At 35.3% G+C, this 72,089-nt stretch overlaps 3 protein-coding genes across 3 annotated transcripts; 2 read left to right on the top strand and 1 right to left on the bottom strand.

Annotated features, from left to right (window-relative positions):
- Positions 1–18,126: 18,126 nt before the first annotated feature.
- LOC113304678 (glutamate receptor 3.7-like) lies at positions 18,127–23,179 on the top strand. The gene is made up of 6 exons (XM_026553820.1): positions 18,127–19,052; positions 19,747–21,092; positions 21,396–21,673; positions 21,777–21,808; positions 21,923–22,329; positions 22,446–23,179. The coding sequence occupies exons 1-6, from the start codon at positions 18,788–18,790 to the stop codon at positions 22,881–22,883; spliced, it is 2,766 nt and encodes a 921-aa protein (XP_026409605.1). The 5' UTR covers positions 18,127–18,787; the 3' UTR covers positions 22,884–23,179.
- Positions 23,180–23,502: 323 nt separating this feature from the next.
- LOC113304665 (glutamate receptor 3.4-like) lies at positions 23,503–28,904 on the top strand. The gene is made up of 9 exons (XM_026553808.1): positions 23,503–23,732; positions 23,827–23,943; positions 24,048–24,103; positions 24,659–25,005; positions 25,648–26,996; positions 27,226–27,503; positions 27,615–27,646; positions 27,785–28,194; positions 28,281–28,904. Exons 4-9 carry the CDS (start codon positions 24,669–24,671, stop codon positions 28,737–28,739), a joined length of 2,865 nt encoding a protein of 954 aa, XP_026409593.1. The 5' UTR covers positions 23,503–23,732; positions 23,827–23,943; positions 24,048–24,103; positions 24,659–24,668; the 3' UTR covers positions 28,740–28,904.
- Positions 28,905–29,404: 500 nt separating this feature from the next.
- On the bottom strand, positions 29,405–31,238 carry LOC113304671 (cytochrome P450 77A3-like). Its single transcript, XM_026553812.1, has one exon. It carries the CDS (start codon positions 30,998–31,000, stop codon positions 29,453–29,455), a length of 1,548 nt encoding a protein of 515 aa, XP_026409597.1. The 5' UTR covers positions 31,001–31,238; the 3' UTR covers positions 29,405–29,452.
- Between the last annotated feature and the right edge of the window lie 40,851 nt (positions 31,239–72,089).

Below are 72,089 nucleotides of genomic sequence, written 5' to 3'. Positions count from 1 at the left end.
AAGATTTAATGTATAAGAATAAGATGCAAGAATATTTCTTCCAAATCTAATTATCGGAAAAAAGATGATAGAAAAAGAAAAGAAGAAGATACACAAAAGAGAAAGAATGAAAATGCTACTGAATTCCTAAGTTAAAGTAGACTTAATGAATCAAAAGCGTCACCATGAAGATGAAAAAGTAATTACTTTCTAATAAATGGTTAGAGAGTAGTTTTTTTTTATGGTTTCTAAGTTTGTGAGCTTTTGGTATACATTACCAAGTTTTGCTCACATATTGTGCTCGTGCTTCTTAAAGAACTTGTGTTGGAGGTACACATGAGATTGCATTTCCAATATTGATATTGAGAGAAGAGAGCGAAAAAAATGTTTGCCTCCTCAACATTTAAATAACAAATATAAAGCTGAGAGTAGAGAGCGAAAAAGTTATTCTGCCTCCTCAATTATCAAAGAATAAGGGATATGTATACGAGAATGCATTTTCGAAGACGAATTTGAGGTTAGAGAGCAATATATACATAATTCCTCCTCAAATATCAAAAAGAAAAGATGGCAAGAAAGCCATATTTATCATGGGAACACTAATATTTTACTCATGACATAAAGTCAGTGGACATGTATCCACTGGGAGAAGAACAACTGCATCTAAAAAAACTATCAAACTAAGTTTATGCAAAATCGACATATCAAAAGTGTCAACTTCGAAGAAGGATAGCACACTAAAGTTAGGGAGATATGCTAAGTGACAAGGAATACATGAAGATAAAAGCTCGGCATAATAAATTGACAAAGTTAAAAAAAATCTATGTAAAGAAAACTAAAAATCTAACAACTCGCTCAGGATAGGGTGAAACCAAAATTGAAGACCATTAAAAATTAATATGGGTTATTTAAATATTGTAATTTGTAATGTCTAAATGAATCTAGCATATATTAGAAAGAACTAATTATGCATGCTAAGTACTCTCGTAATGTGAAAGCTATAGTTAGTAGGTTGTTATAAAATAAGCAACTAGGTTAAGTAAATTAAAAATATAAAATAAGAATATCTAGTTTGTATTTCCTTTCAAGCTAAGTAAAAAGACCCTAGATGATATGTTATAAAGGCTACAAATAACCATGTAATTGTATCATTTATAAGTGAGTAAGAATATTAATAAAAAGTTTAAGTTTACAAATAACTAGTAATTACTCCACTTCATTACTATTTTGGGAGCTCTAGGAGCCTTGTACGGGCAACACTATCACTGCTATGCTCTTATAACATTGCAATACTATTGTTTCGAATACCAAAATTTAAACAATTCCCGTTTTTTTTTCTTTCAAAATCTTATTCATTCTTTTTAATCTATTGGATTAATAAAATCAAACCACATTGCTTTAATTAGATTTGCAACATTTTTTCTACCAGATGAAATCATCATTCTATCTACATAAGAAGGATAGAAGTCAAAAGTTTGATGAAGAGCAATCAATATAGCTCTTAATTCATGATATATATAACATAAGGTATGGACTTGCAGTCATCATATCAGTAAAAAGTTGTAATACACAAACAACTTGTTGTTCCCCTTTTGAGACTTCACAGTCTTAAAATAACTCCAACGATAACTCTTCTTAAACATCTAACAGATGCATCAGTATTAATCTTTTACTCATCTGAACGTGGTAGTTTGTGCCAGTAAACAATTTTGGCTCCATCCAATTTCAATAAAGTCATATCATCAACAATAGTAAAGTAGGAAATAAAAACCCATGTTTATAGTAATTGCTTACCAAATGTAACTCAAGTTCACTTTTCCCTGGATAATTGGAGGAGATTTTGTCTCAATATCTCCATCTTGAAATGTGTATATAGGAAGCATTATCTTCATTGATCGAACTAAGATAAGGCTTGGGCTTGTAGATAAAATTCTTCGAGCAATATGAGACATTTTCTCCAAGGATGGCAGCATGAGAGAGATTCTCTTCAAGAGTGGAAACATTTTCACCTGTAGTTAACAGAGGTTTACTCAATAAATACTTCCATAGATTTGTATAGACTTACAAAGAGTCACGAAAAGCAATAACTGTATGAGAATTGTGCAGAAATGGATAAAATATCGAGGAGTTATGTATAGTTCTCTAGTGTCTTACAGAGATTTGTAGAATCCCGAAGAGTTGAAAAACAAGTTTTATATAAAAATCTAAAGAATTAAATCCTAACATAAAAAACACAAATATAAAAGTTTATCGTAGTTTATCTATATATACTGACTTCAACCAACAAAAGAAACAAAAAAAACTATTAGTACATATACAACATCTTTCTGTTGTTCAATAAAATGCAATAAAATTAATAATGAAAATAATTATATTACACATTCTTACGTAACATCGAAAATAAAAAGTGTTTAATCATATTATATAATTTATATACATCTACGATATGGGCTTTTAAGATATTATATTTATGATATGAAATAAAAAAAATAATAAATTATTTTAAATTTTTGGAAGTCTTCCAAATCCTTACATATTTTGCATGACTTTAAACAAGGCAATAAAAATACATAAAAATCATTCAAAGTCTTGAAATTAGGTAAGTATGCAAAGTCTTTGAATTTTCAAGTCACATCTAGTAACAAAAATTTTAGAAGTTTTTTTTACAATATATAACCAGTAACATAAAATTCGAAAGCTATTTTAAAAGTATACAACCAATAACACAATACTTTGCAAATCCACTAAATTTTTTGAAATCATTAAAAGTATTCATTGATTAAACCCCAGTAAAATAAAAGAAACTAATCAGTATTAAAGAAGGAAACCAAATTGCTCAAAAGAATGGAGTAAGAATAACATAAAAACAAAGGGGTACAAACATGGATAGTAGTTACCATACAAAAATCATAGAACATACCAGCATCTAAGAATTCATAACACAAAATAATTAGTCACAAGTGAGGCACCCACGAAATTATCAATTAGAGTATTAACAACTGTGCATACCATGTAAGAAATAGGAAACCAATTGTTAGAGCACTGCTCGGTCGAACTCGCAAGTTTTGGAATCTCAAGCTTGTTGTCAATGTTAGATGCACAAAACTATATCTTGATTTCTAGTCTACTGAAGTCAAGTCTCAGACCAGGATTTAAAGTATGGTAATTGAGTATCATACATCACTGAATAACTCTCGAATATTGAAGACTAAAGATCAAACAAAGATATTTTGAGAACTTCATCGACAAAGAGGTATATGAAGAGTGAACCATCCTATTTACTCACGACATTTACCATTCTATCTTTATGAGACTATGTCGTAGGATTTTAGTAGATTTAATATTGCAAATAAGAAATTTTGGGTCAAGTTTGTCTTGAAAAATCTCTCGAAATTTGATTCAAGAAATTGATGTTCATAGATCCTTAACAATCCTAGTCAAGAACAAGTACTATTTAATAACTATTTTTGTTTCGAGTTGATCATTTGGATATTTCCCAAGCAATGATATTTATTATCTATGGCGACTGAGAATGTTTCAAAACATTTAAAGAGAGTTTCCAGAACTACTGAGATTTTGGACACAGGGTAGGTACGCGTACCCTAGACATCTGAGTTCCGGAATAGGGGAGTAAAGCATACCCAATACGTGTACTCTAAGGTTCTAAGTTCGGGAATAGGGGAGGTACACATACCCAGTACGCGTACCCCAAGGGCCTGAGTTCGTGAATAACTAAGGGTATATATACCCAGTACGCGTACCCTAGTATCCTAAGTTCACGAACTGGTCCATAGGTATATGTACCCCTACACATACATATCCAGTACGAACTAAGCAGATGTTCATAAACTATTTTACAAATATGTTTAGCATCGCTACAACTCTCATAAACACTTCTAAGACAATTTTGTTCACTAAATCACTTCGTGTTTTTGAATCATGGTTTAAGTCTCGAGTGTTAATGGACACAATTATGATTATAAGTTCATAAGGAATATTTTCCAAAGACTATCGTTGTACACTATTCCAGTACACTAGACCATAGTGTATATTCTTATGAGTAGTTTCAAGGCAAACTTCTCACATGCTTACATGAAATCCTAACAAGAATTTCATCTAAACTGAGAAAGTGTTTGCTTGAATCTTAAGTTATCTTAGCTTGGAATTCAAAGCTACTTATAGTCTTTAAAGTATATACATAAAGAAACTCAAACAACTGGGAATTCCAATCCCAAATGTTAATATTATAAAAATTATGCAACTAAGATAACAACTCAATGATTTATTTGATGACCGAAAAGAGAATATCAAAGTCTTTCAAAATATTAAAAAAATCCAAACCTAGACAAGAAGATCAAAAATAATACCGACCACACTTATACCAAGAGAACACACCACTTTCCATAAATATGGGTGTACATCGTATTGAATCCAGATAGAAATCAAGAATATCCTCGACATCACGTGAACTGAAATACAACTCGAAGTTGGAACCAAATCCAGAATTGTATGCCACTTGAAGAGCACCAACACCGTAGAACGCAAAATAAAGAAGTGGAAGTGGACCATGTCCTTTTGACAAAGCATCGACAGAAGATATTAGTGGTCTTTCCTCCTCTTACGAATAACGACTTACACCAGTAATGCAAAATGATAGACCATCAGCTTTAGTAGGAGTAATTCCAGCCTGGTTGGTTTTCCCTTTTCATACCAAGCGTTAGAGCACTGCATGATCAAACTCACAAGTTATGCTATCTCAAGCTTGTCGCCAATGTTAGATGCATAAAACTATATCTTGATTTCTAGTCTTCAAATGCCAAGTCTCGGAATAGGATTATAGTATGGTATTTGAGCATTATATATCATTGTATAACCCTCGAAGATGGAAGACTTAAAATCAAACGAAGACATTTGGAGGACTTCATCGAAAAAGAGGTATGTGAAGACTGAACAATCTTATTTATACATGATATTTACCACTCTATCTTATGAGACTATGTTGTATGATTTAATAGATTTAATATTGCAAAGAAGAAATTTCAAGTCAAGATTATTGTTAGAGCATTGCTCGGTCGAACTCGCAAGCGTTGCTATCTCAAGCTTGTTTGTCAAGTTTATTTGATCAAAACTATAAGTCTTGAATTCTAGTATACTTATAGGTGTGTCTCGGATTAGGATAGAATGTGTAATTGATCTTTAGACTTCACGACGTTCATCAATTGAAGACGAAGATCTACTGAGGAGATCTTGGAGGAACTTCATCAACAAAAGGTACGAGGAGTCTAAAACTTATCTATCACTTAGAAGTCTATTGTATTATATATCCTAATGATACTAAGCCGTATAGCTATATAGACTTTTATATTATACACATTTGATATTTTGACCCGAGTTTATCTCGCTTACATATTTCTCGAAATATGTGTCAGAAGCTTTTTGCTTTAGCTATGTTAATCATATTCTTGATGAGTTTAGTTGGAAACAATTTATTTGTTGGAAACTAAATAATAAGTCAATATATGATCATGTGAAAATTTCCTTGAAACATCTTACATGATTTGTGTGAGACAAGCATTTGACGTCGACTCGGAAAGTTTCGTATTGATCATTCGATCACTTGAAAATTACATATAAGCTAATAGATTGTGTGAGACGGCTATTGTCATCTTCTAAGGATGTTTCAATGATTAAAATGGGAGTTTAGAACAATAAACCTTTGTCTGGATACAACACAGTATGCGTACCTAGCATGCAAACTGTTTTGGTATGATCCAGGTCCGGGAACCTTGTTTGCATACCTAGTATGCAAACGGTTTTAACTGTTAAAGTACGGGAACCAAGTTTTCATACTAGTATGCGAACGGTTATACCCGAGTTACGTCTGAGACTGCTGTTTGCATACCCGTTTGCAAGCAGCTGGACAAGACCAAAGTGCGGAAGCTATATTTTGCATACCTGTTTGCAAACTTAGTGATTTAAGTTCTAAAATCGGTAAAGTATGTTTTTCATACTCATGAAAAAATACATTTATGAATTATGGAATGCAATATTTGCAAACCGTGGCTTAATGTTCATGAATTGATTCTTACGAATCAATCCGATTTTGATTCAATTGGTTCATATATATTTCTGTAAAATATTGAACAATTGAACAACTCTATGTAGAATACAATTAGATTCATTTGATTATCTGTCATGATTGATTGATCATCATAGTTGATCTAGAAGTGTTAGATGAATGTGGTTAAGACAAAAGTGTTCATATGGCTAACTTCAGTTAACTATTATTGAGCCAACTCAATATACACGTTTAGGTACGGTTACCCATATCTAAATAAGGTATATTTCTTTTGTGTGTAACAATCTAAGACCATCTAATGGTGGAGAGATATTGCTTTGGTTATAAGCAGACTTAACTTGAATCTTAAATTAGGTTTTAATCTAACCGTGAATATTGAATACTTTGTTACTAAGTTATCTTAGCTTTGATTGAAAGCAAACCATGATTTGAAAGACTATATAAGGAGGAACTCTAGAAACCGGAAAACCTAATCCCGACACTTTCCTGTGTCCTAGTTGCGTCTAGAGTGGATTCTCCTTTAACTTAGGTTTTTCCAAAATCATTATAGGTTAATGACTTGAAGACTTCATTTGGAATTCGTGAAACCAAACCCAACTATTTTCTCTATAGTTTTGTGTTCTGATCTTACTTGTTTTATCGTATTGAGTATTATCTTCTCTAAGATTTGCTCGAGATTTACCTCCGATAGGTAAGACATAAAAAGTAATCACAAAGCTCTTTGTCTCATTTTTTGTGATTCCACAATAACTTGTTCTACTACCTTATAGTTAAGTTATTGTGAGGTGATTGATATTTCTAGGCTGTTCTTTGGGAGTATAAGATCGGATTATCAATTAGTTCCTGTTCACCTTGATTTATCAAAAGACGGAACAAAAACTTCATAGGTACTTCTGTGGGAGACAAGTTTATCTATCAGAATAGACTTATATGTGGGAGACAAATTTGTTTATAAGTCTTCGACTTTGGGTCGTAGCAACTCTTAATTGTGGGTGAGATCAGCTAAGGGAATCAAGTGTGCATAATCCGGCGTGGTTCTAGAGGGGTAAGGAACGCGACTGTACCTTAATTGGTGTGATACTTGGTTAGGGATCAACCACATTCCAGTCCGAAGTTAACTTGTAGTAGACTATAGTGTCTGTAGCGGCTTAATATAGTGTGGTGTTCAAATCTATACTAGGTCCCGGGGTTTTCTGTATTTGCGGTTTCCTCGTTAACAAAACTTCTGGTGTCTGTGTTATTTATTTTCTTCATTATATTTGTTTATATAATTAAAATATCACAGTTTGTGCGTAGTTCAATCAATTGGTAAATCCGATCTTGATTGTTGGATAGGAATTGATTGTCACTTGGGCATTGGTCTTTGGTACCGTCCAAGTTATTTCTCATATCAATCGGGCTCACGGATTTCTATCTGTTCAATTGTAGATTGTATTGGGAAATTGAGATATAACTCTTTGATATATTTCTTGATTGAGCTCTCTTTTAAGTTGGTGCTCTCAGAATTATATTGGAGTTGGTATATACAGATTGTCGAACGAATTATTGGGTGTGGTTGTTATACCTCCGCTTTTTCAATTGGTATCAGAGCATGCAAACACGTTAAAGACCTCATAAGTCTGTGTTTATAGCAATCTGACTCTTTGGACAAAAATGCTATCTCTATAAACATACCGCCATTCTTCGATGGCTCGAATTACTTATGGTGGAAAATTTCTACGCGTGCCTTTCTCCAAGCGCGTGATTTTCAATCATGGGTTCTTGTTGTTAATGGCTATAATCCTCAAATGGTTACAGTGGACGGTGTAACTGTTCCAAAGGATATTGATGAGTATGAGCCTGTCGAGATTCTTGCTGCAAAGCAAAATTCTGACGGATTGAATGCTATCATTCATGCCATTACCCCAGATATTCAGCACCATGTGACTACGTGCATTCGATCTAAAGATGCTTGGGATATCTTAGAAACCGTATTTGAAGGGAATAACTCTGAGAAATAAGCTAGGCTTCAAAACCTAAATTCTGATTGCGAAGAACTGCGTATGGTTGATGAAGATTCATTTGATGAGTTTAATCACAAAGTGTCTGAAATTGTTAATGCATCTTTTGCATTAGGTAAGACTATTCCTGAAAAGGACATGTGATGAAGATTCTCAGGTCTCTGCCAGCTAGATACGATTTTAAGAAATATGCCATCGTTGAGGGAAATAACCTTGATACACTTTCCATAAATACTCTTGTTAGGAAGTTAAAGATCTTTGATCATGAGCATATATCCCAATCTGGAAAGGATACTGCTTTCAAAGCACAAAAGAACATTAAATTACTTGATGAAAGTAAAAGTGTTGGCAACTCTGTGGTTGATTCTATTGAGACCGATTCATCAAATGAGGATCTTGACAATTCAGTCTCTCTGATCACAAGACAGTTTAGAGATATTCTTTTGTAGAGAAGTAAACGGTTCACCAGAGATAAACCCAGATCATCAGTTAAACCTCATGATCGTGCCCCTCCTAAAAACAGGGATACTGTCGACACTGATGATGAGGATATGCCACAGTGTTTCAAGTGTAAAGGTTTTGGTCATTTTGCTAATGAGTGTCCAAATCGTAGAGAATACATTGGAAACAAAGGTCTTGCTGCAACTCTTGATGAAATGTCTGATCACTATGATTCAAATGAAGATGAAAAATCAAGTGTTGCACTCCTTGGCAAAAATATTAACTTCGATAATTGTAGCAGTACATACATCAATCTTGATATTCTTCATGGAGAAACTTCTTTAACCACTGTGGAGGATAAAATGAATTTTACTCTATTTACTGAAAATTCTATCTCACATGTTTCAGGTACTTCAATTTTTTTAGCAGCATGCTCGGCTATGGTACTTGAACCGTCCTCCACATTGATATGTTCTTATTGTACTTTTAAGGGTCATGAACTCTCAAATTTTTTGAAGTACAAACATAAAATAAGATATGTCAACAAACTTCAACGAAGAGCAAGTCGATTAGCAAACAGACTTAAAACTTGTTCTGAAGTCGAATCCATCTGAGGTATGTAAATTTAACTCATCTCCGAAGAAGTTAATTTCTAAAGAAAAAGTTAGACCTATACAGAAAAGAACTAGGTCTAAGCGATCTATGAAAAAGGGAACTGAGAATTCCATAAAAGAATGACATGGTGAATAGATTATTGTTAACCCCAACACAGCCTAATTGTGTTGAAGGTGCATCTTGTCTCATGTCCCCGAATTCAAAGAGATAAGAATTATGCACAATCGGATTTTAGTAAAAGATCTTTTTTTCCTGGAATTCTGTTGATCTTTTCATATCTTCAAATGGTATTGAAAAGGTTCACCCCGTTTGATCAGTAAAAGAGAGGGTTAAAGTCGATAATTCTACCTATTTTTAGGGTTAAGAGTTGTTCGTACGTGAATCCTACTTACTATGTATGTATATAGGTTCCGTAACCCTACATTCCTTTTTCCTGCCCTGAAAACTCTTTTTATCAAAAGATTGCTTGTGAAGATAGTTTTGTGTATTTCTCTCACAATCCCATATTTGAATGGAGACTCCAAGCATCATATCTTCTAATGGAAAAGATGTTAACATGATTGCTAAGCCATCAATCATGAAGGAAAAACGTAAATCTCATTCCTCTACAACTTTGAAAATGAAAATGAATAATATGAAGAAACCAAGGGCTAACCCCTCAAATCTTCAGAAGTTTTCTGGTGTTCTTAAAAAGTTGAAAGAAACAAGGATGGAGATGCAACAAATTAAGGCTATTTCTCTAAGATCTCTTGAAATTCAGAAGGCCCTGATTCGACATCATTCAAGAAGGTTTGTTGGAATTGACTCCTTTCTTCATGAACCCTATGTTCCAATTCTGTTGACGACAAGGAGTTCGGGGACGATAAAGAATTTTTCAAGAATATTAATGTCTAGGAAACTTCTTATGAGAATTTAATCTTGTGTTTAAGAAGGATAACTATGGTTTGGAATAGCAAATATTGTGATTGCACATATCTATTGCCAACGATTTTCATCTTGCAATGTTTTAGATTTATTTATTTAAATTCTAAGTTATTTGCAATATGATTTTGCAGTATTAATCTTTATTGGTTTTATATATTGCAAAAATATTTTATGGGATATGCATGTTTACGTCCGTGAACTATGATTATCTCATATATGTCAAAAGTTAAGTCTATTATGTCTTTACGCAAATATTGATAAAAGATAGAATGAACTTTTGAATATTCCGCAGTATTGATGTTTCCCTGATCCACTTTTATGTGAAAGTACTGTATGGCTCCGTAAGTTTTCTTATGTTGAGCATTTCCGATTAAATTAATCAATAAGATCTTCTTGTGGTTAATTTATTCGAGTTTTCTGGATACAAATTCATGTTTCATGTAATTTGTTAATGTCTAAACAAATCCTTATTTTCTTGTGAAAGTAAGGCCGCTCTTGTTGTTCTTTCGGGAATGACATTTTATGGGGAGCGTTCTTAATTGAACTTGTGCTTAATTTCCAAATATTTGTGGGGAGTGCGGTTGTGGAATGTTATAGGAGTTATCTTGTATTTTTATAAAATCCTTGATGAATACACTAATTTTAGACTATGTGAAATCATCGAAACAAAGTTGATATGTTCTCTTTTAGTCATGAATTTCTCTTTGAGAAACTCATTATGATCCCGTAATTTCGTACCTTTGCCAATTTATATTGACAAAAAGGGGGAGAATTATTTGGTAGTTCACACTACATACATATGGTTAACAGATCATTATGTAAGGGGGAGTGGTTTTCATTGTGAGATGGAAGTATTGACTAAGTTTTCATACCAGTATGCGAACGGTTCTACCTGAGTTAGGTCCGGGACCGCTATTTGCATACCCGTTTGCAAACAGCTGGACAAAACCAAAGTCCGGAAGCTATAGTTTACGTACCTATTCGCAAACTTAGTGGTTTAAGTTCTAAAATCGGTCAAGTATGTTTTCCATACTCATGAACAAATACATTTATGAACTAAGGAATGCAATCTTTGCAAACCGTGGCTTAATGTTCAAGAATTGATTCTTACGAATCAACCCAATTTTGATTCAATTGGTTCATATATATTTCTGTGAAATAGTGAACAATTGAACAACTCTATGTAGAACACAATTAGATTCATTTGATTATCTTTCATGATTGATTGATCATCATAGTTGATCTAGAAGTGTTAGATGAATGTGGTTGGCTAACTTTGGTTAACTATTATTGAGTCAACTCAATATACACGTTTAGGTACGGATACCCATATCTAAATGAAGGTATATTTCATTTGTGTGTAATAAGCTAAGACAATTTAACGATGGAGAGATATTTCTTTGGTTTTAAGCATACTTTGCTTGAATGTTAAATCATGTTTTCATCTAACGGTGAATATTGAATGCTTTGTTACTAAGATATCTTATCTTTGATTGAAAGCAAACCATGATTTGAAAGACTATATAAGGGAGAACTCTAGCAACTGGAAAACCTAATCCTGACACTTTCCAGTATCTTAGTTGCGACTAGAGTCAATTCTCATTTAACCTAGGTTTTTCCAAAACCATTATAGGTTAACGAATTTAAGACTTCATTTCGGATTCGTGAAGCCAGACCCAACTATTTTCTCTGTAGTTGTGTGTTCTGATCTTATTTGTTAAATCGTATTGAGTACTATCTTCTCTAAGATTTGCTCGAGATTTATCTCCGATAGGTAAGATATAAAAAGTATTCACAAAGCTCTTCGTCTCATTCTTTGTGATTCCATAATAACTTCTTCTACTACCATATAGTTAAGTTATTGTGAGATGATTGATATTTCTAGGCTGCTCTTCGGGAGTATAAGACCGGATTATCAATTGGTTCATGTTCACCTTGATTTATCAAAAAACGGAACTTAAACTTCATAGGTAATTCTGTGGGAGACAAATTTATCTATCAGAATAGACTTATCTGTGGGAGAGAAATTTTTTTATTAGTCTTCGACTTTGGGTCGTAGCAACTCTTAGTTGTGGGTGAGATCAGCTAAGGGCATCAAGTGCGTAGAATCCGGTGTGGTTCTAGAGGCGTAATGAACGCGACTGTACCTTAATCAGTGTGAGACTTGGTTAGGGATCAACTATATTCCAGTCCGAAGTTAACTTGTAGTAGGTTAGTGTTTGTAGCGGATTAATACAGTGTGGTGTTCAATTTTGGACTAGGACCTGGGGTTTTTCTACATTTGCGGTATCCTTGTTAACAAAACTTCTGGTGTCTGTGTTATTTCTTTTTCGCATTATATTTGTTTATATAATTGAAATATCACAGATTGTGCGTAGTTCAATCAATTTATCTTGATTGTTGGATAGGAATTGACTGGCACTTGGGCATTGGTCTTTGGTACCGCCCAAGTTATTTCTCATATCGATCGGGTTCATAGATTTCTATCTGTTCGATTGCAAATTGTATTGAGAAATTGAGATATAACTCTTTGATATATTTTTTATTGAGCTCGCTTTTAAGTTGGTGCTCTCGGAATTATATTGGAGGTCCATACAGATTGCCGAACGAATTATTGGGTGTGGTTGTTATACCCCCGCTTTTTCACTTATCTTGACAAATCTCTCGAAATATGATTCAAGTAATGGATGTTCATAGATCCTTATCAATCTTGGTTAAGAGCAATTTATTGTTCATGAAGTATTTTTGTTTCAAGTTGATCATCTGGAAATTAACCAAGCAATTATATTTATTACCTATGGTGATTAAGAATGTTTCAAATTGCTTAAAGAGAGTTTTCAGAACTACTAAAATTCTGGACATAGGGTAGATACGTATACCCAGGACGCGTACCCTAGTGATATGGGTTTCAGAATAGGGTAGGTACGCATACCTAATACGCGTACCCTAAGTTTCAGAGTTAGTAAATGAGAAGGAGGCACGCTACCCTAATACGCGTACCCCAAGTATCTGAGTTCGTGAATGGCTAAGGGTACACATACCCGAAACGTGTACCCTAACAACATGAGTTTACAGACTGGTCTATAGGTATGCGTACCTCGACACATACCTACATAGTATCAAACTAAGCAGATGCTCATAAACTATTTTCACAAATATGTTTGGTGTTAGACCATTGCTCGGTTGAACCCACCAAGCGTTGGTATATCAAGATTATTTGTCATATTTTAGTATCAAAACTCAAGAGTCGCTTGATTAGATCACTAGAATCAACTTTGTTAAGTTAGACTAGGAAGTCAAGAAATATTGCGACATATAGGTATTTCTCTGAAGATCTGAAGATTCTGAAGACGTATTGACATCATCAAAGACATCATCCTTTTATTTGAGTTTAGTAATACAAGACTTGACTTGTTTCTATTTTGTATTGTTTGTTTCAAGTCGTTTAGATTGAAAACACAACATGCAAAGTTATATAAATGAAACTCTAGTATTAGAGAATTGATCATCTTATTATGATTAAAGTATCAAGGAAGAATATACAAGTTGTTTTATAACTTAGGTGTACCGAGTTACTAAATATGACGCTTATCTCTTGAACTTCGTAATTGCGACATAGATATAATCTTTGTATCTCGTTTACTATATTGTTTAATGAACTAAGGATTGATTTCATGCCTATAAAACTATGTTTGATTACATGAGTTTAAGGAAGTAGAGTTACGAACTTGTTTCGTAGTTGAAAGAAATCAATAGGATTGGTGGTCCGGTTTTTATTGAAGATCCATGGAAGAACCGATCCCTACTTATATTGGGAACCATACATGTTGGAACCGGTCCTGACCTATGTTGGGAGTCAAGGTGGTATCGATCCTTACCTATGTTTGGCGTCAAGGTAGTATCGATCCTAACATATATATATATATATATAGGAATCAAGGTAGCTACAATTTGTACCTACATTGGGAGTCATGGTAGAACCGATCCCATTTGCATAACCAATTTTTCAAGTCATGTATACTTTAGGGTTTGTGTGATTTTGGAAATTGAATTTGCAAAATAGGAAAGTTCAAGATGTCGAAATAATGAGTAATTTGAACATGTGCACAAAACTTAAATATTCCTTGATACTCAAGGTGTGACCCCTAACCTAAATGTTTGAGAATCTTTTTGTTAAGATTTTCAAATGTATTTTTTTTCCAGCAAGCAAAACATATCTCTGGAAGATATATTAGTTAAGTTTCTTGTATGCTAGCTAATATTGAGTTATATCCGAGAGGGATTCGGTAATACAATTGGATATTGGTTGGAATTAGACAAAACTGAATTTAGTGCTTTATTTCATATATTGAGAATATTCTCGGTTATGGAAATTCGTTGGTGTCAAAACTACCTCGGTTTATAAATAGTGAAGTTTGTTCTTCTTACAAACTTATCCTGAAGCAGGCACTTCATTTTGTAATCACTGGTGTAGACGACTAATAATATTACTTGTAATACCATCTTGGAGAGGAGAGTAACCTAATTAGGAGAAATATCTTACGTCCAGTAGTTTAAAGATTTCTTTGTGATCAAGAAGCGTCTACTAGTACCATTCGTGGGAAACTAGAATTGTATTGTTATTTTAGTTTTCTATTATTGATTTGATTGACTAACGGTTGTTAACTCTTGACTGCACCTAGTTTGATTATTCTTGAGAGCCTTCTTCAGATCTATCTTTAGATTGGAAGTTGACTTGTGATCATCCATTGTTAACAGACTCCGTTTTGTACGTGATCGATCATAAGTTGGAATCAAGTTTGGTTGTGCAGGTACAGAAGAAGACATTGAATATTTGAAGACAAAGAAGATATTACAATCGTTAGAGCGTCGCTCACGGTCAGAAAGCATGATGAAGATCAAGGCATTAACGTGGACGAAAGTAATGATTATCAATGGAACCTTGTATTTATGGTTTTTGTGGCCATAGATGGTGATCAAAATGGAAGATAAATGAACCAAGTAAAGGAAAGGTTCGAGGAGATCTACATAGAAATTGAAGTTTTAAGGGGCCAATTGGAACGGGTGAAGGCGAAAAGTCCCGAAATGTCATTTTTTCAGAAGACTGAGTATGTGCAAAAGTTGTTCATCAACTAAGTTTTGAATAATGTCCTTAACCTTGATTTGTTTTTTTTAGTAAGCCTTGGCTCTTTCCCGATACCAAACTATTCATCGCAAAGAATTTGAGCATGAGCAATGTTATTGGTCACACAAGATTTTTTTGAGCATTTCAACAAAGCTTGACTATTTAAATGTAATACTCCAAGTTGTTTTTTCCATTTAGGTATAATGGGATGTAACGCTGCTTAATTATGTAATGAATTATGAATTGATGAATGAAAGTGAAAAGTTTGATGAATAATGCCAACACAATTCAGAAATACCACATTTACGGCTAGGTAAACCAACCATAATTCTGGAAATCACACGTAACGACCTGAAAAACCTACCGTAACTTGTTATTTCCCAGCAGAAACATCAAATTCGAAGCTGTAACTTCTACTGAAAAAATAAGTTACGGCCAGGAAAGCCTAAGGACCCAGTCGTGGTCTTGCTTACGGTTTGGTCATGGTCCATTATCCAAACCGTAAATCTGATAAATTTCAGTTTTTCTTCCATTTAGCTCAAAACGGCTAGGTCATTGCTGTAGAAAACCTAGCCGAAAGTACCTATAAAACTCTTCATTTTTCCATTTTAGAAATTGAACAAACATAAAACACAATACGCCAAATTGGTTTTTCATTGATTGAATCGAAAAACCATACATCTGTTGTAACATTGATATAATAGATCATAACATTTCAATTAAACGCTTAAACGTATAGGGTAAAAGCGTAGATAGTATTTTCCAAGATTCGGTAGCAATCATCTTGCTCAAGCTCTTTCCCATTGACTGCCTTATATCCGACATGAACCCTCGACCACTGAAAAACAAATTAATTATGTTAGGTAGTGTTATTCAAATTCTAATGAAACAACTTATTAAAAAACTTGCTCTTATAGTACCCGACATGGTGTGATTGACTTCCTTTACGACTTTTATCCCCTTTCTGAAAGTTTCGCATTCTTCGAAGAGTTTCCCGAATCTTTCCTTCACAATTGTCAAAGTTCTTCCGTTACAATTCCCGTTTAGTGCCAAAAACTATGAATATACAGTTCCAAAAAGATAAGGAGGTTTGATCTATGTCAATATATCTTCATCATGTTGTGTGACCGTGACCCAAGCTGACAATAACATAATCTTCAAAATAAGGGTAAGGAATCATCATGGTGTTTTTTTTGTTTTTTTGGATGAGAAATAGATGCGAATGAATTTGAAAGCTTAAAACTAGAATTTGGGTGAGGAAGAGATGATAAAAAAGTCCCCTTTTATAGACTTTAATGACCTATCGATTAATTTTTCGAAAAACTAGCTGTTAGAAACAAAACCATATTGGTCCAAGTAAAAAAAAAAACAATAAATGAATTGGTTGAGAGTCATAACCTCGTACCAGATGTGACTCTGGATGATGATTCAGCTAGGATTTCGTTCTAACCCAGGCGTGATCAGGTTATACGGCTAGGAGTTCTTGGATAGCCAACCATAACTTCGACTTACGGCTTGAAAGGGCGACTTTTCTCGGCCGTTCATAACTTACGGCTGGGTCGACAAGTATCTCATTCGTAATTGCTAAAAAAACTCTAAATTTTCACGATTGATAACGGGTTTGAATCAATTAAAATTGCTATCAGGGTTCATTATAAGGTTTTCTCATCATTTTCTTCAAAAGTTTTAAAAAAATTCATAAAAAATCTTCCTTTTCCTTTTCTAAATCAAAAAAATAAAAAATTAATCATTTGATTAATCCTAATCCTTCACTAATTGTAATTAGGTTAGTTAAACATCACAAATTAACATTAATTCAATTGAGGGTATATTAGGTATTAAGAAAATAATAGGATAAGGAGATCATGACCTATTGCAGCCCCAAAAACCTAGTCCGGTGCACCCCAATAATAAGATTTTTTCTGACGGCGTTAATACTGTATCTTCCATCAATGTCCACTAGGCCTCAAGAGGTGAATGAGAAATGAGAATCACGTGCTCCCTGTTTTAGATTTGGAGAGTATACTACAACTCTCGTGCAAAAACACTCCTTTTTCACTTTTTATTGCTTTTTCTTGAGAGTATATGATAGGACCCCAAGTTGGCATGCAATCAGAGTAGGTCTCGCAAATAATCTCTCAAAACCGTTTGGTAAAAGTATATCAGATGCTCCCTCAGAGCAACTGCAGTGGTGCGATCAAAACCAAAGATCAAAGATAAAAAAAAAGACCAAATTTTGGGTTTAGTCCGTGTTGTGACGCAACGGTACAGGATTAAAATTTCGTCAGGCGGACTTTAAAAGTCCGCCCCTTTTTTTTTTTTCATTAGGCGGACTTTAAAAGTCCGCCCCATTTATATTCCATCAGGCGGACTTTAAAAGTCCGCCCGTTTTTTGTAAAACTCCATCAGGCGGACTTTATAAGTCCGCCCATTCTTTTCCAAATTCCATCAGGCGGACTTTAAAAGTCCGCCCATTCTTTTTCTTTTTTATTTAATTTCAATTTTCATCGGGCGTAATTTAAATTTCCGCCCGTTAACAAGCGTAAATTTATGTTACGCCCAGCATCAAACGTACTTTAAATTTACACCCGACTATATCAGAATTTGGGATTTGGTCGCGACCATATTTGGTCTGGAATTTGATCTTTGGTCCAAATTTGATCTTTACTCCGTCCCACTGTGTTAGGATCTCATCCCATAAATTTGGTTATACTCGCCCAATGTGGATGCTCTCAAAAACTATATGGCGTGACTTATCAACTCCATCCTTTGATGTGATTTAGTGATGAGGTAATTAGACTGGTTGATTAATATCTAATCTCTAATCCAACCAAATGAGATTGTCAGATGAGCAATCTGCGAAGAAATAGGAAGAAGAAAACGATAGACAGGAGGTGGCTTCAAGTCGGATTTCTTTTTGGGCCCATGCTGAATTCTCTGGGGTCTGGATTTATAATCGTGAAACCCACAAAATGCGAGTATATATTTTTTATATTCTTCTTCTCGCTTTAATTAAAAAAATTGTTTGAATGTGAAGCCGTGACTCGTGAACTGTTAGAAGAGAACCCAAAATCTTTAAGCTTGTAAGGTCTCCCAACAGCCAAGAGTCTAAAAACGCAGAATAACTTCCGATGCCTCCTTTTCTTTGAAAACTAAAACTTCATCAACATTTATATGCTTCATTCCCTCTCTCTTTTCTTTCTTCCATTAAAGAGCTTGCTGAACTCAAACTTGATTATTTTTTCCTTCAAGTATAAAACAAGAATATTTTTCTGCTTTTTGGAGTTTGCAGAGCTTCAGTGGGGGCTACTTCTTGCTAATCTTGTTGAAGCATAGTTCACCCAAGTACTTAATTTTTTGTATTTTATTAGAAAAAGTAAGTCCTTTGATGGGTTACTTTTGTTTTGATGCCCTCAAATTTTTTTTTCTAAACCGAAGATGTACAGTTTCTTGATCCCATTTCAATAGTCTCCAAGTTTTTCTAGTCCTTTTGGTACCCAAAATATCTCTCATTTGGGCATTCTATCAAACAATTTACGGTTCAAGGGAATCAAATAATCTCATTTGTGAAGAAATTGGGTAAATGGGTTGGAGAAAATAATTTGTTATTTGAAATATCCGACCATGAAATTCATGGGAAATGGTGTTTTCGTTTCAGTTATCATTTTGGTTTTTTTCCAACTTAATGGGAATGTAAAGTGCCAAACAACCACTGCTGTGAATGTTGGGGCACTTTTTACATTTGATTCAGTGATTGGTAGAGTTGCAAAGGTAGCTATTGAAGCTGCAGTAGCTGATGTCAATGCAGATCCTAGCATTCTGAAAAGAACCAAATTGAATTTCATAATGCAAGATACTAATTGCAGTGTCTTTTTGGGCTCAATGGCAGGTATTTCTTTTCTCTTCTCTTTGATTTGAGAGGGTTTTGTTGAACAACTAGTTTAAGCTTAAAACCAATAGTACTAGTTTTTGTGGGCACTTGAAATTGCTGAGACATAGATTGATTACATGGTTGATATTAACTGGAGTCTTACTATTTAGTACAACAAAACGACTTGAACTTCGTTTTGGTTTCTCATGAACTGACTTCTCATTCTCAAGCTGTGGCTCATTTTTGGATTACCAAATTTGTGGGTTACTATAAACTATGTTAATTTTTAAGACTAAATCAGCAAACATCCTAATTTTATGTCAAGGCCATAAGTAGTTCAAATCAGTCTCTGCTTGAATGTTCTCTGTAAGTAAGGCATAAATGCATTATTGGAACAAGAAATAGAACATGTTCACTTCTGAATGAGGAACAAAGCTAGAGCAGGGTTCAGTACAAGTATGTTTAAATGTCATGTGAACTATTTTTTTTTTTGATTTCGAGCTCTAAGGTAGTAAGATGTATAGATGAGAAAACACTGGAAGATGTATTTGTTTGTGTCACATCTCATAAAGTAAGCCTTTAGTTAGGTACTCATGGATTGTTTATATGGTTTATACAGTAATTTGACTTATGTTTTTTAAATAGCTTGATCTGAAAAGTTATTTGAGTAGAATGGTGATGTTAAATTCTCATTGTTGAATTCTACATGCAGCCTTTCAGCTACTTGAGAGAGATGTAGTGGCTGTAATTGGCCCACAATCCTCTTCAGTAGCTCATATGATATCTTTCATTGCCAATGGACTACAAGTTCCTCTTATCTCATTTGCTGCAACTGATGCAACTCTTTCTGCCCTTCAGTTCCCGTTCTTTCTTCGCACAACTTTAAGTGATTCACACCAGATGGCTGCAATGGCTGATGTGATTGACTACTATAATTGGCATGAGGTTGTTGCTGTATTTGTTGATGATGATCATGGACGAAATGGGATATCGCTCTTGGATTCTCAACTTGCAAAAAGAACATCAAAATTGTCTCATAAATTAGCTCTCCCTCATGGTGCAAATGCTAGTGTTATTTCTGATTTGCTCGATAAATCTAGGGAAATAGGGGTCCGGGTTTATGTAGTTCATGTTAATCCTGATTCAGGTCTTGAAGTATTCTCAATAGCAAAACAATTACAGATGATGACAAGTGATTATGTTTGGCTTGCCACAGATTGGTTGTCTACTAACTTAGATTCATCACCAACTGTGGACCCTAATTTACTGCAAACCCTTCAAGGGGTTGTTGGGCTTCGACAGCATACACCAGAGTCTAGCATGAAGAAGGCATTTTATACACGGTGGAGAGGTTTACAGAAAAACGGACGTGTATTTTCCAGTTTGAATGCTTATGGACTATATGCTTATGATACAGTATGGACAGTTGCTCGTGGTATTGATGAATTCTTGAAGGAACATGGAAATCTCACATTTTCTTTTAGTAAAAGGTTACCAAATATGAATGACTCAACAGTGCAGTTGGAAAAGCTCAAAATCTTTGATGGCGGGAGAATTCTGGTTAACAAATTACTAGAGACTAATTTCACTGGTTTAACAGGTCAAGTTGGATTTGATTCGAACAGAAATCTTGTCAACAGTTCTTATGATGTTATTAATATTGATCAGGTGTCAATTCATAGGATTGGTTACTGGTCTCGTAATTCAGGACTTTCAGTTGTACCCCCTGAAAAATTAACCAGGGAGCAACAGATTAAGTCACGCGTGGATCAGAAACTTAATAACGCTACATGGCCTGGTGGTAAGACAGAAAAGCCACGTGGTTGGGTGATTGCAAGTAATGAAAAGCCACTGAGAGTTGGGGTGCCTAATAGGGTCAGTTTCCCCGACTTTGTTACAGAAGATCAAGACACCCATGAAGTGAAGGGATACTGTATTGATGTGTTTAATGCAGCTCTGAATCTAATTGCGTACGAAGTTCCATATAAATTCCAGGTTTTTGGGGATGGGAGGTTGAATCCTGATTATGACGAGCTTGTTAAAATGGTTTCAGATGATGTAAGTGCCGTTTTCATAAAAGAAAACTTAGTCATTCATGTGGCTAAATAAGTAATTGAAAGTATTGGTCTAGTGAATGCCACACACAACTACCTAAGCTTCTCATTAGCTAAATTGGTGGCGCTATAATGGCCTATGCTTTTGCTACTACTTGAAATCTTGGTTTGTAGGTGAAAACCTGCACAAAAATTATCAGTTTCACTGAATACAAAAGCCCCAAAACTGGTTCATTTGGTGATTTCATTTGGTAACTATTCTGTTGGTGGATGAATTTCTAATTTGCTTGACATGCTGTGTCATTAGGTGATTGATGCTGCTATTGGAGACATTACCATTGTTACAAACAGGACAAGGTTTGCTGATTTTACTCAGCCTTATGCTGCTAATGGACTTGTAATAGTGGTTCCCATTAAAAATATGAAATCAAGTGCTTGGGTATACCTTAAGCCATTCACTGCGGAAATGTGGTGCGTCACTGCTGGTTTTTTCCTTTTAATCGGTGTGGTCATTTGGATTCTTGAGCATCGGATCAATGACGATTTCCGGGGTTCACCCAGGCGTCAGGTTATAACCATGCTATTGTAAGCTTTCCTGATTACTCCTGCTGTTGTATTCCATTACGTTTGTCTACCACTGGTGTGAAGGTTTTTGACGCTTTTGATTCTTCTGCCATTTTCATTTCAGGTTTAGCTTTTCAACTTTATTTAAGACAAACCGTAAGGGAGATCATAAACCTGTATCATTTGTTCAATAGTATGTAAGTATATGTTTCCTTGTGCCTGAGACTAACACGTCGGTCATTTTCTTTATCTTGCCATTGAAAATCACAGAAGAAGATACAGTGAGCACACTTGGACGGATGGTAATGATGGTGTGGCTTTTTCTATTGATGGTAATCACGTCAAGTTACACTGCAAGCTTGACTTCAATACTTACAGTCCAGCAGTTATCGTCACCAATCACGGGAATCGACAGCTTGATCACAAGCAATCAGCCGATTGGGCTTCCAGGGGGTTCATTTGTTCACAAGTATCTGACTGACAGTCTGAATATATACGAGGGAAGACTAGTTTCTCTGGAGGACACGGATGACTATGCAAGGGCATTGCAGCGTGGGCCTGATGACGGAGGTGTAGCTGCTATCGTGGATGAGCTTCCATACATAGAGGAGTTTCTGTCTCAGCATACAGATTTTGGTATCGCTGGACACATGTTTACTAAGAGTGGATGGGGATTTGTGAGTACAACTAATCACACTTGCACGAAAGACTATTCATTTATTTATACAACTCTTCTGCAGAGTCCAGACCCTTCTTATGAATTAATTCTATCTTGTTTATATGGTATATGTAGGCTTTCAAGAAAGGATCTCCTCTCGCCGTTGACATGTCTACAGCGATATTAAGGCTTTCAGAAAACGGAGATCTCCAAAAGATCAACGAGAAATGGTTCTGTAGGACTGGCTGTTTATTGCGGAAAGGACGGCGATCCGAACCTAATCAACTTCATCTAGTAAGTTTCTGGGGTTTGTTTCTTCTATGTGCCATCTTCACCATCACCTGCTTGTTGATATTTCTTTTCCGAATGGTTCGACAATATGTTCAATACAAGAGAAAGCGGAGGCAACTGTTAGCAATTTCATCCTCTGATCAAACACCACATAGTACGAGTGGCTTGTCTAGAGTTGTTTATAACTTCTTTGATTTCATTGATGAAAAGGAAGAAGCTATCAAGAAAATGTTTAAACCGTCTATAAATCCGCATCCACCAACTAACGATGAAATCAGATAAACTGCATTATACAAAACGAGCAAGGAGGATAAATTTTTTCAGTTATGAACAAGGAATGGAGCATGTAAATATTCCTTCTGGCCAACATTTTTAAGAGTTGTGTGTAACTCTTCTCCTAGAAATATTACAAAATTAGTTGTCTAACACTCAGAAATGTACTGCACTAAACTCTTGAGTAACGACGATAAAGTCAAGTTACAAGTTTAAACCATGCAACATTCATATTGGTTTTGATGAGGTATGATTTTAGACCCATCAAACTATTTCTTCAAATAAACACTTTTCCTTTACATTTTCTCAAAATCTGTGTGGATTCTCCTTGTTTAATTTCAACTGTTGTGTGCTGCAACAACTTTTTAGTAAGACAATCCCAAATTTGAGTTTTAGAGATTTTTTTTTGATCGGAATATTACAGATCTTATAGACGTGTTTTCACATCATGTTTTGGTATGATTTTTAGCCACATTCATCCTTACCAGAACATGTAAGCAACTACAGTATACAGGGGTATTCATAACCCACATTACAGTGCAGTCAACATCTAAGCATAAGATTCTCTTTTTGGCGGGTAGCTATAATAATAATCTTGAAGTCTTTAAACCTCAGGAAGAGTATCTTAGTTAGGATTAGGTAAATGCAGTACTCCCTCTTCCCAAATCTTGACAGTTAGTCAATGGCAATTCTCTAATGTACCTGTACGATTAGGGTTTCAACGAATCGTGCGTTCCCTTAATTGAAACGAAAAATGTCCGATTTCATAAACTCAATCATCACATAAAATGACCGCAAGGAAAATGCAGACTGAGAAAGAACCTGAAATCATAAGGGAGTCTTTTTGCTTCAACTCAGGTATATATTTATGCACACTTTTTATTTCCTTCTTCTTTTTTGGCCAATTGAAAATGTTAGTTTGGTAATTAATCGGGCGTTTGTTCTTTTTTAGGGGTGGAAATCTAACTTGCCATAAGTAGATAAAGTGGGATATTTTTGTAAAAGAAGAAGAAGAATCCAACTGTGTATGTAGTGGATTAATATGTCCATGAGGTTCATGTGTTCAAAGGTAGGGCCTACAATTTCAAGTAAAAATAAAATAAAGATGATGGAAGTTTGATTCTGATTCTTTACCTTGATATCAAGATTATACAATTCGATCTTTTTTCGTAGTTTGATGGTGAAATGGAGACCAAACTAGTACTCAACAGTTCAGTTCTTAACCGAAGGTAAGACTTTTAATTAAATTAAAAGATTTAATCCTTTTCATTGATATTTTAATTAATTACAATATTTTATTGATCAATGTTTATTGTGACATGTTGGGAGTATTGTCTTAATGATTCCTAATATTCATATGGGTTGTCACACAACTTGGTTTACTTTAATTTTTAATTTTCTTGGCCGTATTTAGTCCTTTAGAAGTATGTGATTTGTTTTCAAATTTCGAGTACATTGAAAAAGAAAGCTAAGTTGTTCAACTCATTTTTGCATTTATTATTTTGCTCTTTTATGCCAATTCTTGACATGGGTTTGGTAGAAATTTAGGAACCTATGTACTATGAGTTTATCTGAATTATGAGATTTATGATTCCTCTACACATGTTTCTATTCTGAGTGTTTGCTGGAATTTCTTGATTGTTTGAGAAGTGGGTACATGAATGTCCACCTTTAATGTCTAGCATGAATCATGGAGGTTTATTGAGTTGAGCTGTTGATTGGCGATTAGCATCATTCTTCTTGTTCATAATGGTGTCTCATTCCTGTGTTTGCTTGTTTTGAAGTTGAGAGTTCATGGAAGAGCTGGTGTTTTATATTATGGAGCTCCATCAGTTGGTTAGGCCAGACAAAACATGCTATGTGAGAATGCTTTTGATGATGATGTTCGTATGCTCATTCGCTCCTGTAGAAGTCAAAGGTCTGACTGGAAATTCCAGTTCATCATCAAGGCCTAGTTTTGTGAATGTGGGGGCTCTATTTACTTTCAATTCAACCATTGGGAGAGCGGCAAAACCAGCTATTTTAGCAGCCGTTGCGGATGTGAATTCTGATTCGAGTATCCTTTCTGGGACAAAACTAAATGTTGTCATGCACGACACAGTTTGCAGTGAATTTCTTGGAACGATAGAAGGTACGCTTGCGTGGTGAGATTTACTACTTAATAGATCATTAAATTCATGGTTACTCTTCCTCGAGTTCAAAACTTCAACTTCTTCTAAATTGTGCAGACTGTTCTATTATCTGTTTCTGATTCTGCATTCTTTGATTTACATGTAATGTCTGGTAGCCTTGAGAACTTTACAATTTTAGAATTGAAGTCCTAGCACACCCAGCTAAAAGTATGAAGTGATAACTTATTATCCGCAACGCTGCTTGTTTGTTTCAGCAAACCCTGTGAATATTCCTTATAATGAGGATTACATTACAGTTTCAGACAATACAATATCCATGCTTTGGGATTTCCTCTATCATTCAATACCATTCATATACCGCCATGCACTCTTAGTAACTATTGCCTGTAAAGGAATTCCTAGGCTGTATCTAGTTCATAACCTTGGAGCAAGAAACAGTTTGAAGCCTTCTAATGCATGAAAATTAAGTTCTTTATGGTTACTATCTGAAATCTGTCGGAGTGAATAGCGAGATTAAACAATAACTGGATTGTAGAGCTAAACCTTGAGAAATAAGGTATCTAAGCAATTGTGATTTAGTTTGCATGTGTCATCTATTCCTGTGTAAGATGCTGGTTTTGACACTTCACATCCTTCTACAGCTTTGCAGCTAATGGAGAAAGATGTTGTTGCCATCATTGGTCCACAATCCTCTGGAATAGCTCATGTAATTTCCCATGTTGTCGAAGAGCTTCACGTTCCACTTTTATCGTTTGGAGCAACAGACCCTACTCTATCAGCACTTCAATATTCATATTTCATCCGCACGACGCAAAGTGACTACTTTCAGATGCAGGCTGTTGCTGACTTGGTTGATTTTTATGGATGGAGAGAGGTAATTGCCATTTATCTTGATGATGATTATGGACGAAGTGGCATATCTGCTCTAGGTGATGCGCTAGCAAAGAAGCGATCAAAGATCTCTTATAAGGCTGCATTTACTCCTAGGGCCACAGAAAGCACAATCAATGACTTACTGGTTGATGTAAATCTGATGGAATCTCGAGTTTATGTAGTGCATGTAAACCCTGATTCCGGTCTAAATATTTTCTCTGTTGCAAAGTCTCTTGAAATGATGAACAATGGTTATGTGTGGATCACAACAGATTGGCTCCCATCTGTAATAGATTCATCAGAACCAGTAGACGCTGATACAATGAATCTCTTACAAGGAGTAGTTTCACTTCGTCACCACACTCCAGACTCGAGACTGAAAAAGGGTTTTATCTCTAGGTGGAATCATTTAAGAAGGAATGACATTGCTAGCTCAAGTATGAATTCATATGCACTTTATGCTTATGACACAGTTTGGTTAGTTGCCCGTGCTATTGAGAGTTTCCTGAATGAAGGAGAAAAAATTTCTTTCTCGAAAGATCAGAGGCTGCATGATACAAATGGAAGTAAACTGCAGTTAACAGCAGCATTGCGTGTCTTTGATGGAGGTCAGAGCTTACTTCAGAAAATTATCAGAACAAACTTTACTGGTTTATCCGGTCAGATACAGTTAGATCTAGAGAAGAATTTGATTCACCCAGCTTACGATGTTATCAACTTTGGTGGTTCTGGGTCTCGTACGATTGGATATTGGACTGATTATTCTGGTCTCTCAGTTGTTTCTCCTGAAACCCAATACCAGAAACCTCCAAACACGTCTGCTAGTAGTCAGATGCTTCACAGTGTGATATGGCCTGGTGAAACAACGGTAAAGCCGCGCGGATGGGTGTTTCCCAACAATGGGATGCCTCTGAGAATTGGGGTTCCAAACAGAGTTAGTTATAAGGCATTTGTGGCGAAAGATAAAGGTCCTAATGGTGCCAAGGGGTTCTCTATAGATGTGTTTGAAGCTGCAGTACGGTTGTTGCCTTATGCTGTTCCACACACATATATATTGTTTGGTGATGGTCAGAGAAACCCTAGCTACAGCGATCTAGTGAGGATGGTCGCTGATAATGTGAGTAATCTTTCTAATGAAATATATGTATAATCTCAGCTTAGCAAGGAAGGTGGTTGTACTCGTCAACAATCAAATTTTTATTTGGTGTTATCATCAGTTTTCTTTTCTAGGTGAACAACTAGGCGAAGCCACAAATCTAGAGGATGAAATCTGAGGTCAATTTAAATATATGGATATTGCACTATAAGTTTGAAATGCCTGAAACTTTCTTCTTTTCCTTTTACAGAAATTTGATGCAGCTGTTGGAGACGTAACCATTATTACCAATAGGACACGAATTGTTGATTTTACACAGCCTTACGTTGGATCTGGTCTTATTATAGTTGCTCCTGTCAAACAAACAGACTCAAGTGCTTGGGCCTTTCTAAAGCCATTTACATATCAAATGTGGCTAGTCACTGGTGTTTTCTTTCTATTTGTGGGATCCGTTGTATGGATTCTCGAGCATCGGATGAACACTGAATTCCGTGGGCCACCAAGACAACAACTTGTGACAGTTTTCTGGTTAGTATCTCCAACTCTTCTAGAGATCCATCATATGTTGGATATCTTTGTCTTTGCTAAGTCATATAGATTTCTAAGAAGTGTCACTCTACTCTACTTTAAATTTTGCAGGTTTAGTTTCTCAACAATGTTTTTTGCACACAGTGAGTAAACTTTGCCTCTTATCCTTGTGTGAATTTTCGGTTTGGCCCACTGTAACCTCTTTTTATTTGACAAGTCCTAATCTGTAATTTGAATCTTCAATTGTAATGTCAATTCACTATTCTTGAACCTAAATGCAGGAGAAAATACCGTGAGTACTCTTGGGCGTTCCGTGCTGCTGATATGGCTCTTTGTAGTATTAATTATCAACTCAAGTTACACGGCTAGTTTGACCTCAATCCTTACAGTCCAGCAACTCTCATCGGGTATTTCAGGGATTGACAGCTTAATCTCAAGTAATTATCCTATTGGGGTCCAAGATGGGTCATTTGCAAAAAACTATCTGATTGAAGAGCTAAACATAGCCGAGTCAAGGATTAGAATACTGAAAAGTCAAGAAGAGTATCTAAGTGCCCTTCAACTTGGACCTAGCGGCAGTGGAGTCGCTGCCATTGTAGATGAACTTCCATACATTGAGGTTTTTTTATCCAGTGCCAAGTGCAAGTTCAAGATAATCGGACAGGAATTTACAAAAAGCGGTTGGGGATTTGTAAGTACAAGCTATTGATCTGAAAGCTTATCCTGGCAAAGATATATGGTGTTATTCTAAGTTTCTAACCCTTTCTCCATTAACAGGCATTCCAGAGGGACTCTCCTTTAGCTGTTGACCTATCAACGGCTATCCTTCAACTCTCGGAGAATGGTGAGCTACAGAGGATTCACGATAAATGGTTATCATACACACTGTGTTCCATGCAAGCCACTCAAGAAGTCGAGTCCAACCGACTATCTCTAAAAAGCTTTTGGGGACTATTCCTCATATGTGGAATATCATGCTTTCTCGCTCTCCTTATATTTTTCATCAGAGTCTTGTGTCAGTTCCGGAGGTATGTTCCAGGGGATGAAGTGGCAGAAGCGGTAGAAATGGAAAGACCACACCTTTCACGGGGGCCAAGCCGTTCAACTAGCTTCAAGAACTTGATTGATTTCGTTGACAAAAAAGAACACGAAATCAAAAATAAACTAAAGAAGAAATCAAGTGATATTAGTAGACAAGTTATAGATGAACAACACCCTTCTACCTCCTTTCCTTAAAGAAGGCTTCTTGTGTAGGATTCATGAGTATGACCAAAGGTAAAAACCAAGGTTATACTCTGTATAAGAAATCACTCATTTATGTTGTAAAACCCAGATTAACACATTCACAATGTACACAATCTTACATTATTTTCAATACAATTTACCAAGGAAAAAATCTTGCCAAGGTGTGTACAGTCTGGAAAGTCTCTTTATAGCTAGCCTTGAACCATTGAATTTAATTCGAAAAAAGCAAAACCATATCTGTGTGACAGAACACTCTTACTCTTCTGGCAAATGACTTTGATGTTTCAACACACAACGAAAATGGATATTTTTCCTCTAGTAGGAAACAAACGATAAAATGCACATGACTCTAGATATTGTAAAACCAAAAGTAGAGATACCAAGACCCCCAACCTGAACTAAATTACTGCACAAGCAAAGAAATGTAACCCTAGCTGTGTTTGAGATCAAATTACACCAACTCTATAGCTACATAATAAATTATGAGCCTAAGTTACTTGCTCTATTAGCTTTCTCTGTCTGATCATCCAACTAATAGGGTTTAGAATCCTGAAAACAGAATTATATATATAATTATAATATAGTGTATTTAATAGCATCACCGGATACAATAAATTCTCTAACAGTGAACAGGAGAAAGTGGATGACAGAAACAATAAACAGCTACAAAAATTCCAGCAAAAAAGCAATTTGGAGGAAACAACTTAGCAAGCAACAACTGTAGATGACCTAGGCAAGATAACAGCCCTAAGAGAGTTTTTCATGACCACGGTAAAAGCAAAAGTTTCCGTCGGGTCGGGTGGAGAACCGGGTACTGGAACCCATTTGAAAGCTTGAACCATTTGTGCAAGTAACATATGAACATGTAAAGTTCCAAGGGTTGAAGCCGGACAAATTCTTCTTCCGGCACCAAATGGCATCATCTTCAAATTTTTTGTACCGGTGATATCAACATCAACTCCATCTCCATCTAAAAATCTTTCGGGTATAAACTCATCCGGATCTTTCCATGCACTTGGATCTTCAGTAAGCCATGCTGTATAAATCTCTAAATTTGCATCTGCCGGAATTGTGTATCCACCCAACTCGGTCTCTTTGGTTGCTGCATGAGACAGCACAAAATGACTTGGTGGGTGTCTTCTAAATGTTTCCTTCACAACTGCACTCAAATATCTCATTTTCTCAACATCTTCCTCAGTAATGACCCCTTCTTTCCCTACACTTTCAACAATTTCATCATACAATTTTTGTTGTATTTCTTGGTTGGTGACTAAATGAAGCAGCGCCCATTCTAGGGCTGTTGCACTAGTATCTGTTCCAGCATTCATGACCTCAGAACACAAGGTTACCAACTCCTCTTCACCTAATCGGCCTCGACCAGCTGGTTCTAACCCGAATAGCGAGTCAATATACGCTGCACCAATTTCACTCACCATCACCGAGTCATGGCTTAGATCTTTACCACCACTCTCTACAAAAGCTCTCCTTTTTCTTACTAATGGAACCAGACACTCCAGTTGCTTTCTCCTTAGTTCTTTGGCTTCTTTCAATTGTTTCCTAAACAATGGTGTAAATATAGGTAGAAAATCGGGTAGTTTTGGTGTTGTCATTAACATGACATCTTTTAAAACAGCTTCAATTTCTTTGATTAGGGTTTCAGATATTTTAGCACCAAAACAAATACACACTAAGATACTACATATTGTAAGTCTACAATTACTCATAACTTCAACGGAACCGGTTTCTTGACACTCACTTTTGAGTCTTCTCAGATGATTCTCCAATGCCCATTTCCGGATCCAGCTACACTGACGAATTCTCGCCGGGTTTATCAACTCCGTAACAAAATTTCTTCGTAATGTACGCCAAAGAGGACCATATTGAGCAGAATTGATTGTGCACTTACCCACACTGAATAAAAGACGAGTCGGTGATTCCTCAGGTCGACTAGCGAAAATGGGTCCTTTTTGGACTAATGCTTCATGGATTAGTTCAGAACTTGAGATAATAACCAGTGTACGTTGCCCCATTTGCATGGTGAATATAGGACCATATTTCAGACGTAAATCACGAACAATATACATGAACGGTCGACGTTGAAGAACAACTTGAAGTAAGTTTCCGACTAGAGGCCAACCTGGTGGACCAGGAGGAAGATTCTTGGATCCTCCGCCTGTGACTGACCAATATTTCCACCATATGAATGTGAAAAGAATTGATACAGAGATGATAATGAGATCAAGAGCTTCCATTTTTGTAGATCAGGGAAGAAAGAGTGAAAATGTAAAGGTTTAAAGAGAGTGTATATGAAGATAGTGAAGAAGGATGGTAGCTAGGGTTAATATATATATAGAATGAAGAAGATAAAGATGTAAAAGAAGAGTTAATGAGTTTGCACCAGCCAACTGAAACAATTGAATGTTATCATCAGATACTTTTCTTTTTCCAAAATGGGTATAATAAAGAAAGAATTAATGAAGATGGACTACTGGAAAACTCCCCACCTTACTTATATAGGAGTAATTGTATGTTTAATACTAGATCCACGGCATGGTTTTTAGAAGCTTTTAAAAAAATTAGAATTAATGAAGATGAACTGAATACCCCACCTCCCACTTGTCTAGAATATGTTGAATTGGTGTACACACGTTTTGTTTTTGATAAAAATTAGACTTATATAAAATTTATATAAATATTATCTTCCTAATAAATTTATAATCACTAGTTACGACTAATTTATTTATAAGAAAACACCCGTTTCAAACATCAACCATGAAACAACCCTTCACGCTTCGACATACGCATCACTTCCTTAAAATTAAAAATGCTTCACGCTCCACTTCACGCTTTCAATACCTTGATCCACAACCATTTGAGGGGATATTTTTTAAGATTGCTAATACGACAAAATACATATTGGTAAGGGATTTGTACACCTAGGGCTGTCAATGGATGTCCGAAATCCGCTATCTGGTTCCGAATATCCGGAATCCGTTAGGGTTAATATCCGACATAACAGTTATCCGATATCTGGTTCCCATAACGTATCAGATATCCGCATGTTAACGTAACGGCACCGGCTGAGGGTGTTTCCATTAGGTTAAGTTCCGATACCGTTAACAATATACACATTCATCCATTTTACCTTTATCCCACTAAATTCCTCGTTCATATCTTCAATATCTCTGAAAGAAAACCTACCTTTTTTTTTTTGAAAGGTTCACCAATTTTATTTAAGAGAGGAAACTTGAGGTTACATTTCTAGGATATTTAGTTCCAATCCTATCATTAAAAACAATGTCTTGGATGAAGGATGGGCATGTGAATTCCCAGCTGTTTGTTGTTGTCGTTGCCGTGCTCTGTGTTTGGTTGGATACTGCTTTGTTTGCCAGTCCATCAGCAGCCTGGTTTGCTTCTCTCCAAGTGTGTGTGATTTTGTAGTACGGAATTTCACCTAGGAGCGAGTTAATTTCTGCTAGCATATTGTTTGGGTACCATGGTGTTGGTTCATGTTTTTGTATTAGATGTAGCAGTGCTTGTGAATCAACTTCAAACCAGATTCTCTGCCATTGGTTTTGAGTAGCTATCCTTTTCGCCAGTAGTAAACCCCATGTTTTCTCCTGGATTGATGTTGTTATCCCGAGTGGTGCCGCCATTGCCTTGAGTAGATTCCCTTCATTGTTTCTACATATGATTCATGCCCCTGCCGGTCCTGGGTTACCTTTGGATGCGTCGTCTGTATTTACCTTGATGCAATTTATTTCCGGTGGAGTCCATCCTATGTAGATCGTTGAAGTAGTTGTTATTTGCCTTTGTACTCTGGTGATTGTTGGCTCATTCGCCATGAATAGTGCTACGTATTTATGTGCTCTTTGATACTCTTCATACATCACCATTATAATTTGGAATGTTTGCACTGGTTGTTGTCGTTGCCGTTTGTATACCTTTGCATTTCTTGCCAAACATATATGCCATGCTATGAAGCCGAATAATACTCTGTCTTTTTCTGAGTAAGCTTTGTCTAGAATTTGGTGTATGTTGGTTGGGCATGTGTTGTAAGTGTAGTTTGGCTGCCTTTGTTGGTGTTGTCGTTGTTGTGGTAGTGCCTGATGTGTTCCTGCATGAAGTTGTTGTTGCTGATGAGTGTTGGTGGTCGCCGCCGAGACTGCTACATGATTGAATATTAATTGCCATGTTTCTGCTGAGTTGTTGCATTCAAAAATTAGGTGTTGTGTCGATTCTTCCTGGTTGTTGCATGTTGGGCATGTAGGTGATGGAGTTATGTGAAACCGATGGAGTCTTTGGAATGTTGGTAATCCTTGATGAGTGACCTTCCACAAGAAAAGTCTGATTTTCGGTGGAAAACTTAGTTTCCAGATGGAGTTGTAGTCCACAACTTGTTGATTATGGGTTTGGTTTGTTGGGGGATTGGTTGTTTGGGATGTGAATTTGTTGTAGTCGGTTTTTGATGTGTAAGTGCCAGTTTTGGAGTATGGCCAGATTAGTTGATCCGCCTTTGGTTGCTTGGGGAGGTGAATGTTGATGATCTTTTGGGCTATGGGTATTTGAAATTTTGAGAAGATGAGGTTGTGGTTCCAGGTATTGGATGTTGGTTCAATGAAGTAGCTAACCGGGGTATCCGGTAGAAGGTTGTGGTATTGGTTTGGAATTGATGAAGGTTCTGAGTTTGGGATCCAATTTTGATTGATCATTGTGTTCTTGCCATCTTGAACCTGTGAGAAAACTAAACCCTGCAAAACAGTAGATATGTTAGCTAGTTTTCCACAATAGACTGGCTGATGATTGAGGTTTTGGGAAAGATAGGTGATTTTGATTGGGTTTGAAATATTTTGGAGTGGAGATTGATGACCAGACTGATGATTTGGGTTGTTGTAATTTCCAAACTCGTTTCATCAACAATGCTTGATTATGTTCTTTGCTTCTTCTGATTTCAAGACCCCCCTGTGATAATGGATTTGTAACTGTGTCCCATCCAATTGGGTGCATCTTCTTTGTTTGGTTATCATGTCCCCAGAGAAAGTTTTTGGTGAGTCTATCAATCTTATCGTGCACTGCAGTAGACAACTGTTGTGCTTGCATGACATGGTTCACAGTTGGGGTTATCACTGTCTTTATTAGAATTACTCGTCCCGCTTGATTAACACATTTTGTTATCCAGCCTTTAGCTTTCCTTTCCAATTTGTTGAGTAATTCAGAGATGGCTGAAGTTTTGGGGTGGTGGATGATCGAGGATTTATCTCTATTGATTGCTTGTCTAGCAGATTCTGAGTACCGTATCGGGAGTTGGTTCAGAGTATCACATGCTTGCAGATCTGCTGCACAAGTGATTAAAAGATCATCATCATACATCAGGTGCAATATTGGTGGTGAGTTCCTTGCAATCTTTAGTCCTTTCAATTCTCCACTTTGTTCTAACACACCCAAGTTTGTGGATAGTACTTCTGCACATATGATAAAGATGTATGGTGAAAGGGGGTCTCCTTGGCGTAAACCTCTAATTGGTTTGATGAGTCCTTGTGCCGAGCCGTTGAAGTTGATCGAGTATGTTACCGATGTGATGCAATTCATGATGTAGCTGATAAATATCTGAGGAAAGCCCATTCGTTCAAGTGTGATACGGATGAAGCCCCAATCGATACTATCATAAGCCTTCTGAATATCCAGTTTCATAGCAATTTTGGGTGTTTTTGACGGTGTTGTGGTTCTGATTGTATGAAACAGTTCTGTTGCAATGGCAATGTTATCGTGGATTGCTCTGTTTGGTACAAATGCACTCTGGAATGGACTGATCATGAATTGTAATAGAGGTCTTAATCGGTTAACAAGGATTTTTGCGATGACTTTGTATGCTACGTTTCACAGCCCAATTGGCCTGAAATGGTTTGGTTTTGTTGGGTTTTGGTTTTTTGGGATTAATGTGATGTTTGTGTGGTTGAATGGTTGCTGAATCTGTGAGTGTTCAAAGAAATGTTGAACCATTGCAATTACTTGTTGTCTGATTGAAGTCCAAAAGGTTGTGTAGAACTTACTAGTGAATCTGTCCGGCCCAGGGGCTTTGTTCGTTCCAATTGAGGATATGTCCTTCTCAATTTCATCCTCCGTGACTGGTTGGACGAGGCCGCTGCATTGGTTGGGAGTGAGCCTATTTGAGATACAATTGAACAGGGAGAGGTTAATGGTTGTTGCTGGTGCTTCATATTGATTTGTGAATAATTGTTGAATCACTTTGAGTATGGACTGTGGGTGTGTATGCCATCTTCCCTGTTCATCTTGAATCTGTGAAATGTGATTGAAACTTCTATGAATTGTTGCCTTTGTATGGAAAAAAGTTGTTTATGAGTCGCCCTCTTGCAGCCATTGTACTCTCGACCTTTGTTTCCAATATATTTCGTTGCAGCGGACTAGCATTAGGTGTGTATGTCTGTAATCCTTTTTCTTGTTGTAGCTAATCGGCCAGATCTGTGCCCGTTGAGGTTGCACACATATGTTGGGCTTGTTTAATGACTTGGTCCATCTTGGTTATCATTGTTGGTAGATGTCCAAAGGTGGCCTTGCTCCAAGTTTGCAAGGTTGTTGTTGTGTTCCGCATCTTTTCCAGCAGGTCAATTGGTGGTGAAGGCGAGAGTGATTGATTCCAAGCTTCTGTCACAACTTCTTTCATTTGTGGGTGAATAAACCAGAGGTATTCTATTCTAAAGTTTCTTGTTGGCAATTATTTGATTTTTCTTGAAGCAAAAGGGGAGCATGATCGGAGGATATTCTGGTTAGATGTTTGATTGCCATGTTGGGATGTAAGGTTAGCTAGGGTTGGTTGCTCAGCCCACGATCCAATCTTTCCATGATGATGTTGTTCCCCATTTGTTTGTTGGTCCAAGTGTAAATGTCTCCTTTAAAGCCTAGATCGATGAGCCCATTTGTGTCAATCACGTCTTTAAAGTGTTGGGCTTGGTTGCAGTGGACCGGGCGGCCTCCCATCTTTTCAGATTGGTTTAGAACTTCATTGAAATCTCCCATGAGCAGCCATGGTAGATTATGTTGTGGAATAATTGAGTTGAATTCTTGCCAGAAATTCCATCTAGCTTGTGGTTGTGGCGGTCCATAGATCCCGGTAAACAGCCAAGGTTGAGCGTTTGAGACCGGTTCGACATAAGCATGAACAATACTTTGATTAGCAAGCAAAATGGAAATCTTAACAGTTGAGTTCCAAAAAATCCCTAGACCTCCTTTATGACCATTACAAGGCACAGTAAAACAATTTTCATATCCTAGAGAGGTTTGCAAAAAAGAAATATGGTGTTCACATGATAAAGTTTCAGCTAAAAACATAATAGAAGGTCTATAATTGAGTGTATACTCACGCAACTTTTGGATTGTCAAGGCATTGTGGGCTCCTTGACAATTCCAGGCCAGGTAATTCATAATGGAGGCGAGCGTTGGCTCTGGCCAGTAGCTCGCAGAGTAGTAGAACTGGCATGTCCATCAGTCTCATCATCAAGAGATAGATGCCAAGCCGCAGTGGTCGAGTTTCCTTGGGAGGTGGTACTGGTTGTATGGAGCTCTGGTTCTTGTTGGGATCAGTGTTGAGTATTTGTGCCATCATTTGGCTAAGTGGTGTGGCCAATATGGACTGAAGATCGCGGTTTCTTTGTCCTGAGAACTGGTACTTCATGAGATGGTTGGGAGGGACGGCTGGATTCCACATTCAGCTTTGCTAGGGACATGAACTTCCTGGTCTTTGGTGGGGGTGGCGAAGCTCCAAATTCAGGAGTTGGTTGGATGAGTAGATGTTTTGGTAAGCTCTTCCTCGACTTTCTTTCTTTGCATTTATATGTTTTTACCGGTGTATTTGTTGTTGGTGCAGAGTTTTGGGCAGTAGAAGTGGCCGCTGGTGATGGAGTCGTTTTTTCTATCTATTCCATGTAACTGTGGGTCATCTTAACATGCGGGTTCCCATTCACAGCTGTGATTTGTAGGTTCAAAGTGGCATCCTTTTTCTGCAAAAAATTCACCAGTAATTGAGAGAAACTGAGCGAGAAATAAGTGGAGAGAGGGAATAACTTGATGGATGCGGGCCCTGTTGTAGTTGGTTGCACTTTTTGCAGCTCTCTGATATGGAAAGGCGATGATGTTGGGTCTGTATCAGTTGTTTTTCCTTTGCCTTTTTCTATAGCTGTGTTGTTGTCTCGATTAGACCCAGGCCCAAGCTCAGCTCCGTCTGTAACTGGTATCGGGTGCTGTGGTGTTGGATGTGAAACCGGGTCGACAGGTTGAGCGGGTCGGGTAAAGGGTGTTATAGGTGATATGCGGATATTTGAGTGTGCCTCAAATCGGTCAAAACTCGGCGGCCAGGGTCAAGGAGAGAGAACCTTCCTGATTGAAGGTGAAACCTACCTTTAAGAAAACCTACCTCTCCATTCATATTTCTTCTTCTTCTTCTGAATTTCTTCTTAATCTTCTTCTTCTTCTAATTCGTCTCAGACTTGCAGTTACTACCATCATCTCCGCATCTCTTCTACAGGGTTTCTTTTAAAATCCATTTTTTGTTTAGTTTTGATTTTGAAACTTAATTTAGGGTTTCAAAATTGATATGTGAAATTAGGATTTGGTGGAGAGTTTGGTTTGTTTAGGATTCGAGAACACATATTTTGAATTGATGGTGTTGATTTTGAGTCAGGGAAGAAGAAGAAGCTGTTGCTGTTAATGTTCATTTTGGTTTCGAGGTTGAGAAGAAATCAGAAATGAGTTTGTATCAATTTGATTTTACGACAAAAAATTGAGCAAAGAAAAGACAAGACAGAAATTGGATGAATGGGTTTGTAATCATCTTCTGTTGTGGTTGATTAACGAAATTTATGATTCAAATAGGTCTGGTGCTAAGAGATGGATGGTTACAGGGAAATAGTGATGCTAACTGCAGTTGTAGTTCCGGGAAATGGTGGTGTTGGTGAACCAAGACGGTAGTGAAGATGGTGGTGCAGTTGTTGGACTTGATAACAGAAGTTATCGGAAAACTATCTGATATCCGATAAGTCTAACGTAACGGTAATGGAATTGAATTTCATATTTCCGTCGGAACTTAACGGATATCGGATATCCGATAATTTTAATGGCAACGGCAGCGGTAGAACCAATATCCGTTACGTTTAGTGCCGTTGACAACCCTAAATATACCCCCAAGCAATTTGGTACCGCTATTAGTAGCCTTGATATTTTTGGCCCACGTCTCGTCCATACCTCGCTCGACTTGAGGAGACAGTTCCTTCCTCCCGTTTATATATACAACAGTCTCAAAGCTATTTTTATGCAGGTCTTCGATTCTTCTGTTCCAGATTACGATTTTATTCGGATTACGATTATTCTAAATGGAGAATATCAAAAACACCAGTGCTTAGACCAGCTAGTTAATGGCGAGTCAAATTAACTCAGTGTGCACTAACAAAACAACCTATACACCAAACCGTTATTAAAATCCTTAAGTTATTATTTTAATTTAATTTTAATCTTATGAACATAGAATATCTATTTATAAACTAAAATATAACATCTTAAAAATAAAAGAGGGAGATCCCCTCGCACTTTTAAGTTCATATTATTTTACATTACATTTTTAGAGGCATTTTTTTTGATAAAATTTAAATAGTAACGTATTTGAAGTTAATAGTCCGAGGATATATTTGTCTTATAAATCTCTACATATTCATAAAAAACGAGTATATTCTGAAATATAAAATTTCATCATTTACAAATCTTAATTTTCAACAGTTGGATTTTCAAAATAATAGATGGTGGAGTTATACGTTTCGGAATGTGCTCATTTTTTATGAACATGTAGAGATTTGCAAGACAACATATCCTCAAAGTATTAGCTTCAAATACGTTACTGTTTGTTTTTATTAAGAAAAATGTCTCTCAAAATGTGAGATAGGATGAAAATAAGAGTGTGAGGACCCTCAAAGAAAAATAATTAGTTAATGATGGACGCAAAAAAAACAAAGAGTGGGAGAATACAAAGATTACCGAAGAGTATCATTCAATTTGGCGATGGTGTTCAACAAATTTTTAAGAAGAGATAGCTGGGGCGGACGATAAATTATTTAATACTTTTAGAATTCGAGAAAAATAATGTAACCGTTTGTGCATATAAGGATAGATTTGATAGGCGTAAAAAAATTAAAATAATAAATGAATAAAATGATAGATTTCATGATGATCGAATCCATGTAAGTGTTAAAAAAAAATTACCCCTAAAATTTGATATAATTAAAACCTAAGATTAGAATTGGTTTGATGATTAATTATATTTCCAATTTTAAAAATACTACTACCTCCGTTTTTGAAAAAGAGGTATTTTCACTTTTTCATTTTAGTCTAACAATAGGCCAAATTTAAAAAATGAAAGTAACACTTTTTCAGAAACGGAGGGAGTATAATTTAGTTAATTTATGGATATGATATATCCCCATCTTTTAAGATTTAAGTCATAGGAGTATTAAAAACAACAATCAATAACGATGAAATTGGTGATCGTTTTACATGACCAATGAGGTTGTTTTGTTAGTGCACATTGTTTAAAGGTGTACTACAAGAAAAGTCGCTAGTGGCAAAATATTGTGTCACGAAAACCAATTTCTTCGTTGCAAAAAGAATTTAGCGGTACAAAAAATTTCATCACCTATAGTGAGTCGTTGAAGGTATTTTGTGACGTTCTTAAGAAATTGTCACCGAATTTTTTAATTAGCGACATAAGTCTTTTTGCCACCAAAACTCTCTTTTCGTGGGCAAATAAAATTGACACTATTCACTAATTTTCTGATGAAGAATTTTGTCACTCTAGGTATTTTTGGTGAGGAAAATATTTTATCACTTAAAATAGTATTAGCCGCGAAATTTGTTCGTCTCAAAATATACTTATAGTGAAGAAACACATGAAATAGTTTTAGCCGCGAATTTCGTTCGTCTCAAAATGTGCTTATAGTGAAGAAACAAGATTGCCACATAAATAGTTTTAACCGTGAAATCTGTTCGTCTCAAAATATACTTATAGTGAAGAAACAAATTCGTCACCTAAATAGTTTTAGCCACAAATTTTTTTCATCTTAGAAAAAATAATAGTTTAGCAGCGAATTATTTTTCGTCTCAAATAAAAAATCAATAACGAAATTTGGTCGTCTCTAAAAATATGTATAATGACCAATTACGATTGTCTCTGTATGGTCATTTCAATAACGAATATCGTCATCTCCAAAACAACTTTACCTGCAAATATAGTCGTCTCCAAAATAATTTTTCCGACGAAGATATTCGTCTCAAAGATAATTAGAGACACAACACTGCCCTCATCGTAACTATTCTCAACATGCCAAACTCGTCACCAAATTTTCTTTAGTGACTAGCCTATATTACCACCGATGATTCCAATAAGATTTATTACACAAAAAATAAATATAAACAAATAAGCATTTAAATAAATAAATAATATTAGTTGAATAAAAAATAATTAGCCACTAAAATAAATTGTTTAACAAGATCCAAACAAAAAAAATCTGATAAATAAACTCTACCAATAAATAAACAATCACTGCTACCAATTAAAAAAATACTATAGTAAAACATTGATGTGACTATCTTCTTTCAACTTTCTGATAACCTCATTATGGACACATATTTGCTCATCTTGAGCTTGAATTCTATCTGCATGCGCTTGAACCATCACATGAATTCCTTCATTGTCAGAAACAGTGGTCGTAGAACGACGTTGTCTATGTTTTTTTTTTAAAAAATTTGAGCACATACTTTTGCCTCAGTGGGTCGTGTAGCTCCCGCTTCGCTGCATTAGCTCATTCATCGTGTCCTATATAGAGATACATAATAGAGAGAATAATTAGAAAGTGCACCAGAATGTCAAACCAGTAGGTTAATTCTAGTGATATAAAGTTGTAGAAGTAAGAGATTACAAATATTTATTGGGTGTGGTGTGTTTCTGAATCCTATTGGTTTAGACATATACAACACAAACTGTATTACTGATATTGTCTATACTCACCCATCTGATGTGAGCTTCATCAAAAATCCAAACAACTTCGCCCGTTTCTTTAGTGGTAGATGTATGGGTGTCATAGAATGTTTGAATGTCACCTTCCTCGAATCCAGCTTTTTGTTTCTATTTTACACATGAAATAAAAAACAAGTAAGTTGATATTGCAACAGAAAAAGAGTAAACATTAGACAATCACATTCTATTCTAAGATTCTAAAGGACTTAAAAAATTTATACATGTGAACAAACATCACTATAATAAACAGAAAAGTGGAGAGAAAATCATATTCTTATTGATAAAGGAACATAATTGCGCCCTATGGATGAATAAGGCGGTGATGATGTGGCGTTTAGGTGGTGGAGAAAGTATCTTTCTCCTTCACTACGTCGAGTACGTAGTACTTTTTGTAAAAACATAGCTAAAAAAAAATTTCAAAAAGATAAAATTTATATGCATGTTAAAGTGTCGTTGAGTCTTTAAATGGCTCCAAAGTTCTATCTCAAGCTAGAAATTTTGTTTTCATAAAAGCCTATTTTTGTGCTTGAAACCCGGAGATGGATTATTTTGATTTTGAGGACTGGATAGGATTCAAATGTCCAAAAACAGGACAAAGGGGCATACCATCTCATAAAAATGTCAACATTACCCTTTCTCCGTAACTTAACCTAGCTAAATCTAATATTATTCAAAAACAAAAACAAAACCTAAAATTTATTCTTCTTCTTATTTTCTTCTTCATCTGTGATAGATGATAATGAACCCACAACAAAATAAAGAATTGATCAATCAAGAAGTTCAAACATAAGTTAATCCTCAAACAATTCTAATATGTAAGATTCGAAAAACTTACCATATTTTCTTGCTTTTGGTTGCTTAAATACGTTAAGTTTGATGAAATTAAGGACTCATTTTTCAGCTTCTGAACTACCTACGGCTAGGAATGGATGAACTCCTAAACATAAACAACAAATTATGGTTGGGCGCAAGTTAGATTTTTTTTTTGTAGTTAATGCCGAGAATCAATGAACTCCGAGATGTAAGTTGGATATTATCAACTATTGCGACTGGAAAATGAAGAACTCCTAGTCGTATAAGTATTTTCCTAGACGTAGATTGTGTATAATAAATTATATTCTCAATCGATGCTGGAATTTTCTAGCCGTAAGTGAACTATAATTTGATTATTGGCCGTAGGTGAATCTGAAATTTGTTTAAAATTTTGAATTTGTATTTTTTGCTATGTTTTTGATCATATTACAATAGGAAGGTGTAACAGAAATAGGAAGCTGAAAAATAAATAAAAATTGTGACAAAAATAAAAAGGTGAAACAGAAATAAGAAAGTTTAACTGAAATAAGAAGATTTCCTGGTCGTTGATGTAGTATACGGCTAGGAAACCATGAATTCTTAACCATAAGTTCTAGTTTACGGATTGGAGTTCATGAGTTCCCAGCCGTAGAAGCTGTTTACCACTAAGAGTTCATGAATTCCCAGTCGTAGAAATAGCTTATGGTTGCAAGTTCATGAGTTGTTGTAAACTATTTCTTAGCGGTAGATAGAAAAGTTAACTATGATTTTATTAATTTACCTATTAATAATCACACTTAGTAACTAAACTAATTAAGTTTATTAATACTAATTAATCAAGGCTATTTAGCCATTAAAAAAAATCTAAGGATAAGGAGTTTTTGTGTCTACTATTTAATGACCTTATTTTCTTATTTTGTTAGCTTTCAAAAACACAAAGAGCTTTCTGGTGGTTAAACAGGACCCAAATAAAGGTAGTTACACCAATTCTTGGATATTTGCAGTGCTAAGTAACAAGAGGGGTAATTATGGATTAGAATTAGTCAGTTTTTCAGGGACTGATTACCCGTTAGTACGCAGTAAATGTCCAATACAATAATTTAATACCCAATATTTAAAAACTTAAATGTTGGGACCTGAACTGACCATCGACTACAACGACCGAGGGAAGATGTTTTTCCGATCTGGGTCAAAACAAATAAAGGGTATTAAGTTACATCAGTTTTTCTCTGCTAACCCCACAAAGACTAAAAATTTACCAAAAAATCATCCATGTTTACATTAATTAAGGTTAGAAAAAGAGTAGCAGCTTGTTTGTTTGCAGCTGACTCGGCGTCTGGGTCTGAGTCAACCCCTGACTCGCTCCGAGTCAGCAGTCAGACTGTTTGTTTTGCATTTTTTATAACCCTTGACTCACAAGCTGACTCGCTGCCAACCCCTGACTCGGGACCTATAGAGTCAGGTGTGAAGATGCCACTGACTCAATCACTCAAACCACTGAGTAGCAAGAATATACAAAAATACCCTTCATCCTTTAAATCAGAGATTTCTTTCATTTTTCTTTTCCTCGTTTCTTCCGTCAAGTTTTTCCATCGAGAGCAGAAATGGAAGATTGGGGAAAAACCTAGATCTCCTTCTCAGAGAGTTATCTTCTTCATCCCTCTCTTAATAGATCTACTAGTTTCTTACTGATCGTTTGCTTCATCACTCACAACTAATTTCTCAACTTATCACTTTCAACTAATCAGTTGTTTTAGAAGAATCGACATCAGGTATAATTTCGCATCCATATATTTGCTATCATTTTCATATGGGTTTTTGATGATTTTGGAATATTGGGTTTCTTTTTTGATATGCTAATTTGAGTATTTGATGGTAGTTCATTCTTTTACCCTTGATCTCTTTCAATTTTAGTTGCCCCCTTTTGTTCAGTTCTTGGATCTTTTAATTCTAGGGGTTTCTTGGTAGATTTGATGCAGTTTTTCGGTATCTTTGTGGGTTTTTGAATGTGGGGTTGTCACTAATTTTAGGGTTTTTTACTGAAATTTGTTTGATCATCAGAGAATGTTGGTACTTGTCACTGTTTTTAGGACTTTTCTTAAGTTCAATTTTATGGTGATTTGCTAATTAGGGTCTTGCAGAACTTGGAATATTGGGTTTCTTTTTTGATATGCTAATTTGAGTATTTGATGGTAGTTTTTGTTAGCTTTTTGCTGTTTGTGAAAATGCCAAAGAGAGAATTGTTTTACTTGATCATTATGCATGATAGAACATGTCATCTTATATGGATTTTGATGTCATGTCCTACCTTTCAAATATTATTGAGAGTTTTGAGTCAAGATCAGTTAGCTTTACCCAGAAATTGTTGATGTCATTTTTTATGACTTCCATTATTGGATTTGTTACATTTGTATATCTAGTTATAAGTTAAAAGAAATTGGAGTAGTATTTGCTATATTATTTAGTTGATATACATGTGTATATGGACTTGAATGAGTGAAAAACTCTAAAATATACATGTTTGTGTTTCGCAGTAACATAAAAGAACATTTTAATTTGTTGCTACATAGTATTTGGTTTCGTGCATGAACACAATATAACATCTAATTGTTGTGTCAATGATATCTAAGAAAGGGTGCTGGGTAAAGGTGTGCTAAAACCTTTTTTTGCTTTCTGTCATGTCAGTTTCTTCATACATTTTCAAGCTAGTGATTTCAGTAGGCATATACTGTCAAAGTAGGAAGGAAAAACTGAGTTAATGGTCAGCAGTTGTGATTTTAGTTGCATTCTTTTGGAGAATCTCTCTTTTGATATTAGGACAATAATGAGGATCTGGTGCCAACCATTGCTTTTACTTTTCGCTGTCAAATATTCTATCTTCATTTTAAACCCGTATATCCTGAATGCAGAAAGATCATGCCTAGTGGTAAATTACTTTGTATGGTAATTCTCAAAAGTTAGCAAAGTCTTTTTGTTTCAAATTACCCACGTCTTGTATTTGTTTTACTTTATGCTAGTTCTCTATGGAGAAAAAGGAAGATGAGAAAGCAAATAAGATAACTTTTAGGAGCGTCCCAGAATTTAGAGGGTTATTTATTGACCAGTGTTTGGCACAAGCTACTAAGTATGGATTTTCTGGAACTTCTTTGAAGCAAACTTCGTGGGGAAATTTGTGCAAGTTCTTTTCTGAGAAGTATGACTGCACCATCACACAAAAAAAGTTGAGAAACCACTAGGATTACTTGCGAACCCAATATGTCACTTGGTCCCGTCTCTAAGCAAGAACCGGCCATGGGTATAACGCGGAGACGAACACATTTGATTGGAGCGAAGAGCAATGGATTGAATTAGACAAGGTAAGAGACTATTTAAGTTTTGTTTGGAATTTATGATTGAATTAAATTTATGCTTGTAAGCCCTGGTCTGGCTTACTTCTATCGTTGTTTTTCTTTAAATGTCGCTCTGCCATCAGGTTAAGCCAGTTAAGGCAATGTGTTTTGGCTTTAGGGCCAGTTAGCCACTTCAATTAGACCAATTAGTTGTTAGTTATCTTGCTTTAAGTCTAAATTAAAATTATACCTTGTCCTGTGATTTTAGGTTTATGTGCTCCTTTAGATCATCAATAACAAGGGTATATCCATATATGTGAAAAGGGCTAATGTTTAAGGGGTTTTGCTTGGTACTAATTTTATTTTGCGCATCTTCCGTGTTAAATGTTTCCATAACCTTAATGAACCGGTAATGTTCTGTTTGGTGCATCTAATTATAACTTTGATTGTATAAACAGTTGAACATATTTATTGATTTTTACTTTCTAATTGATGCAGACAATCAAAAACGCTAGTCAATTCAAGAACAAGGGGCTGGAAGATGCAGAGAAGTTGCAGAATTTATTTGATGGGAAATTCTCCACTGGAGCTAATAGAGATACGCCTGGAAGAGTGGAACCGCCTTGTTCAGATGGAACTTCTACAACTGCAGGGGTTTCAAATAATGGATCTGAATCTCGTACAAGTCATGGAAGAGAAAAAAATCATGAGGATGACAACGAGGTTGATTCTAGTCTCAATGCAAAGGGGAGTGGCAGGAAAAGGAAGAAGGAAATGGAGGAAGAATCAAGTGATCTATTAACTGAGAAAGTTTGTTCTATTGTAACATCGATGGAGACTCATCTTCAACATAAGAAACTTTCTCTAGAAAAGGATAGCGCAGCCGAATTCATGAAAGCTTTGGATAATTTACTTGAGACTGATTGCATCACAATGGATGAGTATTTGAGCATAACTCTAAAAGCTTCAGAGATGCCTGGTTGGCAGAAATTGTTTGTTAGTTTGAAAAGCGATGAGCGTCGTGTTGCCTTTGTACACAAAATTTTAAAAGAACGTTGAGAAATCTTGAATACTCATCCACTGAGATGTTGAGAAATTAGGAAATACTTAGAGATGTTAGGGTTGCAAAACATTCGTGTTTGTTACTTACGTACTCGAGTTTTATTTTATGTTGGATGTTGAATGAGTATTTATTAAAGTTAATGGATGAATCAATATTATTTGTGCTTATTTGTGCTTAATGAGTGAATGTTGAATGAATGAATCCGTATTTTCTTATTGGTTACATTTAATTGCTTGTTGGTTATTTTCTTATTTATGCTTTTAACCTTTTTATTTCATTTCATTGCAGATTGAAAGGCTACAAGGAAGAGGGTTTAGAGAAGGGGAGAACTTAAATACAGGCAAGTACTCATTTTCTTATATAGGTTTGTGAATGAATGCTTGTATTGAAATTGAGTTTGCTGGATTCCTTAAAAGTATATGTGCAATTGGGTATTGGGTATTGTTTGAGTACACCAATCTCTACTAAATATTGTATTGAAATTGAGTTTCATTCATCTACTTGAGTATACCAATCTCTACTAAATATTGTATTGAAATTGAAAACGTTATTATCTCAACTAGTAGTTTTATGCTTGTTAGTGAAGAAACTTAAGAAGGCTACACGGCGTGTACACCCGAAGTACAAGAAGTCAATTTTAACGGGAAAGGCTTTCACCCAAGACCTGTTAGATGGAAATCCGAGGAATATGTACAACCTATTGAGAATGAGTAAGGTTCCTTTTACCCTATTATGCAATGAGTTCCGAGCCAAAGGACTTTTAGAGGATAGTAAATATATAGAAGTAGAGGAGAAGATGGAAATGTTCTTATATACAATTGGGCACAACTGTAAGAATCGTGTAATTTTGTATCACTTTCAAAATTCGGGTGAAACGGTTAGTAAGTATTTTCATGAAGTGTTGGCTGCTATGAAGATTTGGTATGCTGAAGTTTTAGTTCTTCCGTCTAATGTATTTGACAAGCCAGCTATAACTAAAAGGCATAAACGTCTCAGAGAAGGTGCTTTCAAAGGTGTTGTTGGTGCATTGGATGGCACTCTAATTAGTGCGAGCATTCCAGTCGAGAAGCAAACACCGTATAGAGGAAGGGGAAGAGGAGAACGTACCCAAAACGTGCTTGCGATATGTGATTGGGATATGTACTTTTTGTATGTTGTGGTTGGATGGGAAGGCACTGCTCATGACTCGAGAGTGTTGACCGAGGCAGTGTGTGATCCATATTTCAAGTTTCCTTTACCTCCACCAGGTAATATATCTATTTTAAGTCCCATTTTTCTGCATTGGGTTTGTTTTCTTTACTCAATTTTATTTAGATTCTTGTGCACTGCGTTCTTATATATTTGAATTGTAGGAAAAATAAACTGTGCTGCCATTATAACTAGGAAATTGATCACAATACCGAACTCTACTTAGGAATTAGGATCATTCTTTTTGGGTTTGGCATAGATTGGATTGTTCGACCTCAGTAAACGTTACATTGGCCATGCCATGAATAAGTTAATATGAGGGTGTGAAGTCCTGGTTCCCCTCTTTTGCCACATAATATTGCTCAATGTAGTTGACAGGGATTCTTGTTTTACACTTTGGTCATTCGCATTGTCATACCTTATTGATTTAAGCTTCAGTTTCATTTTTCTTTCCTTACTTTGGACTAGCATATATGTTACCTCTTGCTACAGTTTCATCAGCATGACTTCATAATGTTTTTGTTGAAAATTTGCAGACAAATACTATCTATGTGATGCTGCGTACTCTCATACACAAGGGTTTATGTGTCCGTATCGCAACATAAGGTATTGGATAGGTGATTACCGAAGAGTACCTCCAACGGCAAAAAAGGAGAAGTTTAATCAAGCCCATGCTCGATTGAGGAATGTTATTGAGAGAACATTCGGGGTATTGAAAGTAAGATTTCCCGTCTTAAGTAAAATGTCTTCTTACTCATTTGAGACTCAAAGAGATATCGTTATTGCTTGCATGTCAATACATAACTTTCTACGTCGTAATGCATTGGATGATTGGCTATTTAAAGAATATGAGAATGAGACATTTGATATGAACGAGACACAGGTGGAAGTCGAAGTGGAAGCGGAAACGGAAGAAAATGCACCTCATCTGTTTGGACGACAAAAGCAGATATATATGAACAACTTACGTGATGAGATAGCTAGTCTCTTTTAGATTTTGTTGCTTCTTTTATGTTTGTAGGACTTTAATCTTTAGATTTTATTGTTTTATGATGTTTAATATGTTTAATTCCATCAAAAAGGGAAGTTGTTTAGACTGGAATGGAACAATTTGTGATGTTTCAGTAGTGATAAATGTTATGGTTTGAAATGTGCACAAGGACATTTTCTGTCCAAAAAAATCCAGTCAGCTGAGTCAGGTCTGACTCACAAAACAAACATATTTTCTGACTCAGACCTTAGTGAGTCATATCCAGATGAGTCAGATGATTTCACTCAGATCCAGATGACTCAGATGAGTCAGCTGCAAACAAACAAGTTAAGAGAAAAAGAGTAGGTCTAGAGACCCCAATTGTCCCAGGGTGACTCCGTCACTCATGGACAGTCGAGCCAAATTATTTGATTTTCTCTTAACTATCATCATCAAATATTGCTTCCGAAAAAACATAAATCAAATGAAATATGAGAGCATTTATTGTCGTTAGATATCACACACTAATGCGTGAAACAATACACCAACCCATGAGCCTTGCCTCGTATCCAAACTAATAAAAATGCAGAAAGGTAAAATTATCGAGAGTTAAATCAATTTTACTGTATTGTGTTGAACATTTTCCACACGGATATACTGTATGGTGTTGAAATTCATCCACGAGCAATATTAAGATAGGAGCGATAATATTTTTTCGTGAAGAACACAAATTTAAGCTCAGCTAATCGCAGATCCATGAGCAGAGCCAAGAGTTGAGTAACTCAATCATACAATGATACATTGATCCACAAACAGAGCCAAGAGTTGACTAAACTTTCTCTAACTGCTAGCGCGCCTGAAAAGATTTATAATTGTATAGAAACCCTTCATTTTATGCTATATTTTATGTTTACTCCACCAAAAAATGATCACTTAGTCTACCAAAATTTCCATATTTCAATAAAAATAAATTCAATCCCAGCCCCTTTAATATTATTTTTTGGCTTGGCCACCGTATCGATCTCAATACAGTTATAGTAAAAAACGAGTAGCTGCAATGATTATCGTCCGCCATCCATCTCATCGGAATTAACTTTTGCACATACTACTTGCATCTTGTAAGTACAATCCGGAATTCCCCAACCGTCCCATATTATCAATAAGAATGCGGCTTGAGGATGGCCAAATGACCGCGCAAATAAGATGCATTTCCTTTCTTTTAACTTCAAAAATAGAGTGAAAATAGAAGGAATTTAATGGTCGGCAACCACGGTGAGACAAACATATCACACTTTATTCACAATTATATCCACAATTATGTACTTCATTGAATGTGAAAGAAGAAATGTGAGAATAACCTCATGATCCACCACATTCACATCTTGTCATAAATAATCGACCTTTCGATGACTCTCAACGGATGCAATAGACAACAATGCATGTTTGTTACTGCTAAAGTTGTCACTAATCAGCACTCTGAGATGCGTTTTTGGCAAAAAAGTGTGGATTAATTCCCATGTTGATTTGCTTATCTCAGTGCATCCATTGATATAATATTGGCCGTGTTTATTGCAATGATGATATCTGATCTGGTGGATGCATTGTGACATAAGAAGAGAGGTCCACTTGTGTTATTATCTTAGACGATTGTCCCGTTACTGAACAATTGACTATGTAATTGTTAGCTGGTTGCAGGGCCGTCTCTGACATTTAGACGACCATGTGCGAAATAGTTCAGGACTCCCTGTTTAATGGAAATTCAGTCTTATAGGTAGGCTTGATTTAAGCAAAATTAAACTTGAAGAAGCAAGAGATCAATTGTTGTATCAATGGAACCTTGAAGATGCAGTTAAGCTCATTCCAATTGGTAGGGGATTCTTTGCCATAAAGCTTAATAATGAGACAGATAAGATCAAAATTTGGTCTGGAGAATCTTGGAAGGTGGCCGATCAATATCTACAAGTTAGAGATTGGGAGCCAAAATTCAACCCGGGTAACCAGCGCACATCTCTAGCCAAGGTGTGGATTAAATTCCCGGGTCTTAGTTTGGATGCCTGGACAGAGGAAAATCTGTTGGCAATGGCTAAAGCGTTTGGAAAACCAATTCAGGTAGACCACAATACTCTCTCTATGGAATTTGGTTTTTTTGCTAGTGTGTTGGTAGAGGTGGATTTTGCAATGAATATCCCAGATCGTGTATAGGTTTAAAATGAGGAAGATGATACTGAAGAGGGGTTTTGGCAAAGAGCTGAAATCCCCATGACCCCAAAGTTTTGCTCACACTGCAAACTTGTGGGACACTTAATCTCTGAATGTAGATCACATAGATTGGTTGTGACAAACAAGAGTGAAGATGTGGCCATTCCTATTGAAGTTACTAAAACAAAGAGAAGGAGGTCAAAGAAGAACAGAGAAACTCTTACCGCGGCAGAGATTCAAGAAGCTTCTAAAGTGGTTGTTGAGATGAAAACAAGTTGTTGTTCAAATCCGGCAGATGCAAGCTCCTCTTTGTTTTCCCCTTTGATTCCTACGAGTCGAAACACAGAACAAATTTCAAGGTCTTGGAGAAGAAAAGGAGGTTTTCATTTCTCAAGTAGATGCATGTGTTTCCGAGAACAGGAAGATGGTTAAAGAAATAATTGGTCTAACGGTTGTGGAAGGTGTAAGCACCTCATCTACTGACCCTTCTATTCCCCCGGCTTTGAAACCCATATTAGGTTCCATGGAGAAGAAGAAGAAGAAGAAGAAGAAGAAGAAGAGGCTACTTCAAGGGTAAGCATCGCGAATCCATCATTTTCTGAGCCAATTACAGGGACATGAAAGAAATTGAGTTCAAAATCCAAACTTAAAGGTTTGTTCCCAAATGGTATTATTTCAAGTCTAAAGAAGAAAAAGCTTCCTAAACCTAAAGTTGATAACAAAGTCTCGGCGGATAAACTCGTGCAATTTGGTTCTTCATGGGGCTTAGAATTCCACCTCTACAAACTAGTCGTGAAGAAATGTTTAACAATCTCACGAAAACTCACGGTGATTTAACTATAGAGAATATTGACGAGTCTACTAATTGACAGTAGGTCGCGATCTTCATTGTGGTTTGCACTTTGTTTTTTGTTTATTAAGTCTCAAAAAGTGTCTTCTTCCGTTGATACTTTTTGTGTTCTTATTTTAGCTTTATTTTTGTTATGTTGCTTTTTTCGCGGGCGTTTCGCTCTTCTTCAGATGTATCTGCAGGCACAAGGCTTGTGTGCCTTTTAATCTATCCTATTTGATCGATCAAAAAAAAAGAATTGAAATGAAATGAAATAATTTGTGTCGCACCACTTAAAAACAACATTAATAAGTCGAGAACTCTCCATCAGAAATGAAAAAAAAACACATTTTAAATATTGTTTAAGAAGGAAAATTTGAAAAATGAGCTATGTCCATAAACAGATTGAAGCGGATCCCATCCAATTACTCTTTTATTTTAGAACCTGTGGTGTTGTTTTTACTGCTCTAAATAGTTCTAGACATACCTACATTAAGGAAAGAAAATGTCCAGACAAGGAAACTCAAACAAAAAAAGATGCTCCAAAGATTTTCCCTTTTTTCGTTTGATACATAATATAGTCATCGAGTCAGTCTGCCAGGGTTTTAGATGTAATCATATTGTTTTTGCAACCCTAACAGTACCTTATTATCGTAAGAAAACTAGCGTTATAGCTCTTCAAATCAATATTTTCTGGTTCCCGACAAATTATCCTCCACTATATTAGTGCAATCATTTGTTAGATTCACAATCTAATAGTTATTATCGGACTTTGTTTTATCTACATTATTTATTGTCATTACTTTGGCCTCATTTTAGTGAGGCTTGCATCTACTTATTGTTCTAAAATGACACGACCATTTTTGAAACAGTGGCAGCACGCATTACCAAACATATATACAATGGAAAACTAAATTACATGCCCTTTTAGCGACAAACTTATCTTGAGATTGTACAAATGCATCACTTTTTTCCTTACGTTTACGTCTAGCATGTTCACTTTCACCGGGTACAATCACTTTTTTCCTTACGTTTACGTCTAGCATGTTCACTTTCACCCGATACAACCGTCGTAGTACGCATTTTTATAAGTAAACCAGATCAGCAAGTCTGTACATGGAACAAAACAGTTACATTTAAGGGACAAACAAACTAATAGTTAATCAGTCGATTATCAAAGAAACAATTAATTTCAGTCAACACAAATGAAATATCAAAAGGCAAAAGCAATATCAAAAGGCAAAAGCATCCAGTGAGATATCAAGTTATCAACAAATTGAAATCAAGTTAAATTTAACTAAGATAGTTAATCAATTAACCCTAGGTTATAAACAAATCCCAACAAATATCAAGTGATTATAACTATAAACTACTCCTTTAATTGAGAATTGGGATCATCGGATATTAGGTGATTAAACATAGTGGGCTACTGGACCAAAATTTCCCGCCTGTGCACAGGCCCAAGGAGCACCCCTTCAGAATCGGGCCTGGCTGGTTGTGTCATTTCGTTTCTTTCTTGCTTATACATTGGAATCTTTGGATTTATGGTAAATCTTGATTTATTCTTATCTTAATTAAGTCTACGCTTTATGATCGTATTGATTAAGGTGGTTGTTGATTGACATTAACGGAGTTCATATCTCCTCCACTAAAATGGATTAGATGGACCAAATGTTTAATGGCGGAACCAGAAATTAACATCGTGGTAACTAAAAAAATTCTTTAAACATGCAGGGCCATAGACTGTAGTACATGCTAATATAAGTGGACTAAATATAAATTATAAAATAAACAAGAGGGTTTAGTATGGTTATAAGGATTTTACGGCTGTTAGAACTAGGATTAGTCAACCTCTATTTATTTATTTATTTATTTGGTAATACTATAACAAAACCTACTAAGTGGTGTTAAAAGAATTCCACTAGTTCAACCCTTGGCTCTATACTTGATATATGGCAATAACTTACTAATAAATGAGAGAATAAAACTCACAATTACGAAGGAGTTTTATATCGTTGTACTTCGGTGGTAGATGGAATGGTTATGTCTTCCGTTGGAGTAGGACAACAACCATTGAGTGTGAATGGAATATGTCCCTACTTATCATAAATAGCAAACCTAGGGACAATTTTTTTTTTTTTTTGACAAATAAATGTTGTTTCAATTTATTTTTTCTGGAAGAAAAATTTATATTGAAGAGAATAAGAACCTTTACATGATGTAAAGGGAGTTACACAGACATAAGAGCTTCCCAATTGCTCCAAATAAGATTATGAGAAACAAATTTAAAAGTATCGGAGTCACAAGACCAAACAACTACCAATTGTTTAACTAAATCAACAATCCCAGTGGCCTCCTTCTTTCTAGCTCCAAAAACTCTCCCGTTCCTTTTCTTCCACAGTCGCCAACAAATTGCATAGTGGATAATCCCCCATACTGATTTTTCTCTACCTCTCAAAAGATTCGTTGTCCAAGCTTCAAACAAATCAAGTAATGATCTCGGAATTGGACACGATATCCAGAAAGCTTTGATGAAGTAGTTCCATATCTCAAACGAAAAAGGACAATGCAAAAACATATGATCCATTGTTTGTCTAACGGCGTTACAAAAAACACACAAATCACTTTCTATCTCTACTCCCCTGTGCCTTAACATGTCTCTGGTTGGAAGAGAATTATGAAAGGAAGCCCAAAGAATAAAACTGACCTTATATGGAATACTGTTTTTCCATAAATGCTTCGAGAAACTGCACGTCTCTAACTGTCCAGCAAGAGTTTCATAACATTTTGCCGTACTAAAATTCTCCATAATAGTCATCTCATCTCCACCCTCCACGAGAATAGAGATACGAATATCATGCCTAAGAAGATCTCATTCAAGTTGTTCACTGACATTCAAAACTCTCTTGAAAACACACTGCCATCGATTACTTCTAATCATCTCTACTACAAAAACACTTTTATATTTCACTACCTTGAAAACCTCCTGGAAAATGTCTTTCAAGCACCCTTCATCAAGCCATTTATCCTTCCAAAATATGATTCCATTACCGTCGTTGACTGTAAACCGAACCATGTTTTGAACCGTAGGTACCATGTTCACCACGTTCTTCCAAAGACTCCATTGAGAACTAGAGTCGACATCCGACATCAGAATATCACTCCTACACTGAGAACTAGAGTCGACTTCCAAAGACTCCTACATTGTTCTTCCAAATGCCGTTTCAATTGATTTGGAGAAGATGAGCTATATTTATCGAGCTCGCTCGGCGACTGATGAGTCTGATGACTATTGACTAGATGGGTCATACCATAAGTACGTGCACTGTGGACCTTGTAACAACTTCCCAACATATAGTGGGACCTGTGGGGGGTTTCATTTTGTTTTCTTCAAAAAAAAGGCAAGCCTCGATTATTCTCCGTTTCAAAGACGGGATAGTTTACATGACCGAGATCGGTTACAAGACTAACTAGGTTATTCAATGATGTCTGATACTCAAGTACCATACTCTAATCTTCGTCCGAGACTTGACTTTAGTAGACTATAACTCAAGATATAGTTTTGTAAATCTAAAATTGACAACAAGATTGAGACAACAAAATTTGCGAGTTCGACCGAGCGATGCTCTAACAGACACATCTAAGAAGATCTGTAGTTCATTTAGTTTGAGTGAGAGTCATGCCTTGCTAATAAGAGGAAGCCTTCGTGCCGAGAAAATAATTCAAGTGACCGAGATCAGACATGGAAAACTGAGATCATCACAATATGAATATTAGAGTACTAAGACCTATGGAGTCAGAGACAGTTATGATTATGTCGTCAACATAAAATAAGTGAATAACGATACTGGATGAGGAAGACGTATAAAACATGGAGTAATCAACCAAAGACCGTTGAATATGTAATTCAAAGAGATATTTGGTGAAACGATTAAACCAAGCTCGAGGAGATTTCTATACAAAGCTTTATGGAAACGAAAAACATGATTAGGAAATTTCTTATCAATAAATCCGTGAGGTCGAGTCATGTTCACCTTTTCATCAAGTGTAACTCGCTTAACGACATGACTGAATGTTTCATCGCAGTCAACTCATACTGTTGAGAGTATCCTTTGTCCACGAGACGAGCTTTGTAACGATCAATAAAATCATCAAACTTTTGTCTAATGCGATAGACCCACTTGCAACCAACTAAATTCGTAGATGGGTAACGAGGGACAAGGTACCATGTTGTAACAATGCAATGTGTTCATTCAGCATGGCAACAAGCCATTCAGGAATTTCAGAGCTTGGGTGAAATAAGTGGGTACTGTTGGAATATTAGTTAAGGTAAGAACAAAAATGTAAGAATAAGATACTTTGTGGCGGAATAAGATTCAAAAATCTTGGGTTTTTGAGCACCACCGCGCAATCTGATTACCATAGGATGAACATGCAATTGTGTAGGAGCCGCCAAACGACGAAGATCCACAATACGAGGTGATGGAAAGCCACAGAAGATGGTTCAGCTGAGGTTATGGTGGCGTCGAAGAATACAAGGAAGAGAGAGAAAGAAAAATTGTGGAATCCGCAAGAGAACAATAGAATTTTTACGCAAATGCAATGTTGTGGGATAAATACAATGCCTCTTAAGTTCGAATTCATTTTTGCGCATTTCAGAAAAGAAAAAAAAATGTCTGATATGTTATTGGTTAAATATTACGGATTTAACTGATAATTCTAATACTACGAGTGTGAAAAATCTCGTTTCTTATCACATGGCTCCTAACATTAAATAAAAACATGAAACTGTTACCTCACATGAATACTTGTGAGATAGTGTGCACAAAATCGAGCTCGTCAAGTTCTTGGTTTTCGTTTTCTTTATTTTCTTAGTATGGTACATTGCCTACTTGTACCACCAGTTATTGGTTAATAAACTTATACTTTTAAACTTGAGAATATTTTTTTCTTTTTTTCTTTTTGATCAGTTAAGAATTTCACGCTAGCGAGTTTTGAATTCAGGTCACTGATATCATCACCCAGTGACTTTATCACTGTACTACAATCATACCGGCATTGAAAATAAAAATTTTAAGAGAAGAAATACAACGAATTGCAGAAGTATTTAATTGACTCGCTAAAAGATGAAATCTTTGGAGAAAGAAGTACAACGAATTGGAGGATATGAATCTCTGATCTAGTCAATTGCTATTGGTGTGAGTAAGTGTGAAATCAAATCAAAAGGACAACATGGGCTAAGCTCTTTATTCGCAACGCATGATGCTTGCATGAGGATGGATGATAGCAATTTAAAGCCAAGGACATCTAACACAGTAGGATACTAGGATGCATTAAGTCAGTTGTCTATAAATAGTTTAACCATACTTCGAGGATACATTAACCCTTAACTGTGTTCCGTTTTAATATAAATGAAAATATCCATTTTACTTAACGCACGTCAATTTCTCTTTTGATGATTTAGTATAGTGGTTAGTTAGTGGTCCCTAAATAGTAATTACAAGGTCTCGATAATTATATATTCTTAATGCACCTCTAGTGTCATATAATTATTCTGGCTTTTGTCACACCAATGCCCTATTTCCATCTTCATTACTTAGCAGCAACATGATATGCATAACACTAGATGACTGCTGCAACAGTATAGGACCGCCGAAATTTGGAATGCCGAGCGGCTCAGTGGAATTGTAGGGCTGGTTTTTGTGACACTATTCGTGACAATTTTCGTGACATTTTTCGTCACAGTGGTTTTATAACATCCACAAGCGTCATATTTTGGGTAGCACTTATTTTGTAACAGTTATAGATTTGATGGTTGAATTTTGTTGGTAATCAACGGTCAAGATTAAAATTAACAGTTTAGGTGACGTTTTTTTTTGTCATTTTCATGCCCTAATAACCGTCAACCTGGTCGATTTCCGTTCGTTTTCATCCCTCCTAACCGTAGTCGGGGATGATGACTCTTCGATTGCCGAGTTAATTTCGTGGAAAAACGACCAATATCCATTCAATTAATCAATTAAGAATGAAAAAAAAAATGTTGCAAGCAATGCATTTTTAGCCTCATAGTAAAAATATAGAAGGGACTCCATTTAGTCGTCCCGATAACATTATCTCGATCAAGAAAGAGAGATCAGGACTATATATATATAATATAATATGAACAGAAAGAAAAAATTGCAAATGCCAACTTATTCAAACAATCATGTTAGGCATTAAGTTTTTTTGTTTTTTTTTTTTGATACAAAAAGAATTGTATTGATATTTAAAGAGAAGTTACAACAATGTCAAGATCAACCCATTCATGTATGTCAGGAGGAAGATCTGACTGAAATTCAAAATCAGATTTTAAAATCCTTGCTCTCTTGGCTATCCTATCTGCAGTTGAATTGACTTCTTTCTTAACAGACACACATTTTCAATTCCTAACCTTACTTAAAAAGAAATTTAATGTCTAACACCAATGAGTGGTTCTTCCAATGAACATAAGAAAAAGATTCATTGATAGACTTTATTAAAACTTGACTATCAGACTCAAAGATAAAATTAGAAAAATTCCTTGTAACTGCCACAGAAACTGCTGCTTTCATAGCTCTGCATTCCAATTCCTCAACTTCAATCCCAGCCTTCATTCCTCCATCAAAATATTTTCCTTGGACACCAATGCTGCCTCCTGTAGACCAATTCCACATTGTAAAGTTTCTTTTTTAAAAGATGCATCAACATTAATTTTAACAAAATTACAATCTGGAGGCTTCCATCTCAATTCCTGCAAATTAGAATTAGCACAAGTATTAACAGGAGAACTCTCAGAAACAAGTTTGTTAATACTGTCTATAGACATAGCTCTATTAGGATTGATATTCTGAAATTTTTTAGAACATATGTCCTTCCAGATGGTCCAAATAGTCACCATAAGAAGCTTATTGATATCTTGTCTTGTAATTCCTGCACCAAAAACAAAATTATTTCCTGGGGAAAACCAGTTAATTACCCAATCACTGAAAGAAGAATGCTGAGATAAAAGAGTACTGACATTAATATTCAAGTCCAACCAAAGAGATCTAGCATAGGGACACTCTATGAAAAGATGGTTAATAGTCTCATTAGGATGGTTACACAAACTACCGTGCAGATCAATACCAGATTTATATCTAGAGAGTTTATCTCTAGTAGGAACAATATCCTTTAAACACTTCCAGACAAACAACTTAACTTTATGTGGAAGTTTTACTTTCCACAAAGATTTCCAGACTTGAGCAGAGACATTATGGATACTAACAGTGGGATTATGAACTTTAAAAAGACATTATAAGCACTTTTAACAGAAAATTGACCTTTTCTGTCAGGCAACCAAATAAGAGTGTTCTCACCAATGGCAGGAACATTCATGTCAAGAATCTTAGCTGCAGAGTCTACATCAAACAAATAATTAACAAGGTGAAAATTCCAAGTCCTAGTTCCTACATTGAAGAGATCAGAGACATTAGAATAACAGACAGTATTGACTAAACCATCATGAGGAATGTGAGGATGATCCAAACCTATAACCCAACAATCCAACCAGATTTTTGTTCTAGTTCCACACCTAATAGCCCAAAAGTTGTTCTACTTAATGAAATCAATGCTCTTATAAATACCTCTCCAAATCCAGGAACAATTTTCACTAAATTTCTGCAAATGAAGAATACTGCTATTATAGAAGTATTTAACACTCAAAATTTGGACCCATAATTCCTCATGCTTAGTTACAATTTTCCAGACCAATTTACAAATAATAGCAATGTTAAAAGGTTCAAGATCTCTAAAACCCAGTCCACATAAATCCTTAGATTTCTTTATATTATCCCAACCTATAAATTTTATTCCTTTCCTATCCTTATGACCCCACCAGAAATTCAATTGCAGAGAATCCAATTCTTCTAGTAAAGTAGTAGGAATTTTAAATCATCCCATTTGATAGGTAGGTAAAGAGTTTAACACAGATTTAATGAGGGTAGACCTACCTGCTTGATTAACAGTAGTACTTACATAGTTTTTCAGCCTGACTTCAAAAGATTGAACTATAGGATCAAAACTTTTAACTTTAGAATGCTCCAATAACAGAGGAGCACCAAGATATTTTTCTGTATCAGTAATAACTGTCATGTTTAGAGCTTGAGCAAGTAAACCATTAAGAGGATTAAGACATTCCATGGCAAGGATAAAGAGATAAGGAGAGAGGGGATCTTTGGTAATAATTTTTCTGTATCAGTAATAACAGAACATTTATACTTGCAGTTGACACACACTGCATGATGAGATCACAAAAATTATTACCAAATACAAAACTTTTTAAGACTTTAATAAGAAAACTCCATTCCAATCTATCAAAACCTTTTGATAGATCAAGTTTAATAGCCATAGTACCAGAGAAACCTTCCTTGTGTTTCATAGAGTGAATCAATTCATGAGCAATAATAATATTGTCATGAATTGCTCTTCCTGGAACAAAAACAGCTTGATAAGGAGGGATCAACTTCTTAAGAAAAGACTTAATTCTATTAGCAAGAATTTTGGAGATAAGCATTGCACAAACCAATGGGTCTAAATTCAGATGGTTGTTTAGGACTTTTACATTTAGGAATGAGAGAAATATAGGTTCTATTCAAACTTCTAGGCGTTTGACCAGTAGTAAAAAACCTTTGCACAACATCAATAATGTCCTTACCAACTAACTCCCATTGAGTCTGATAAAAGCCTGCTTGGAAACCATCAAGTCCAGGGGAACTCCAAGAAGGCATATTCTTAACTACATTTTCAATTTCAACAACAGTTGGAACAGATTGAAGCATAATATTGTCATAATCATCAATCAAATTAGGAATAAAATCAAAAACATCATCAGTCAAAACTGGATTAGAAGTACAAGAAACATTCCTAAAATAATTTGTGAGCAAATTACTAATACCATCTCTGTCTTTATGCCAAATGCCATTAGAATCACAAAGAGCATTAATAGTGTTAACATGTAATCTTTTATTGACAATGGAATGAAAATATCTAGTATTATTATCCATATCAAAATTAGACTTATCTCTAGATTTTTCCTTATAAAATTCAGATTGAATCTTATACCATTTTTCAAGATCACTAACAATAGATTTAACTTTATTATGCTGAAAATTAGAACTAGTGCCATTCTGAGCTATTTGCAAATCATTTTGGAGTTCATTTATTTGTTTTTGAATGTCACCAAATTCCATTCTATTCCACTGAGACAAAGAAATTCTAGCACTATGTTGCTTTTGGTTCAATCTATAAGCAGGACTTCCTTGAACATCTACATTCCAAGCCTGATCCACAGTACTCCTAAAACTACTATGCTCAATCCAGGTTCTGAAAAATTTAAATGGTTTCCATAAATGTTTAGGGATGGGATCAGTAAGGAGTAAAACAGGACAATGATCAGAAGCAACAAAATTTAAATGCAGAAGTTTAGCAGAAGGAAAGTTGAAAGTCCAATCATTATTACTAAGAGCCATATCAAGTCCAGCTTTCCTAGTACCTGTTTCATAAGAGTTACTGGTCCAAGTGTAATCTTTCCCTTCATATCCTATATCAATCAAACCTGCATCATTAATCTTATTTTTAACCCATCTATCAGAGCTATTGCTGTTTTTATCCAAGTGAAAATTTAAATCCCCTAATACTAACCAAGGTTGTTGAACATCACTACTAAGATCAGTTATGAAATTCCACCGGGTTTTCTTAGGATCAGTATAGGTAGAACCATACATGAAAGAAATGAGGGCCTTAGGTTTAGTGAGACATAATTGAATTACTACATGTATGATGTTATTCTCATACCCTATTACTTCCACATCAATTCCATCCTTCCACATAAGAATAAGGCCACCAGCACATCCCACTCTATCAATGCACTCAAAATTTGGATAGTGAACAGACTTAGCTAGAGAAAACATTCTATTCTCATCAACTTTTGTTTCACAGAGAAAAATAAAATCAGGACCCTGAGTTCTAACTAAATTATAAAACTGGTTTATAGTAAATTTATTAGCAATCCCTTGCACATTCCAAGATAAAATTTTCATTTTGAAAAGAGAATTTTTAAAAACAATTAGAAGATTGATATTTATGAATAATACCCGAGACTTCCTTGTGCTGCCAATTTGGATATCCTTGTCTGTGATTATATGAACTGTCTGTGTGTTCACTTGTTTGCCACAACCATTATCAACATGTTCCGAAACATGTGTATCTGAAAACCCATTTCTATGCCTCTTTCCAAGTATTTCTCCTTCAGCAGCAACATTCTGATCATCCACAAGAACAAGTCTAGGACTCACAACAAAGCCATCTTTAGGTGGGACAAATCCACTACTCTTCTTGATACTTCTCTGAGTGAAATTTGGAACTTGATCTCCAGATTTTGAAACCACAATCTTATTTCTTTCTCCCTCTTTCAACTCTCCAAAATAATGAGGCTTAGCATGAGCCTTAGCCAAATAGTCAGAAGCAGCTTTACAAGCATCTTGAGTATGGTTTATGATATAACAACTGGGACATATTTTGTGAGGCTGCTTTTCATAAAAAAAATTAATCCACCTAGTAGTCTCAGCATTGGTTTTTGCCATTACTCCCCTTCTCAAAGGATAATTCAGATTAAGTTGAACACATACCTTCACTGGAACACCTTCTTCTGGTACAACATCTTCAGGTTGAATAGCCAATACTTCTCCCTTAATATTCCCAATTTTGGTTATAGTTTTAACATTCATATGTTCAGGGAGAATCTTCTTCACTTGAATCCAAAAACAGTGTACATTCCAATCCAGATCTTGATAGATTACCAAAGAATTATAATGAAGCAAGTTGATGAGATGGCCATTAATATCCATGGTCGAGAATCAAAAACTTTCTTCTTAGCATCTTCATTTTTGAACCTGAACTCAATAATGTTATCCTCCAGTTCAAAAGCTTTAACCTCACCTTCCGGAATAAAATCCCACATGAATAGGAGAGACCTTTCCACCAATTTCAAACACATTTTTCCTTTAATAAAAATCTTCCCAATGAGGCTAATTTCTTCATTTTCTACTTTGTTTTCTTCAACATCATCACTTTGATGATAAATGACTTCTTCAACATCTCCAAGATCCAAAGCAGCTTGCATAAATTTTGGTGCGAGATCCGAAACAGAAGAAGAACTTGCTTCTGCCATTTGATACTTTGAACTTTTTCGATAACAACAATGAAACTCTCTGGGATGAAGACTAACACCATTAATTCCTTTTTTATAGCTCAATAAACCTAGATTATTTAGGTCAGAGATTGAAATCAAAACGATATTCATCATAATATCCCGTAATTGAGAGAGATATACTGGTTGAAATATTCTTTCTATAGTAGGATCAGCTTCAGAAAAGGAAGGATTGACAAAGAAAAAGCTTCCGATAACTGCGAGAATAATTAACGGAACAGACTTGTACTTGTAACGGATTACTTGAAATTTGAATTTCACTCGAAAGCGGCTTCTTCCAAAACACTGAGTCCCCCAGTTGAATCGGCAGAGAACGGTTTCCAGATAATCAAAATTGGCAAACTGAAGTAACACAAGAGCTTCAAAAAGCTTCAGAACAACTGCTGCAAACGCTTGAATCACATTCAAAAACATGATAAATACCATTTAAGGATATCACAAAACTGCAAACACAAAGAAGATTGAAAGGAAGTTAGTAATACATATTTGAAAATGAAAGAAAATTTATAAAAAGGATTGCAATGAATTTGAAAATAAGAATTATTCAAAAGAATTAACACATAAACAAAAACAGACAAGAGTAATCAATAGTTTAAATCATGGAAACAAGAAAAGACGACGAAGATTAAGCAAAAAAGATGAAAAAAGAACAAAGTCAACTCAGTTTTATCGCCCGATTTGCAGACAGAGAGAGGATCATTCATGTCAGGCCTTGAGTTTGTAGGTCCAGTTAGCAGTAGAGCTAGCCGTATGTTGTTTTTAACAGCCTCATCTGTTTCTTTTTTATATATTCTTTTAAGAGATAAAGCAAATACTAGTTGGGGGGTGAGACTTGAGAGAGAAAGAAAATAAGAGCATTGATCTCGACAATATTAATGATCCTGGCTGTGTTAAAAGAAAGAAGAGTAGTGAAAGATATGAATTGGTATTAGTTGGTCGTTGGAATTATATCAAGTTGACTTGATTCTTGGATGCATGCAATAATAACTACAGTATCTGCTCTGTGGCTGCACATGTTTAGGTTGTCCAGTAACATCCCACACGCTATAGCGAAACTAAAAGAGTCCTTTCCCAAGGCTAATTAAGCAAGATGTACGTAGCCAGGTCTACGCTTCTACCATCCACATCCCCACCGCAACTATAATTGGCCGTGCCATGCAACGTGCTGTCGAATGAACAGCTACGATTTTCTCCCATCTTATTTTTTATCTAGTAGAATAGATTTATTGAAGATCGAGTACATGAATTCAACGACAACACCACCAAACAAGAAGTCAAAATCAAAGAAGGGAAGTTCTCCCACAAACGGGAACAACGTTGCTAACATATACCAATTTGCCAGGGTGTACCAACCCAAGGTGGGCAAAATACACACTGCTTCCATGCATCTTGTATAGATTGAATTTTCATCAAGCCAAAACAATGGAAGTGCCAATGAATTTACCAGAAGAGGGGAAACTGTGAGCTAATTGACTTACCAAAGAACATCATAATTGTTAGCATTTATAAGCCTGAGAGGCAATTGTAAAATGAAATTCTATGCACTGACTTGTTTTTGTGAGTATAAATTTGTACCTAGAGTAACCTGATTTTAACAGCCTACAGTAGTTATATTCTTCTTCTTTAGATATACAGAGACAGATGACCCACTGTCCGCTGCACTCTCTTTGCTGGAAGCTTGAAAGTGAAAAATGCGTGACGCCCACTGTTTTGATGAAGCTGTAACAGACTAGCATCTAACAGAGAGAAATCAACAAAAATCCCAAGCCCACATATTAGAGCACAAGGTCATGGGCTCACACAAACCGAATAAGTGGACTCTGAAAGAGTGAAATCCCATCATGGAAAGAAGGGACGGGATACATACATCTTAATTTAATGTTCTCGTATAGTTGTTCTTGACGGAGCTCTGCGAATCAGCGATAAAAACTGAGTTGACTCAGCCCCTTTTTCTAAACCTATGAAATAATTTTCATCAAATCTCCACATATTGGTTCTTTTCTCTGTTTTGCAGGGAAAGATTAGTAGGAGCTGATGCTGCATCTCTCGAAGGAAAGATTGCGTATAGAAACCTGGAAGATTATGTCATCTACTATTACAATGTCAGACAATTTGTTTCTTCCAACTTCGTTAATATCGTTTTTCCTCTACAAGTGGCAGCACATTTCAGACGCACTAAATCACTATTTGCATGCAATAAGAGAAATTATAAAAAGCCATTTGAAACTCATTCTATTCACAATACTTTCAAAAGAAAAAAACATAAGTTTTCTCTCAAAAATCATCTCTCTGCAATTCATCAAACTCATTCCTTCTGGTTCTCTCAAAGCATTCACAAAATGTTTGATGTTTCAACCGATAACTATATAGCTCATCTCACAAGTTTTTTTTAGAAAATCAAGAAAATCCTCTATCTGATTCATTTAGAATTTATGTTGAATTTCTTAGGTTTGCAACTATCCAAATTGAGCAGGAGAAATTCCCTAGAGTAGTTGTTAAGTTGTTCAAGGAAATAAAGAAGAAGGATGATCCTAGAGGTTTAAGGGTGGGAGAAATGGATTATGCTTTGAACATGGCTTGGTCACCAACCGGCAGACTCATTATAAAGAAAACAACAGATCCTAGAGTTTTCAAAATAAGATTTTCTAATGCTGGAGACTTTGCAGCTGCAATATATTCTATCCCAAACAGAGTTCATGGAAAGCTTGTTACAATGCGTCAATGGAGCAGTGATATTAAACTGGAAGATATAGACTCTACTGGATCAAATTTGATCTTAGAGGTGACTTGGTTGAGAAGGTCTATGTAGCAGAAATGATAGCTGAAAAGGTGGGAAGAGTTCTACATATGATTGGTCCTTTAAATTCAGATGGAGAATATAAAGCTCATGTCTTGGTAGATATAACAAAAGCTCTAGTTCACCAGATAAAGATAATAATCATTGAAGGAAATGATAGAGAAACAATTAGGTTGGAGATCTTTTTTTCAAGAGATTCCCCATGGTACATGCAGAGATTGTTGGCATGTAGATGCAGACCACTCAGAAGAAAAGTGTAGAGCAAGGTATATGAATATAAAAATATTTTTTCAAAAATATTTATTTATGGAGAATAAGAAAACAAGACAGTTAATATTGGTAACATTTCTCAAGATAGGAAATGAAAATGTTGCACAGATAACCAATGTTGCTGCTGGTCTTAGAATTTATGATTGTGAGATAGACAGAGTAGATTATCCGAACAAAGGAAGTAAAAGGGGAAGAATCAATATAGAAGAAAATATTGAAGAGAGTTGTGGTAGAAATGAAGATACTTACTTGTAAAGTGGAAACAAGGAGAGAACAAAGTGAGTAGGAGTTATTAGAGATATAATGACAATAACAGTTGATGATTTGAAGAAAGCTTTAAAAGGAAAGGGACTAATTGACTCAGGAAATCAGTAATTATCAAAAAAGGAAACTTCAAAAAAGAAAATCAGAAAAAGAAGCAATCAGATTGGTTCAGACTTGTAAGCCAATACTCTATTATTGGAAGAAGAAATAATATCATTATAAATGATATTGAGGATAAAGAAACATCTAATGAGAACTGGGTTGAAGTAGACAAAGAGGAAAACAATATACCAAACATCATGGCAGAATAAGTCCTTCAAGAACAGTCTTCAGAAAATAATGGAAAAAGATTGGGTGAGGTCTTAATTAATATCTCTGAAGCCGCTGAACTAGACAGGGAAGAAATTGATAAATTTGCATGTGCTGATAAGGATAATATTATTGAATGGGTTGTCTTCTTACCTGAAAGCAAAGGAAAAGAAACTGACACTGACATGGCGAAAGCTGAGGAAAGCTCCAACTGTCTTTCTCTCACTGAGCAGAATGAGGTATTTCTTCAACAAATATATTTTTATATGAAAAGCAATCTCTTTATTACCTCTATCTTGCTAAATTCTTATATTTAAAATCTTGCTACTTAGGTGTGAAATTTTTTAACTGTCTGAGAATTTATGTTTTTTCTCTTTCAAATATATTTTTTCCTTAAACCAGTGTGTAATATGATTAATTTCTTATTTAAAAACTTTCGACAAAAAACTCAGAGTGTCTACATTTTAAACCTCATTATTAATAAGGATATGAATGAAGGGGATTATGAGCCTGAACTTGAGATTTTATCCTGTTCGCAGAGTAATTTTTTTTATGAAAAAAATCGACAATATGATCAGTACTTGAAATTATTCATTCATCCTACTTTGCTTGAAGGGTTATACATCTGTTTTAGATACATTATTATTATTTTGTTTAAAAATATATACACATCCATGTTCCCATTAGAATGCAACATATTAGTTAGATATGTCACTATAGATGAAAATGTTAGGGGATACGAATTTAAAGTGTTGTCCTGGAACTTACAAGGTATCTGGTCACAATTAAAACGGGACCATCTGAATCATTTGAATAAATCCAATAACTTAGATGTTATCTTTTTATCTGAAACCAAAGTAGGCTTATCTATGGTAGAAAAAGTTTTAAAGAAAATGAAATTAAAGGATCGGTTCATCATGCCCTATATACGTAGATCGGGAGGATTTGTTATTGCTTGGAATCAGGAAGTCTCAGCAAAACTCATTTCATTTAAGAATAATTTTTTTCATTTTCAGTTTATTAAAGATAATTTCAGTATGTTTATTTCTTTTATTTATGGTTCTTTGGACAATGATCTAAGGAATAAACAATGGAACTTTATTACTAGCATTAGTGAATTAGATGTCCCATGGGCTATTGTGGACATGAACTTCATTATGCATGAAGATGAAAAGGAGGGTGGTAATAACCCTTCTACCAGTAGTTTTGCCTATGTCTTTCATTGCATACAATCTCTAGGATTAGTTGATTTAAATTTCACTGGCCTTCTTTTTACTTGGACTAACAAACGAATATGAGATCAAAATATACAAGAAAGAATTGATAGAGTCTTTGTTAACCATAAATGGTTAGAGCTTTTTCCGAAATCTATTAATAAACACCTTACTATAGTGGCTTCAGATCATGCTCCCATTCTTTTAGAAACAATACGTCAATACCTCTTACTGATAAGTGTTTTAAACCCTATAGATATATGAGGTGACGGAAAGAACACAAAAATTACAATAGTGTGATTAATAAATCAATCATGCATAACAAAGATAAAAATAATAACTTGTTAAAAACTCTCAAAAATGTAGAATATGATCTTAGAGCATGAAATAAGTCTGATTTTGGTAATATTTTTAAAAACATTTCTATAATCTTATCAAATATTGAAGAATAATCAAAAAAACCTTATGACTTAGAAGCAAAACAAAAAATAGAACAACTTCAAAATGAACTTAGCTCATGGCATGAAATAGAAAAAATTTATTGGGGACAACATGTTAAGGAAAAATGGGTTAAAGAAAATGATAACAATACTCAGTTCGTTCATCAACGAGCTTCTGATAGGAAGAGATTTAATAGTATTTATGCTCTTAAAGACAACATAGGATTATTGATAGAAGGACAAGAACAACTAAGCTCCCTGTTAACTAATCAGTTAAAAAATGTTTCTCAGACTAGTGGTAAAGAGATAGACCCCATTTTTAAGGAGACTCATTAGCCTACCATTAGTGAAGAAGATAATATGAAACTTAGCGAAATACCAAGTGAATCAGAAATTAGAGAAGCACTTTTCATGATGAATGGTTGGGGTGCACCCAGTCCTGATGGGTTCTCTCTAGGCTTCTATTAGCAACATTTGGACTTTTTAAAAGATGATATTGTGTCGTGGGTGCAAAAGGTTTTCAAAGATAAAAGTTTTAACCAGAAAATAAATCATATGTTTATTTCCTTAACTCCTAAAACAAGAACCCAAAAAACCCAAGTGAATTTAGACCATTAGTCTAATTAATTCTCTTTATAAAATAATAATATCAAAGATTATTGCTAATAGGTTAAAACCTTTACTCGACAATTTAATCTCGCAAAACCAATCTACCTTTATTCCAAAAAGAAAAATTACAGATAATATAGTTATTGCTCACGAAATATTACACACAATGCAAACCAGTAAAAGGAAAAATGGTCATATGGCCTTAAAATTAGATCTTCAAAATCCTTTGATAGGCTTGAATAATACTTCATCTTATTTGTTTTCAAACAATTTGGTTTTTCAGCTGATTTCTGTGATCTTATCTTTAACTGCATATCTTCGGTTTCTTATTCTGTTCTTCTTAATGGATCTCCAGGGGAAACTTTCTTCCCCTCTAAGGGAATAAGACAGGGTGACCCTATGTCACCATACATCTTTACTATTTGTATGGAATCTTTGTTTAAGCTTATGTTGCATGTTGAAGCGATTGGTAAAATTACTGGGATTAAAGTTACTAGAAATTTCCCCTCGATTTCTCACATAATTTTTTGCTGACAATTCCTTTCTGTTTACTTCTACTAGTATAGCCTAAGCTAGGAATTTACTTGAGGCTTTAAAAATATTTAGTGACTCATCAGGTCAGGTTATAAACTACCAAAAATATGGTGTTTACTTTAGTAAAAAAAGTAGAAAACAAACATTGTAAATTGTTATCCAGAATTCTTAAGGTGGGTAGGATAACAAAAAATGATACCTACCTAGGTACACCTCTGTTCTTTAACATATTGAAAAGCTTTAATTATCAAAACTTATTAAATAAAGTGTATAGTCGGGTTCAGGTTTGGAAGGCTAAGTTTTTGTCTCAAGATGGCAGAACTACTCTAATAAGTTGTGTAACTAGTGTTATGACAATGTATCAAATGATGTGCTTTTTAATTCCTAAAAAAACTGTAGATAAGTTTAATGCTCTACAGAGGGACTTCTGGTGGCAAAAACAATAAGTGTAATAGAGGCATATATCTTAAAGCTTGGGGATTCCATGTGCACTAGTAAGGATAGTGGAGGTTTAGGTATTAAAAATTCCTATGAATTCAACCTAGATTTACTAACTAGGTTGTCTTGGAGTATGTTAGAAAATCCAGAAAAACTGTGGTGCATTGTCCTTAGGTGCAAATACTTTCCCAATACTGATGCTCTGTATTATAAGAAGAAAAAAGTAAAATCCTGGGTTTGGACAAGTATTTGTAGAGGTATAGATATCACAAGAGAAAATCATTGTTGGGAATTAGAAATATTCAAATTTTGACAGATAGATGGCTCCCAAATGGTAAAAGCCCAAAACCCTAAAAATAATAATAACACTAATGTGGTTAGTAAAGTTTTAGATATAATTGATGGTAGGGGCAATTATAACTATATTATAATTAATAATATTATTAAAGATAAGGATATAAAAGAAATTAAATTACTGGAACCAAGTAATAATAGTGAAAGGATAAATGTCAGGAAATGGACTGGCACAAGAGATGGCTCTGTTTCAGTTAAATCTGCATATAATTATTTGTGTGACAAAAATCATAATAACTTTAAAGTTGAATGGGTAGATATCTGGAAATTAAATGTCATGCCTAGGATGAAAACTTTTCTCTGAAAATCCTTAAGTGGTTGTCTCCCAGTTAGGAAAATTCTGGGAAGGTATACACCTATATGAACTGTCCTTTATGTAATTGTAATGCTAGAGAGGATATTGATCATCTGTTTGTAAGATGTGTCTTTGCTGAAGCTATTTGGAGAGGTATTTCATATACTCTGGTACTTTTTATGCTGGTGCTAATTTAAATTTTAAATATTGGTGCATGTTCTGGCTAAATGATAACAATAATAGAGATTTCATTGGTTATATTGTTTGGTATATCTAGAAGTTCATATACAGGGTTGTCTTTGATGGAGTAAAGGCCAACCCAAAAGATCTTATAGAATTCATAAAAAAAGATCTGCCTAATCTCATCAATAATAAGAATTATACTACTGTTAAGAACACTTGTGATAGTAATTTTGAAGGGTCTTATCCTAACTGCAATAATAGAGATAGTTATGGTTTACATGATGCTTCTTATGTTTACTTTGATGTTGCTTTTCAAAGTAAAACAGGGAAATTGGTGTGGTGAAACCTAAAAATCTAGGACATATTTTTGATTTTGCATGAGGAACAGGTTGGTGCTCCCGTGCAGAGGAAGCCGAGTCCAGAGCCTGCAGAGAGGCAATCAAATGGCTGCAAGGATACAAAAATGAAAGAATAATTTTCTTAAATGATAATAAAAATGTTATGAATAGTATGCGGAAGAGGAACAATTTTGCTGTCTGTTGGAGATCCAAAGCTATTTTGCTTCAAGATTTGAACTATGACAGAATTCTTGCTAGTTCTTCTTTCTTTTACATCAAATAAAAATAAAAAACTAGCAAGAATTTTGTTTGTAATAGTTATTTAACGAAGAGAACTTTGTGATTTCCATCTATCTTGAAACTGAAAGAAATTATGAAAACCTCGATGACAAAAAGAACAAGATCAGTATACACGAACTATCAAGGTAAAGATAATCAGACCTGGCTTCATGAATCCGTAAGTGAAGTCTTTAAGTTGTGAACCTAATAATCTTTCTCAGAGGAAACCGAGGTTCATTTAGGACGACTCTAGCAAACAAGTAGGACACATAAGTATCAAGATTGAAATTCCCAGTTGTTTTGAGTCTCTCTATTTATAGACTTTCAAGACTAGGTGTTAGAGCATAACTCAGTTAAACTCACCAAGCGTTGGTATGTCAAGTTTGGTTGTCATATTTTAGTATCAAAACTCATTTAGAGTCGCTTGATTATATACTAGAGGCAAATTCGTTTATGTTAGACTAGAAAGTATAGGAATGTTGAGACATACAAGTATTACTCTGAAAACCTGAAGAATGTGAAGAAGTAAAGAACTACAACGACGACATCATCCTTCCACTTTAGGTTAGTAATATTGACTTGAACTGTTTCATTCCTAACGTATCTTTGAAGTCGTGCTATATTGAAAACATAACTACGAAGCTGTATATATGTACATATTGTATATAATACTCTAATGATGAGACATGATCATAATAGTATGATCATAGTATTAAGGAATTAGACTATGAAGTATAACACTTATCTTTTGAACTTCGTATATATGACATTAACATAATCTTGTATATAGTTTTATGATTATATGTATGGGTTATGGTGAAGATTTCATCCTAGCAAACAATGTTTTACATTTGTTTAAAGGAAGTACATTCATGAACTTGTTTCATGAATCGAAAAGGAAATCAATAGGTATATTGGTCTGGATATTCATTACATATTATTTGATGACCAATATGTGTGAGTTTGTAGAACCGATCTTAACTCAGGTTATGTATCTTGGTATAACCGATCAAAATACCTAGACTTATGATTTGGTATGACTGGTCCTGGTAATTGGTGTAACCGATATTAAGTAATCACCATGAGATGGTATGATTGATCCTTGTAATTGGTGTGAACGATCATAAGTGTTATGTGACCGATCCTTGTAATTGGTATAACCGATCCTAGTGAATGGTATGACCGATCACAAGTAGATACCATGTTTAGGTAGAACCGATGCTAGTGATTGGTATAACCGATCTGAACCCGTGTATGTGACTTGGTAGGACCAATCACAATTAACCAATGTGATTTGGTATGACTGATCAC

This window comes from Papaver somniferum, chromosome 1, assembly GCF_003573695.1.
Source record: "Papaver somniferum cultivar HN1 chromosome 1, ASM357369v1, whole genome shotgun sequence".
In the NCBI taxonomy this organism is placed as follows: domain Eukaryota; kingdom Viridiplantae; phylum Streptophyta; class Magnoliopsida; order Ranunculales; family Papaveraceae; genus Papaver; species Papaver somniferum.
The sequence above is the reverse complement of the archived record's forward strand: the minus strand, read 5'-3'. Positions and strand labels throughout refer to the sequence as shown.

Excerpts from the sequence above, each read along its gene's own strand:
- LOC113304665 (XM_026553808.1), top strand. The coding sequence starts at position 24,669 with ATGGAAGAGCTGGTGTTTTATATTATGGAGCTCCATCAGTTGGTTAGG. Across the intron at positions 26,997-27,225 it reads TGAGGATGGTCGCTGATAAT|AAATTTGATGCAGCTGTTGG; the intron begins GTGAGTAATCTT and ends TTCCTTTTACAG. Across the intron at positions 27,647-27,784 it reads AACAATGTTTTTTGCACACA|GAGAAAATACCGTGAGTACT; the intron begins GTGAGTAAACTT and ends ACCTAAATGCAG.
- LOC113304671 (XM_026553812.1), bottom strand. The coding sequence starts at position 31,000 with ATGGAAGCTCTTGATCTCATTATCATCTCTGTATCAATTCTTTTCACA.
- LOC113304678 (XM_026553820.1), top strand. The coding sequence starts at position 18,788 with ATGAAATTCATGGGAAATGGTGTTTTCGTTTCAGTTATCATTTTGGTT. Across the intron at positions 21,809-21,922 it reads AACTTTATTTAAGACAAACC|AAGAAGATACAGTGAGCACA; the intron begins GTAAGGGAGATC and ends TGAAAATCACAG. Across the intron at positions 22,330-22,445 it reads CTAAGAGTGGATGGGGATTT|GCTTTCAAGAAAGGATCTCC; the intron begins GTGAGTACAACT and ends TGGTATATGTAG.